Here is a 72,089-nt window from a genome sequence, read left to right as displayed (position 1 = left end):
TAGAATTCACTCCTTGGTTCACTTAAGCTGCTTTCAGACATGTACTGAACTCCAGAGGTTTAGTGTGTAAGATTTAGATCAGGGGTTCTCAAACTTTTGCAAGCTGGGCCAGGGGTTCTCAAACTTTTTCAAGCTGGGCCCCCCCAAAGCTGGTTAGGGGTAGTTGGGCCCCCCCCGCGCCGCCCGCCGCCCCCGCCCTCAACTACACCACAATATATAGATAGACAGATAGCTTGGAGACAGTGCAATTGCTTGTTGCTGGTGGCCATCATGTTTACCTTTTAAAGAAGTCCACAGGCTTCTCTTTCAAGTCGGGTTGTTTCGTGTCGAGGTGCCTTTTTAATTTGCATGGCTTCATGCTGTCATTTGCCAGCACCTCGCCACACAAAAAACACTGAGGACGTTGCTCAGTCGTGCCAGTGACGGTGAAACCAAACTGCAAATAGCTCTCTTCATATTTGCGAAGCTTTGGCTTCTTCGCAACTGGCGCATCGGTTGCCTGACTTTTACGAATCAGAAACTTGTCCATTGTTGTGTTTGTTTGCTGATACAGTGTGTGTGATGTTAATACAGTTCTAAATGCAACATTGTGGTCTTGTGAGTGTGTTTGTATGTGTGGCTGTGAGTGACTTGCACACGAATAATGAATAAGGCTGTGCTAGGCAATGGTTCCTAACAAAACGAACAGTACACAATGTAGACAGGGACAGCACAGAATAGTATTCAAGTGCTGGTGTTTTATTTGTTGAAACACGGTGGATGATTGAAGATGTAAATGTAGGTGTTAAGGAGAAAAGGGCTAGCTGCAGTTGAAAAAAGTTAGCTAGCTAGAAGGCTAGCTCTTGGGGCTATGAGCTTTCTAAAAAAGACTGTGGAGCTAATTACTCCTTAGATCAGGCTACGAATAGGCCTACTGCAAGTGCAGGAAGGTATTACTAAGGAAGGAGTGAGTCTTTAAAAAGACTGTTTATAAAGCAATGAATATCTGAATTATAGAGGAAACTCTGCAGGGTGTCGTCTCAGTGAGGGTGAGCGCTGACCATGCCTGCAGTTACTTTTATACTCGGAAGCGTACGTGCAACTCGCGTTCAAATGATAACACTCCTCTTTTGATTGGTGGATGAGGAACGAAACAGTATTTGATTTGTTTGTGTCAGTCCAGCCCCTAGCATTTCGCCACTGAGGGAGCTTTCACCAACCAGTGACAGGTCGTCGGTATTTTTTCTCTTTTTTTTTTGTCTGTGACATTGCGTCCCCCCTGGAGTGTCCGCGCCCCCCCAGGGGGGTTTAGATGAAAGGGATCTATTGGCAAAAATTGAAGACAAAATAATCCTAGTGATGTTTTCACTGGTATGTAATCATCTAAATTAGATTAATTGTTTTTTTTTCCCTTTACCTCAGAATGGGCCCTTCATATTTAAATACCTTATATTTACATCAGTAGCAGGTCCTTTCTACAGGGGGCGCCTCCTTTTATTTTGTCAGTATCCCAAACTGGACAAACTAAACATCTTTTTAGAAAGGGGAGGGTGAGGTGAGGGGTATTCAGCTGCAACATACAACTTCACCAGTAAATTCTACACACTGTACCTTTAAATGTCTGTTTCTATGAGTGAACTGCAGTTACTGAATTATTGGATTTTTAGCAAAAAACAAGCTTATGATTAGCTGATAGCATGACCATGTAAAAGCGTTAGTTCTACTGTGGGATTTAGTTTTTAAGTGAATCACATTCATTATGCACTTAAATATTATAAATATTTGAACATTAGCATTAAGCACCTGAAGTGCACTAGATAGCCAATGAGATTTCCAAAACATCCTCATTCTTAGAGAGAGCTGGTAGGGAGATTTTCTTGCACCTTATGTAAATTCAAGAAGCTGGTAGGAAAAATGTAACAAGAAACATTTAATGCAACTGGGCACTGAGTTCATTGTCAAATAATTTGTTATAACAAGCTGTGTTAGTGAAAACTCTACTAACTCACTATTACCTCAGCTGATCAGATTTGATCTATCTTCAAGTGATGCACATAATGAAAATCTTACGTACTGTAAATACTGGAGTTCCTGTAGTTGTCTGCAGAGTCAGAGTAACAGAAGAGTAGTAAAGCAGTAGTAGTACACAGTAAACACACATGAGATCAAAGTAAATACCTCATCAGTCAGAAAAGCTGGTGCTCTGCTCCGTGCTAAGTCCTTGGCGCTGATGTTTTTGCATACAAAAAAAATGGTGATATTGTAGAATAGTGACTTCTTAATTGAGGGACAGGCATTTATAGATGTACTTTTATATGATTACAAACATAAGATAAGTTTAGATCTAACTGGTCCCTGAATCAAAAGACCCAGTATTTAGAAATATACTTTTTGATTCTGCTTTTGCTTCCTGTCTCAAATTCAACTCACCCCATTTTCTCAAAACTGATTTGATTTCAAAGCCAAAATGTGACAATGTATTTCAACATTTCAAATGTTTACCAACTTCAAAACTGACTTTGTATGTTAAAATCAGTGATTATAAAAACCCAAGCTTAATTCTTTGTGTTTTACATGGGTAGATAGCTGGACAGACCCTTTGGATTGAGCGTTGCCTCTGAAAATCAAAACCTTCAACTCACAGCAATTAAATTTTTTAAGTCATGTTTTCAACTACTAAAAATTAATTAAAATTAAAAAGGTGCAGTTTGGGCTTAAACTGAATGGCATCGTCCCGGATTCAAATAATTAGTTGTCTCATGTGACCAAATAACAAACATCCTTGTCAATCCTCAATCAACATGTTATTTATGTTGTTTATGAAGCAGCGTATGTAATTTGTTGATAGTTAGTTGTCTGGCTTGGTTTCCACAGTGACTTCATTATTATTTGCATTATTTAGCTATTAAAAGTATTTTTCTCCTTATCAAAAATCAACGTCTTACTCCACGCATGTTCTTATTTTGAGTGAAAAGGATTTTGGTAGATGGAAATACATGCTTAACATTCCAGTGTTTTTCCCATTGCACTCACCAGTTACCAACAACTCTGTAAATGTAGCTTGAATTTAATCAGTTACTACAGTAAACACTCCCACAACACATCTATTGGTTGGCCCTTGTTTTTTCTCCATGTTTAGATCATCATCTCTACTTAAATGACACAATAAGGCTCTCGTGGCAGATGAGGTTTAGTCCTGCAGCAGGCTGGTAGATGGGAAAGGAGCCCTATCTTCAAGTCTTTGTTAAGGAAGAAACAGACAATAGGGTTGACCCCGGCTTGAGCGAAACTCATCCACACGGTTGTGGAGAGGTACCTGTGCGGTATTGTGCAAGCCTTGACAAACACTCTCCAATAGCAAGCCACTATGTAAGGAGACCACAGAACCAGGAACAGAAGAGTGATCACATAAAACATCCTGCCAAGCTGCTTCTCTGCTTTGAACTCCTCCATGCCCAACAGGCGCCGGTTCTGGTTGTGCAAGTTCTGACGGATTCCAAGCAAAGTTGGCGGCATCGGGCCCCTGCCAAAGCCTGCAATCCAGTTGGCTGCCGCTTGACCAGTAGCCCCTGGTCCATGAAAGGTCCAGTTCTGACTGATGGCTGGCACCATCTGGACTGGTTTCATTTTGCGGTGCTTGTATTCAAAGAGAAGTAACTTCATGTAGACAACATGTGTGGCTAGAATGAGAACAGCCAGCATTAACATGAAGCCGAGTGTATCATTAGCCTTGAAATAGCGATGCTCAAAGATGCACTGGTCCTCCTCGCGAATGAACTTGTAGGTACCCACGTCAAAAACTGGTGGGAATGCCATCGCCACAGACAGTGTCCACACCATACACACCACTGCCACACATGTCCAGAATGTCATTCGCTTTGAGTAAAAGCGGTGGTGTGCAATAGCCATGTAGCGTGTTACGCTGATGCAGAACAGCATGAAGGCAGCATGGAAACAGAAGAGGACTGCCATGAAGGCCACTACCTTGCAGCTTAGAACACTATAGGTCCAGGCTGAGCCGTTCTTTATTGACACCAGAACAAAAGGGAAGCAGATGGCTGAGCGAATGGTGTCTGCCAGGCAGAGGTCCAGCAGGAAGTAATAAGGTGCTTTTTGCAGGGCCCGGTCCCGCAGTACTAACAGAGATACCACCAGGTTCCCCACCAGGCTAATGCAGATGATCAGCCCCAGTAGCACCAGTTTGATATAGGTAGACACAGCAGAAGAAGGACTCTCTGCTACCATACCTCCTGCAGTAGCCACCACTGCTGCCATGGGCCCAGGAGGCCCTTCACTGCTCTCATTTCCATGGGCCATTCTGAATGTCCCCCCACCCATACCACCTTCTCTTCAAACACCAAGTCCACCACTCCCCTGCCACCTCCTCCGTCTGCTATCAGTTCCTTCGTCCTCGTGGTTGCTTCCTTTTCGTAGTTCACAAGGAACGGGAACACCTTAATCCACATTGCCCCATTTTCAGATGGGTCCCTTTGTCGTAGTAATGTGTAGTAATCTTGTCTCCTGATTCTCTCCAGGAGCCTGAAAAGAATCAGAAACAACAGTGAATTAGAAGGCCTGTGCTATTGAGTTCGCAATAACAGTAATTACCTTATAGTTGAGCTCAAAGAGGTTGGGACTGGGCAGACCTACAGTATTATTTTGGCATCAGTATGGATTATGTGTGTTAGTGACATCTAGCAACCATACAACATCAACTAACCCCCCTTATCCTATTTTAAGTTTTTCAATATTCATATCATAAAAAGGTTTAAAGTAAGCCAATTCTGATGTTCCAAGCTTGAAAGTTTGTAAAAGAAGGACTGTTTGTGGGCCATATTTGTGGCTATCGACCTGACTTTTGAACTAATCACCAGACAGAGACAAATGCACCCATTTACTGTGTAGCTTTAGCACCACACCATACTCCGCCTAGGCTCAACAGTCTTGTGAAACCACATTTAAATTCACAAGAGCCAGATTGGTATTTGGGCCGGCAACATATTGACATATATATCAGGCAAAGCCTCTGCTTTTTTCATCTGATGACAATGTGAGTATTTTTAAATGTATATGATTCATTTGTTAGCCTCTCTCACCACAATACTTTTATTAGATAATTTATAGGCTCGGGGGAAAGCTTGTTTTAGGTTAGTCCTACATTTGAAACTGATACTAATACATGGTGCCCTAAAATACACCACAACACCACATTTGAGATCTGTGAGCTGTTTTCAAACCAGGTTGAGACTCCTCTGTTCTGTATGCTGCTAAACTGTGATACAAGTCATTTTCAACCCCGTCACCTCAAAAGACATTATAGTGATTCGCATGACAGATAATGACAATAAATGACAAAAAACCTCATTAAACAACAAAAGATATTTATTGATATATATTTGAGTTATTTTGTCAACAGAAGTTGACTTAACTTTGAAGTTTAAATGAAAAATGTAACTCTTTTAACACATGTGTATGTGCAGTATTATTCAACCCCCAGCTTCAGTGCTTTGTGGCGCTTCCTCTAGCTTTAATTACTTCTAACAAATGTTTTCCGTAAGTGCGGACAAGCTTCTTACACCTCTCGATCAGAATCTTTGCCCATTTTTCAGGTGCAAAAGCCTCTAGCTCGGTGATGTTTGATGCTGCAATTGCCTTCTTTAAATCCCACCAAAGATTTTCAATCAGATTTAAATCTGGTGACTGTGAATGCCACTCCAGGACATTCCAGGATCTTTTTCTCAACCAAGCTTTGCTTGACTTGGAGTTGTGCTTGGGATCATTGTCTTGCTGGAAAGTCCAATGATCACCAAGGTTTGATTTGTCAACATAAGGCATCACATTCCTCCTTAAAATGGCCTGGTATTTCTGAAAATTCATGATGCCAGGTACACGATCAAGATTGCCAGTTCCTGCTGTAGAAAAACAGCCCAACATCATTGTTGACCCACCATCAGGCTTGATCTTGGGGATGGCATTCTTATGGTCATAAGCCTGGCCTTTTTCTTGCCAGACATAGCGCTGGTCCATATGTCGAAATAGTTCCAGTTTGGTTTTATCAGTCCATAGAACTGTCACCCGAAACTCAGTTGTCTTATTCAAATTCCTCCTGGCATATTCTAGTCGACTTTTGATGTTCCTTGTGGTCAAGAGCTGAGTGCTTATTAGAGTCCGGCCATGAAGTCCTTGTTTATTCAGTGCAAGTCTTATAGTTGCCACTGAAGTACTTCTACCAGCCTTCATCAGGTCATCCTGTAGGTGTCTTGCAGTCACACAGGGGTTTCTCTTAGTTGTTCTGACTAAGTTGCTGAGGGCCCTTGATGAAATGTTGAGCTTTCTTCCATGGCCAGGCAGGTTTGAAGCTGCTCCTTAAGTTTTAAACTTCCTTATAATGCTCCCAATAGTGTCTCTTGGAATATACATTTTCTTGAAATTTTCTTATACTCAAGGCCCTTCAGGTTTGATGAAATAATCTCCTCTCTCAGCTTTCGTGGAAGCTCCTTTGTCTTTCCCATGGTTGCAACTCACCTTGAATACTTTCAAGGGTGGGGTTTTTATATGCATCACAGCTGAAGCAAATGAAGGATCATTATAGAGTTCCCAAAGGCTTAATTATGTTTCAACTCCACTTTAGGCCATAAAAACTGTCAGACAACTTTAAAAACAACAATATTATATAGGGGTTAAATAATTGTGACATGGCTAGGGTTAACAAAATATACTGTTTCACACAAATACTACATCATGCAATTTTGTGTTGATTTTATGTATCAGTCAACTCATAAAGAAATCATCCGAAGCAGAATTGGGCGGTGTGGCCTAGGTGGTAGAGTGGGTGTTCTCCAACACGAAGGTTGCCGGTTCAAACCCAGCTCTTCCTCATCTGCATGCCGAAGTATCCTTGGTAAGATACTGAACCCCTAAATGGCAGCTCATAAATGTTGAGTGTACTAAAAATGTAAGTCGCTTTGGACAAAAGCGTCAGATAAATGACCTGTAATGTAATTGTGCTCTTTGAAAAAATTGTAATTGATAAATCCTTAAAATCTTTGGGGGGGTTGAATATTTCTGATTTAACTGTATTCAGACCCTTTGCTCAGTATTGAGTAGAAGCACTCTTTTGAGCTAGTACAGCCATGAGTCTTCTTGGGAATGATGCAACAAGTTTTTCACACCTGGATTTGGGGATCCTCTGCCATTCTTCCTTGCAGATCCTCTCCAGTTCCGTCAGGTTGTTTGGTGGACAGCCATTTTCAGGTCTCTCCAGAGATGCTCAATTGGGTTTGGTCAGGGCTCTGGCTGGGCCAGTCAAGAATGGTCACAGAGTTGTTCCAAAGCCACTCCTTTGTTATTTTAGCTGTGTGCTTAGGGTCATTGTCTTGTTGGAAGGTGAACCTTCGGCCCAGTCTGAGGTCCAGAGCACTCTGGAAGAGGTTTTCTTCCAGAATATATCTGTACTTTCATCTTTCCTTCAATTGCAACCAGTCGTCCTGTCCCTGCAGTTGAAAAACACCCCCATAGCATGATGCTGCCACCACCATGTTTCACTGTTGGGATTGTATTGGGCAGGTGATGAGCAGTGCCTGGTTTTCTCCACACATACCGCTTAGAATTAACGCCAAAAAGTTCAATCTTGGTCTCATCAGACCAGAGAATCCTATTTCTCATAGTCTGGGAGTCCTTCATGTGTTTTTTAGCAAACTCTATGCAGGCTTTCATATGTCTTGCACTGAGGAGAGGCTTCCGTCGGGCCACTCTACCATAAAGCCCCGACTGGTGAAGGGCTGCAGTGATAGTTGACTTTGCGGAACTTTCTCCCATCTCCCTACTGCATCTCTGGAGCTCAGCCAGTGATCTTTTGGTTCTTCTTTACCTCTCTCACCAAGGCTCTTCTCCCACAATTGCTCAGTTTGGCTGGAGGGCCAGGTCTAGGAAGAGTTTGGTCGTCCAAAACTTCTTCCATTTAAGGATTATGGAGGCCACTGTGCTCTTAGGAACCTTGAGTGCTGCAGAAATTATTTTGTAACCTTGGCCAGATCTCTGCCTTGCCAAAATTCTGTCTCTGAGCTCCTTGGGCAGTTCCTTCGACCTCATGATTCTCATTTGCTCCGACATGCACTGTGAGCTGTAAGGTCTTATATAGACAGGTGTGTGCCTTTCCTAATCAAGTCCAATCAGTTTAATTAAACACAGCTGGAATCAAATGAAGGAGTAGAACCATCTCAAGGAGGATCAGAAGAAATGGATAGCATGTGAGTTAAATATGAGTTTCACAGCAAAGGGTCTTAATACTTATGAGCATGAGATATTTCAGTTTTTCTTTTTTAATAAATTTGCAAAAATGTCTACATCTCTGTCAAGATGGGGTGCTGAGTGTACATTGATGAGAAATAAAATCAACTTTTTTGATTTTAGCAAATGGCTGCAATGAAACAAAGAGTGAAAAATTTAAAGGGGTCTGAATACTTTCCGTACCCACTGTATGTGACAAACCTGTGGAGGATTTTCTCCCTTTGAGTTGCTATTTGGCAGACAACCACGGAGTGTACTGGACATACCAAGAGAAAACTGTTAGAAAGGTCCCAGTACCAACGAAATTCAGTACGTCCTGGACCTGCGAGCAAAACTCCACACACTTATAACGTGAGAATTTGCTCCTGGTCAAGGCACGTCAACAGCACCTGTACAATAGAGGGGCTAAGCTGTACTTGTATCGGTTCCCTCTTCTACCTCTAATTTACTCGCTAGGTGGCAAGGGCCGTTTGTGGTCACACAGCAAGTGGTGGAGGTCGATTATGAGGTTGTGCAGTCTGACAGGGGCTGAGCCACACAGATATACTACCTCAACCTCCTGAAAGCATGGAGAGAGGCAGAGCCTGTGTCGCTGTTAAGTGAAAAAGATGAGTTGGGGCCTGAGGTGCCAAATTCCATCAATCCGGCCTCAATCCCTTGTGATAACCATCTCTTGCAGCAGCATTTTGCTGACATGTTCTCCCCCTTGCCAGGACGCACAACACTCATGCAGCATCATGTTGAGACTTCACCTGGGGCAGGGGTCGGCTAACTTTTTGCCCCCTCTTCCCCCAAGTAAAATTTGTCTTGAGCCGCAAAACATATTTGATAAACACAGCTTATAGAGTTTTATATATAGTTATAGTATATACAGTATATTAAAACTATAGTGTGTTGCATTCATTCAACTATAGAACGACAATGAAGAAAACTGTTGAAATTGTATTGCTTTTTTTTACCTGTTATAACCAAGGAAAAATACCAAACTCTTATGAAGAGGAGAACAAAATACATTGGCATGTGAAGGCCTACTTTGAAAGAAATTAAACACAGAACTATGCAGGCCTGTATGAGCCCAATACATGTGGGAAATGTATAAAATAAGAAGTACCCTATTTTTAAATGAATAAAAACATATAGCTGCAGCTTAATAGCTTGAAAATATATATTTTAGTTTATTAAATATTAAAACAAAAAGTGAGAGCAGGTCAGGCTAGAGGCGGACACAGAAACTGAAGCTCGGTACAAACCAACAGCATCTTCTGCTCTGATCAAGAAGCTGCTGATCTCTGAGCAGCTGAGACCAGAGAAACTCTGTGTTTTCACTGTTTCCACTGATAAGAAGCTGCCAGTCAGTCAGTGAGCGGCTGCTTCACGTGAACGAGCTGTGTGAGTCTCTGAGCATGTGAGAGGGGCGGGGGGCGGAGCCCCGGGGCCTGTGTGTGTGTCCGCTATCTGGGAGCGCGCGCACACACACACACACATACACACACACACACATACATTCCCCGGCTCCTGGTATTTCATGATGGCCTGTTACGTTGAAGATTTAAAAAATGAAAGCGAACGTGACTTTCACTTACGTTCAACATATGAATGGCTGCACTGTTATATCCACTGTTTTGTTTTGCACTGTTGTTGTTTTTGCCTGGAAGTCTGGAATGTGTCTGGGGACACTAGTTGTTGCACTATGACCATTAATTGCACTTTATTATGTTGTGCTATGCTCTATTGCACATGTTTTATATTTTTCAAATATTTTAATAAAGAAGTTCATGTTTCACGCTAGAGTACATGGAATCTTAGAAAATCTTTTTTTTCGATTATTCGTCATCAAGAATTCATTCGAATAAAAATCCAAGTCTAATGAATAATTGTTATAGTCCTGCGCATTATGAGAACAACATCTTCCGGTATCTTGAGCGAGCGCGACTTCCTACAGCAGATGAGTGTAACGGGTGCCAAATCCCCGTCAGATATGCCGTCAGCGGCAGAGTACTCACGGGAGGAGACAAGAGGGGAGGAGGGGAAAGAGCTTGGAGAGCGCAACTCACTTGAATCTGCTGTGCGAATCCCCGTTCACTCCGAGGCCGTCTTCTCGCTAAGACTCGCCACCCATCCTCTTGTTCTTCACGACTTACAGCTTTTCAGTTTGGTTTTAAGACTTCTCACCGGCTCCCACACTGCGCTGCCATCACCTCTCTGCAACCTCGCTCGGCCACAGGCCCAGCGATCCGAGGGGGGGGGGGGGGGAAAGACGTCATGCCTTAGCAAATAATCGATTAATTGTTCAGGAACGTTATTAATAGTCAAACATGAAAACTCCTGTAAAGTCCCATCCCTAGTTGTCAGACTAAAGCTGCTCTCTGAAAGTGGAACTGACAAAGCGGGGGGGGGGGGTTGCAGGGATCTGCTTGAAGATCAGTTGTATGTACAGTATTATCAAAAAGGTGCCCAGCTGCCGCAAAATGTCTGTTAAAAGCAGAGCAGATGTCAGAGGGTTCAGTTAAAACACTGGAGTCTGCTAAAATCCTAGCAGGCAGGCACGAACTGCGCTCTCCTTTTAGACTTTTAATTGCTTTCCAGAAATCACCTGGTCTATTGGAAGATTCAGTGAATTCGTCTTTCCCTCTCCTGACTGCTGATGTGCATTTATTTCGCAATTGTCTAAATTTAAGCCAGTGGGCCTGGTCATTTGTCTGCCTTGCTAGATTCCATGCCTTGTTCCTGGAACAATGCAGTTTTGCAAGTTCATTGCAGTACCAAGGGTTGACTCTGTTCTTAGTCCTGCATTTTTTATAGGGAACATGTTTGTCAACTATAGAGTTGAAAGCTGTGGTGAAATGTCTTAGGGCCAGGTCAACATCAGGTATTTTGACAGTATCTGCTATGTCACTGTAAAAAAGGTTGTCTAAGAAGGCCTGCTCATCAAAGAGCTTAAAATTCCTTTTCATTACTACCCGAGAACCACATTTCTAGCCTGGATGCCAGACGAACTTAGCCCCGCCCACAACATTTTGGTCGGGCAGTTCGGTCTGGAGTCGCTCCATTGGGAAAAAATTATGGGGCGTGTTTCAACTGACCAGGAAGTAAAATTCCTCTTCGCTCAATTGGATAGACCTACAACCAATCAGAGCAACGTAGTATGTGACGTATGCTAAGCAACGCATTGTGAGTTATTTACTAACCCGGGTTCACACCGGACGCTTCAGCGCAGCGCCAAGCCTTAAATAACAGCTGGCTCCCATCCACTCCCATGTTAAAACTTTGTGCCGGTCACACCGGAGGCTGAAGCACCGCGAGGCAGCCTTGGCGCAGCGCGGTGCTTCAGCCTCCGGTGTAACTGGCACAAAGCCGTGCAGCGAACTACTGGATCAACGGGTGATATTATTAGCGCTGCCCGGCGGTTCAGCGTCGCTTCAGTGTCCGTTGTGAACAGCCAAGCGCCGGGGTGATAGGGATTAGCGCAGTGCTTTGGCGTCACCTCCACGTTCTGTGTTCCTCTTTCAAACTGAATGCGCTGTCGATGTCTTCTAAAACAGACTCAATGGCAGCATCTACACATCTCAGCTCGCCAGCGGCAGGCATGTTTGTTGAAAACGAATTCAACCCAGGGGCACTGTGATGACGTGGTTGATTACGTTACCGTTGATCATCTGTCAATCATCGTATAAAGCCCGCCCTGACAATCTGGTTGGCCCGGTCGGGCCATAATTTTTTCCCAATGGAGCGACTCCAGACCGAACTGCCCGACCAAATTGTTGTGGGCGGGGCTAAGTTCGTCTGGCATCCAGGCTACCACATTTCTGCAACCTCATGTCACGGATGCAAATTATGGGACAATGATCACTGATCCCCAAGTCTAAAACCCCATTTGCAACGTTTTTTTCCTGTTTGTTGCAAAAAATTTGATCAATTAAAATTGATTTAGAAAAGTCTTTCAGATTAGGACGAGTGGGCACAGAAATTAGCTGGGTAAAATGAAGGTCAGAGGACAGCTCCTTAAGAGCTTCGGAGGCATCAGTTGACCATTCTAAATTAAATCACCCAACACAATTAGTTCTGAGTCAGAAAGAGGAATAAGAAGTTCTGCCATCTTGTTTAGGGCCATTGTCGGGGCGCTAGGGGGTCTGTAAACTCCAATGACAATAATGGAATTTTTGTAAAAAAGGTCAATTTTTAGGGAAATGAATTCAAAGCATTTTGGGATTGCTGGCCCTATCAGATCTGTAAATATTATATCCCTGAATATACACTGTTTGGTCGTCTAAATCTTTACGTAGCTATGTCTCCAATGACCAATATGTCAGGGTTTGCTTGGTTTACTAAAATATGAATGTGATCAAGTTTGTGATGGCTCAACAGACTTCTTATGTTTAAGTGTAGGAAACCCACCCCTTTCCTGTTTCTAAATTCTTGGGGGTCACTTATAAAGGTAGTGATATTTTGATTGACTGTACATGTGTTGAGGGGCGGAGAAATGTCTTGTACCTGCAGCAAGTTTATGTGTAGTGTTTTAAAGTTTTTAGGTCCATTTGAGAGATAAAGATGCTGAAAAGCAACTTGTTTGTCTCTGGCTGTGTTTGGTAGATGTAGGGCTCAACTCAGCCAGAGAAGCAGACCTTCAGGCTGAGATGGTGCTGATTCGAGTGGCGGAGGAGTACATGGCCATGTACCGGGAGCAGTTGGTGAAAAGCAGATAGCAGTTCAAGGCTTGTTAGGAGGAGCCTGACAATGCATGTTGTGCTCAGTAAAACACGAGACGTGACGCAAAGTTAAAATGACCGGAGTGACACGCAGACACGATCCAACCCCTTCGATTAATAACTAAACACGTGACCATACATTTGTCACCTAAATCATCCCAATAAAAAATTTAACAAATGAACGCCAGCTAGTTCCTTTTAAGTCAGCTTTGAAAGGGATTAGTAGTAGAACTGGATCATAACACTACTGTGACCAATTCTGCATGAGACTGAGGATAGGACCGCCTTTCTCATTATCATCAATCAATCAAATTTTATTTGTATCGCCCATTTCACAAATCACAATTTCTCTCATAGGGCTTTAACATGGTGTGACATCCTCTGCCCTTAACCCTCAACAAGAGTAAGGAAAAAATACAAAAAAAAACTTTTAACAGGGTAAAAATAAGGTAGAAACCTAAAAGAGAGCCACATGTGAGGGATCCCTCTCCCAGGACGGACAGAAGTGCAATAGATGTCACGTGTAAAGGAGAACATCATCAAGCTAAAAGTTTTTGGCAGCATCGATAAGGGTAAACATTTTGAAGCATAACAGAAGGTTTATGAATTGATGGATTATTGTCAGTAATGGTGAAGTATCTGAGGAGAAATACTATATATCAAGCAGTCCTGCTACAATCCTAGTCTATGGTCAGCAGCCAGCAAGATCATGAACCACCATCAAGATCGGATGCCACTATAGTGCACTATAGTCATTGTCCACTGCCGCCATTAGGATCCATCATCAGCTGCCACCTTGATCATGGTCCACCACCATTATCAGATGACAACATGATACAGGATCCGCCATTATTATCACGATCAGCCAGCACGATACAGAATCTGCCATACTGGATCCACCATTACGATGTCTGATACGCAATCCACAGATCGTCGCGGCCCTGGATCTGCGGACGATAAGGCAAAGGGACTCCGCACAACAACCGGTTTATTTTGTAATTGTTTAACTAGAAATCTTAGGGACGTAGCAGTGATACTACACCAATAATATAAAATTATATGTTGTTGCTAATCAATGACATATGCTTGGCTGTGCTACCATGTAACATATAGAAAATATGTTTTACGTAAAAACACTGGAAGCAGATTTTCAAATGTATTAAAGATTAATGATATTTAGAATTTGTGATCAGGACTGAAGTTGGTTAAAAGCATTAAGTCATTGAAAGTGAAAAATAATATCAAAGTATATTTTGTTTTATAGCAGTTTTAGGGAGTGGCCCCTTTTGGCCACACAGGTGCAGAAAGGATGTTTTTTTAACACAGCCATTAGGGTTAAAGTAGACCTAAGTACTCAAATGAATACCAGTACTATAAAGTATGTAGTTGTGTGTGCGTGAACTCGATTATGGTCTTAGTTTGAGAATTGTTACACCCCTATTCATTAATATGCTGAAATATGTCTTAATATTGTACTGATGATTTTCCTTTATCATGTTACATTGTGGTAATGTCTAATAAATAACATTGTATAATCTGTAAACTCAACAGTGTCATCAAAATCTTAGGAACACTTAATGGAAAGGTTCTGTCACATCAAGCCTTTATGACATCCTCAAAACTTTTCTGAATGAGAAAAGAAAGACACAAACATTTTTAATGAAACATTAGAAACTAAAAGAGCAAGGCTAGCTAGTTTGTAGGACAAAGTCTGTTGTTTGTGCCTGATGAAGTGTTGCAGCTTCCTAGGGGTCTGTTGATTTAAAGTAGCAGTGTGTACGATGTCTAAGGCTTTCTAATGCTCTCTTGCAAAAAAGAGGACATAATCCTCATATCTGTAGTGAGCCTAAAATAAACACCGTAGCATTTGTATAGAATAGAATAATAATAATTATAGAATATTCCTTATAAATTCATAATATCTCCATTCCTTATTCTGAAGTCTATGCTTTTATTTTTTTAATCACTTCCGGTTCCGGTAAACTCCGAGGACGGCTGCGTGTCTTATTCCTCCGTGAAACCAGGATATCGTCGCCCGGTTATTCAAACCCTTAATGATGGCAACCCTAACACTCTCTGACCGGCTGACCGGCGCGGAGAAATGCAGGACCGGTCTGAACAGCCAGGCGGGAGCGCGCTTGAGAATAGCGGTGCTATTTAGACTTCATAGTCTGCTGCTGCCCTCCCTGCTTTTCCACTCGCGCTGTTTTTTTCACCGCCGGTCACCACACACACAACTCACCTCCTTCACTTTACTGCTGCTTGAGAGTGATAGCCAGTCAGCTGGGCCGCTGAATGCTTTGGGGGAAGGACTGAATTGCGCATGCGCGTCTCTTTCAAAAAAAATGCCAAATAATCGTTTCTAAACTAACAATTTAGTAGCACTTAAATGGCCCTTACTTATAGCACTTCGTAGTTTTGCTCTATTTTTGAAGAAATTGTACTTTCTTGATTCTTGTTGTTCTGGGTTTGTACCCTTGGGTACCCTTGAATGCACTGATTGTAAATCTCTTGATAAAAGCGTCAGCTAAATGAATTGTAATGTAATGGACTATGGCCCACTGTATTGTACTTCTCAGTTTAGACACTAGGTGGCGCCCAACTCACCCCTGACCTGCCAGCTGTCCCTCAGAACGCCGCCACGCCCCCCGCCCTAAGCGACGCGATTGAGGCGCATTGTCAACAGTCCGCTCCAGGGCAGGGGGACGTGGCGGCGTGAGTGGCCCAGACCTTTGAATTTTTTTCTGTATGTGGCCCTCGGGATAAAAAGTTTGGACAACCCTGATCTAAGGTAAAGGGAGGCCTTAAACTTCCAAACTTAAAATATTACTTCTGGGCAGCACAAATGAAACCTTTTATAGCATGGATTCAGAACAGCACAAACACTCGCTGGCTTAATATTGAGAAAAACCTATGCCTAGAGCCCTTACAAAACATGCTTTTTTAGATGCACCCATAAAAGAACTGGCAGAGTGGACTAAGATCACTCTTAAAATCTGGAACAAAATACAGACCGCTTTTGGGCTTCCAAAGTTAATTTCATCACTAACAAATATTGGATCTATGAAGACCTTCACACCTAACAATCTAGACACAGGCTTTACAAAGTGGTCAGATACGGGATTGGTTTACCTGCATCAGCTATTTAATGAGGACAACCTCAAGATATTTGGGCAGCTGAAAAGGGATTTTGATCTCCCCGAAACAGATTTCTTCAGATATCTGCAATTGAGAACTTTTCCAACAACACACAAAGAGTGGGTAAAGCTTTTAAAACGTACACCTCTAGAGGGATTCTTAATAGAAATACAGATGGGGAGCGAAGATAAGAAAATAATAAGTAAACTCTATAACAAGTTTCTATCTATGAATCTACATAATTCCCTACAGATCAAGCAGAGATGGGAGGCGGAAATGAACACGGTCATACCACAGAATACCTTGGAGGGGATGTGCACAGAGGCACATCTAGCTACAAATTAAAACACCTGGAGGGAATTTAAATGGAAAATAATTACCAGATTCTTCAGAACACCAGAAATATTAGCCAAGATGGGCCCGACGCACTCCAACTTGTGTTGGTGGAACTGTGGATCACGTTCGGCCGATCACACACATATATTCTGGCTCTGCCCTAAGTTAAACACATACTGGAGAGAAGTCTTTGATACCCTCAAAGAGATATTCCAACAGGACATCCCAAAGGACCCCAGAGTAGCACTATTAGGAGCAATGCCTGAAGGCCTGGAAGGGAGGGCCAAAGAATACCTGCTAAACATACTACTCACAGCAGCATTGAAATGTATAACCATCAAATGGTTAAAACCAGACCCCCAATACACAATATATGGACCCAAAAAGTATGGGACATCTACCAAATGGAGCAATCACATATTCATTAAGGCTCCAAAAGTCTATCTTTACTAAACGATGGGGTTCTGTATCTGCATTATTACGACAATGAGGGTTACTAATTTATCTCGCTCTGGGCCTCAGGTTGAGCGGTTATCTGTCAACTCTCCCTACTCACATACATTATACACCATCCTCTCTGAAAAGCATATATAGCACCTATGATACTACATTCTGTAATGGGCAATTACTATTTCTTTATCCCTGGTCTTAAGGCTGCTCGATTATGGAAAAAATCATAATCACGATTATTTTGGACAATATCGAAATCACGATTATTCAAACGATTATGTGCCCTTATTCTGAAGTCTATGCTGTATTCTTTAAATGACTGGAGCGTGCGCAATAAAGTGAATCACTTCCGGTTCAGGTAAACATCGATGAGGGCTGCGTGTCTTATTCCTCCGTGAAACCAGGATATCGGTGCCCGGTAGGGCTGCAACTAACGACTATTCTGATGGTCGATTAGTCACCGATTATTGAAACGATTGATCGACTAATCGGATTATGAATGACACAAATTCTCAATTGCTCTTATTTAGCCAACAGCTTTTAAGTTTAGCTTGAGGTTGTTCGAGGCATGTGATGATTGAAAATAAAGACAATAAAGATCGATACACAAAAACAAAGACAAATCTAATTTTTGTGTATTTACAACCAAGGACAGGGCAAGTGCTAATAAAAATAAATTAATTTAAATTAAATTTTTTCTTTTCACTGTGAACCAAGAACAGGCCAAGTGCTGATACAAAAAATATATTAAAAATGAAGTATCTCGAACTTGTTCAACCCTTTTTGTCGATCAGACGGGGCTGCCCTCCGTGCTTTTCCACTCCCACTGTTTTTTTCACTGCTGGTCACCACACACACAACTCGCCTCCTTCACTTAACGGCTGCTTGAGAGTGAGTGCCAGTCAGCTGAGCTGCTGAATGCTTAGGGGGAAGGACTGAATGGCGCCTCTGCGTCTCTTTCGAAAAAAATGCAAAAATAATCGTTTGAACTCAATTATAGTAGTTTGGAGATCGTTTGACACGATAATCGAAATCACAATTAAATCAAGCAGCCCTACCTGATCTCATTTTACTTCTTTTTTCTTTCTTCTTTTAATTTAATAAATTATGTATGTAATCAATCATTTATTCTTATTCTTATCCCCCCTTTTTTTCTCTTAGAGTGAGCACTATTTGATGTTTGTTGTTCTTTCAATGCAGTGCCCTGTACCTGAATACCATGTTTAACAATACTATATACAGCTGTAAAATGGACAAAGAAAGTAACTGTCTGAAAATGCATATTGTGTTGTTGAAAACCAAATAAAAAATAAGTTAACATTTTTTTAAATAACTACACTTCCCTTTTTACCCGCCTCAGTAAATTGTCTCTAGCCTGCCTATAAATGGTTAATGGGCTGTTTCACAGTAGCCTACAGTCTTGATGAATGCCTATAACAAAGCAAATTGCATCGGATTAATTGCTTTTGACTAAGATCATGTTGCAGCATTATTTATTCCTCAAATCAGTTCTTCTGTTGGTCTAGTTGTAATAAATTGATTTTATTTTTGGTAGAATACTTGACACTTGCCTTGCTAGTCATTTGCTGTACCAGATTTAAAAAAACGGCCTATGCAGATAAGGCACAAAGTATATAACAACTCAAAAATACTGGTTTAGGACACATAGCTCCTATTATTGTGTTTGTGATGAGAACAGTGTGCGATGAACAAGATATTTAGCAAATCAAGGTATGGGTTACACTGCAACTGATATGAATTACATACACTGCAACTGTTGGGGGCTGGGGGGAACTGAGAGGCTGAAGGAGGGGCTTTATGAAGCTGGAAGTTGGTTGGCAGCAGAGGGCAGAGTCACTGTCAGGATCAGGGTAGCAACAGTAGCCCAATACCTCTGGCTTGCAGTGGGTGGGAGGAGGCAGCAAAGCTCAGTGGATGAGATATAGACAGTCAGTGCAGGTCTGAGAACTGGAGAGCCACCAACTGCTGCAGTCCACTACCAAACAACTGTGTGGCTTTATAATCCCACAGTTTACAGCCTACACTTCTTCAGGAGATGGCGCTCTGTTGTGTAGCAGGGGAAATAAATCACTTGGCTCTCCCTGTGCTGAGCAAGGCCCCAAGAGCTGGTGGAGACCAAACCCTGTTCCTCATCAACACATCATGGCATCACACTGACCACTGTACATGATGCTGTGATGAATGCGATGTCAGGCTGTTCTGCATCACTGTGTGTTGCACGCAGATGAGGCTGCTTCTCATATCATTATTATGAGCATTTTAGCAGGAATACAAAATGGTAGTCGTGGTGTGTTGCTTACCTGCTGTGGGCTGCTTGTCTATGGCAGACAGGCCGTCGTTGCAGTCTAGATGAAATCCAGGCTACAGCAATCCACCAGCCTGCTCGTACACAACATCAGCTAAACAGTGAATGATCGACAGACAGTTGTGTCAGTGCTCCAGTCCTCTGGTGTCTGGTAAAGCCTGTTGCCAATTCATTTTAAAAGAAGCTGCGTTTTCTTTTCTTTCTTGTCCATGTCATGTCAGGATAGCTCCATTGGCAGGGCAAAATGAGGGCTCATCACAGCTTACAGTGTTTTACTGGTGAAAGGCGACGGCTCCTATCTCCATCCGGTGTCTATAAACTGCGGTCAAAGCCGTCCTGTGGCATCGGCTGGGGATTTATCGCTTCCTGTAGCCGACACACACCAGCAGAAGCCCTATGGAGCTGCTCCTGCTCGTAGTTTTCAGAAACCCTGTCGATCCGTCGCCGCATTGTTCCAGTCAAGGCGAGGAGAGTTTATAAATCCGTCAACATGCCGTAACGACCACAGTAATGTCTGCTCGCTAGCTAACGCACTGAGGCCACACAGCCGCGGGCAGGTCTGTGGGATGAGGATGATAGTGACGCCAATCCACATCGTGTCCCGCAGCCCCCTAGCATACAGGCGTATCACTAACAAGCCGAGACAAGGTGCAGCATTATGAATAGAAATGTCATCGGTCTGTGTCCGGAGCAAGAGGCTGGTGTTGGGCAGGTTTGGGGAATAAATGCAGCATCCAACGGTCGAAGAGATTTCAATCCCCACTGAACACTTCGCGGACAGGGGCGGTCAAAGCTTTCTGGGGGACGTGCCCCCACAGAGAGCCATTGCATGCATAGTATGAATATTTAGAACGACATGAATATATGGAGTTCAATTTTGAATGTGTCTCACTGCATATTTACCCGGAAATATTTGTTTTCTATTTGTCTTTTACATTTTTACGTCTGTTCCCCCACTAGCAGCATATGTAATATATAGCCACTTGAATTCTCTGGTTTTACAAAACAGCATCAGATGACATATTCCAATACTTTTGATATATCACTTCAATTTGAGGATCATATTTCCATTGATGCAGCATTTATATTCCTTATCAATCTTGTTTATTAAAATGCAGGCACAAACTAATTACATAACTTGCCCAAGATCGTCTGTTTAATTTTTGATTAGTCTTTAAACCTACTTGCTTATTGTGTCTCAGCTGTAATGCCCACATTCATCATTGCTAACTTTGTGATAAAAATACATTGGGGGCAAGAAGTAGTTTAATTACTGCTACTTTAAAATCCTATAGCTGGTTTCTATATTAATCTGATTAGATTAGATTAAATTAGATTCAACTTTATTGTCATTGCACAGTACAAAAAACGAAATGCAGTTTAGCATCTAACCAGAAGTGCAAAAAAAGGCAGTTAAAGTGCAGAGTATTGTGCATAGTGGAATATGAAAATAAATAGGTTTGTGGATCGCGCACCGGGGGTCGCGGTGGTGGATCCAGTGTGGCGGATTCTGTGTCATGTGGGCTGATCGTGGTGCTGGTGGCGGACCCTGTGTTTCATTGGCATTGGGTACGGGCGGTGGACCAGGACCGCGGTGATGGGTCCTGGTGGGCGGCGGTGGACGGTGACTAAGGTCTGGAGGGGCATCTGGTCTGGATGGTGGATCGTGGCCCTACTTGTTGCTGACCATGGACTGTGACTGCAGCGGGACTACTTGGCATGCCATGTTGGGGTTGTCCTTCGGGATGTTTACCCTCATCAATGCTGCTAGAGACTTCAATCTGGATGATGTTTTCCTACACGTGGCATCTATTGCACTTCTGTCCGTCCTGGGAGAGGGATCCCTCACATGTGGCTCTCTCTGAGGTTTCTATGTATTTTTACCCTGTTAAAAGGGTTTTTAGTAGTTTTTCCTTACTCTTGCTGAGGGTTAAGGACAGAGGATGTCACACCCTGTTAAAGCCCTATGAGACGAATTGTAATTTGTGAATATGGGCTATACGAATAAAATTTGACTGATTGATTGATTGAATAGTGAGGATCCTCGATCCTAGATTGAAAGTGAAAAGAGAATTTGGCCTTGACTCAACCTATAATCTACTGCCGTGGATCCCAAACTTTATACAGTCCCGTACCCCTTCAGACATTCAATCTCCAGCTACCTACCCCCTGCAGCGCGTGCGATAGGACACGAAAGATGTTGAGCTATGCAAAACGCAAATCAAATATTTCCCCGCGTACCCCCTCAAACACTTTGCGTACCCCTGGGGGTACACGTACCCCAGTTTGGGAACCAATGATCTACTGGATGCAGACCCACAGACAGAGACTAATGTTACTCAAGTTCCTTTCAGACATGCACTGAACTCCATAAAGGACCTACATCTTATCCGGAGGATATCCACATGTGAACTAAAATGTCACAGTGAGAGCCTCTGGATTATCTTCGCCTGCCTCCCTAGTATATAAAGTCCACAGAAATTCAACAGCAGATCCTCCGTGACGCAAACATGAAAAAAAGACATGGAGACAACATATCTCCTGGGGAAAAAGTGGAGCCATACACATACAAGACACTGACAAAGACTGACAATTTCCATTAAACTGCTGAAATTTGTTTGTAAATTTTTTGTATTAGCGATGACAGTTTGTCATGTGATAAAGGCAATGGGAAATTCTTCTACTGCTAAGTAAAGGACTGAGCAGTAAAAACGTTTTGATGATTTGCATATGTACTATAGCATTTAGAAATGTTTTAAAACTGCATAAACATCAGTCTTAAGATACTGCATAAAGAAAAATATATCTTGAACAATATGAAATATAAATTACTCAGAGAGGAATTACTACTTATTTGGATTTAATATCTTTGAATCTAACCTGAATCTAAATCTGGTCCATTGGTCCAAAAAGTGCAACACATTCAATGAAGTCCTGAAATACATAACTAAATACAGATGGTAATATTGGCAAAAGGTTTTGAAGATGATACAGGACTGAAGCTTCCACCGTGCGTAAGTGGCATTCTTTTAGATGAGATGACCTTTGATAGCACATAAAGTAACCTCAGTAGAAGCTGTTTACACCTGTTAGAATGTCATACAGCATGTAACTGGGCTTCCCCCTTCTCACTGCAGTTCATGCTCTTTAAACATGTATTAGTGAGGTTGATGATACTGAAAATGATTGAGCTGAGTTAACACTGAACAATCATTGTAATACAAGGAAATTATATTTCCGAGGAGATTGAAAAGAAAAAGAGATGTTCATTATTGAAAAGCACCTAGTCTAAAAAATACTTTACAAAAATATACGTAGGAGCAGGCATTTAAAATGATTTCAGGCTACAATAATGGTAGTTGCATTTTTGATCATTTACAGTTTTCTTTCTCACCACCAGTATAAGTGACAGACCTACATCCAGAATGTGAAAGGCAAGGTGGAAAATGAATAAAAGCAACCGTTTAAGCTTTGAACTTACTGGGTTATTGAATTAGTGCTGAAATCTGGAAACATGATGGCATTGACATACAGAGGTTTGTTGTTGCAAGAAAGAAAAGCAATAAGATCAGTCAGTTTTGAGCTCTATATGTATCACAACAATTTGACAGACAGAAAGATAGATGTACTTTATTGATTCTGTGAAATTCCCGATCAGGGAGTCTCACTGAGATCAAGAGTGAGACAGCAAACAAAATTAGACGCAATCACCCATAATCTCTGTAAATATCTATAAAATATTATAAATGTAAATTCATTCTTAATGAGTTGCTGGTTAAGTTCAGTTTTTATTGGTGCGGCATCTAGACTCAACAATCCAGGGATCTTGTCTGACCAGTTTTATTTTTCAATTTGTGGGATGTGATTAAGTTAGAATAGATAAGGGGCACTTTTTTTCATTCATACATATTCATTTTAAAGAAAGTTTGTAGTCCTGGTCAGGCTGCTACTTTGTCATATACCACGTAGTAATGAGATGATTTCCTGTATTGAACAATTTGGCTCTTTGAAAGTAGAAACAAAACAACAGGTTAGTTCAATGAAAAACTGTAGCTTACAATGTGCAGTAAAGAGAATCTGTGGTCTTCGGGATGAACTCATATCAGTAATAAGTTAATGAAGTTTATGCCCAATGTCTTTGGTTGAGCACTGAAGAGGAATTTATCACTCGCTCCAGGTTTATGTTTACTGACAGTAATTACAACACCAATATATTGATTACCTGCATTCCCTAATGTACACCGAATGTTTAAAAATACATATAGTTTGTTTTATTGTTTTTTACATTTGAATAATGTACAGAAAGAAATTATCGAGAAATTATACCATATCAAAAGATGTGTAACATGGAGTATTGTTTCCAAACAGACTACAGTGAGACTGTTCGTTTTTCCGATTGCCATAGTTTTTACCCTGTTAATATTTATTCACCTCACTTTGGACAATCATTTAGTGGACTTCTTTGTTTACAATGTTGTTTGTGTACTTTCTGTTAACCCAGGGAACTATTGTAATTTTTTGCGACCTGTTTTGTGTTGTATGAAATATATTGCAGTATATAACATATTCCATTACCTTACATTTCATTTAGCTGATGCTTTTATCCAAAGCAACTTACAATAAGTGCATTCAACCCAGAGGGTACAGACCCAGGAAGACAAGAATCAAGAAAGTACAATTTCTTAAAAATAAAGCAAAACTACAAAGTGCTATAAGTAAGTACCATTTAAGTGCTACAACATTTTTAATTTTTTTAATTTTTTCAAGTTAGAGTCGAAAAAAGGTATGTTTTTAGTTTTCGGCGGAAGATGTGTAAACTTTCTGATGTCCGGAAGGTCTAGTTAACCTAAGACAACAATATAATAGTAATCTAGCAGAGAAGCTTATTAAAGAATATACTTTGCCTGAATCCAAGTACTCCAGTAGGATGATACCCCAGAAGTAAAATGCACACATATATACTGTGTTTACCTATGAAACTGTGTTTTTCGTTAATTGATCATTTTACCTTAGTTACCGTGAGGCAAACGCAGATGTTTTCTCTATTCTTAATGTTTTTCTAACCATTGTATGTAACCATGCATCAGACATTGACTCAACAGGAGTCAGATCTACCCATACCTTTAAATTTAGTGTATGTATATTTCCCTTAGTGCTTTTTTAAATAAGATGAATTGTCACAGCGTTTTGGTATGTACACACTACTTGTCCCATCTACCCAATTCCCTTCAGGAAATCTGAAAAGCACAGCAGTCTGACAGGTATGGCAAGTTCGTTCATAACTCCAAACATCCCTGCAGACTGTTTTTTGGGTATAATTCCACTCCCCTGCCTGAGTGAGCCAAGTCTGTAGCAGGTGACATTTGTTGACATTTTGAGGGTTAGATGGGCCTGAAGTAGTCTCATGGTCACAAAGATGTTGTTCCTGAGTTCTGGAGAAGACTCTGATGATGTTGTCTATGTAGATTTAATTTGTGAGAACAAGATTAAGGTAGTGGCAGCTGTGCTTACATGATCTACACATATATATTGCATGACTACAGTACAAGGCTGTGGCAAATGTCTATGCCACGGGGCTCTCCCACATAAAGCCAGAGACAAGCGTGATGCTTTTCACCATACTTTATTAAATGGAAACATTAATTCAAAAGTCAAACGTAAAGTTTCTGAGCTTGCAGCTCATACCCCCATCACCAAATTCAGGCCGGGGAGCCATCCGGCCTGACCTACTCCCCCCCCCCACCCCCCCCTCCCGACATACCAGGAGAGTAAGCCAGCCCACCCAGTGTAGCTCTTTGGAGGTCGAGCAGTTGGGTGTCGTTGTGCGCAGTATCTCTCCGGAGGCAACAGGAGCACCCTGGCAAAAGGAACAGGGCCTGCAAGCGTCGGCCTCACCACCGACAAGAGACCAGGAACAGGGCCTGCAGGGGCTGCAGGCGTCGACCTCTCTGCTGTAGAAGGACTAGCAAAAGGGGCTGCAGGGTCGGTCGGCGTCGGTTGTGAGGGACCAGGAACAGGGGCTGCTGAGCATGCTGCTGGGCAGGCATCTGCCTCTCCACAAACGAGGGATCCAGAACAGGGGCTGCATGGGCTGCAGGTGTCGGCATCCCCACCGACCTTGGGGTAGCAACTGGAGCAGGGGCGTGGAAACAGGATCAGGGGAAGCCGGCTCCACTGCCAGCCTTGATGCAGGAACCATCTGTACCAGCGCCAGCTCCGACTCTGCCTGCTGGTCCGGGTCTCGGGCTGCGTGGAGCCCCACGTTGGGCACCAGTATGGCAAACCGCTCTGTTGCCGTGGGTATCTCGTCAAGAACATACTGGACCACAGGTATGAGTTTTGTAATGGTTGCTTTTTATTCTTTGTATCTACACACACACATATATTTACACGCTGGTTCTCTCGCCAGCCGTTGTCTTCCTATTCTCTCTGTAACTGTGTCTCAGTGTCCCTTGTGTCTAAGTTTTATTGAGTGTTCCCCTGAGGCAACTCAGACGCTGCCTTTTAAGCGTGAGGATCAATCAGCAAACAGCTCTAACCTGTGCCAATTGATCCTCTATGGTGCAGGTGAAAGTGCTCTCCCATCCCCCTCACCTCCACAAAGGCATACATCCTTTTATGGGCGCATATCACAACAGCACACCCTGTCCTGTTTGCTTAGTTTCGATTGTTAATTAAAATGTCTGCGACACGGCAGCAGGAGGCACCCAGGGGAAATGATGCACATGAAGAGAGTTCAATGCCTCTCATAGATTTGGTCCAAAATACCACCCCACCTGTTGAGGCTTATACTTACCGACATGTTACAACTAAACACAACCGCAGTGATGTCAGTTAGTTCAGCAGCATTCTGGAATCTATGTCTCTAGACCCCCCTGATGAGGAACAACCAAAGTCGGACGAAAGTGAGGATGCTGAGGCCAGGATAAGCAGCTGCAGGACTTGCAGTTAAAAAGAGAACCGGTTTAAAGAAGCAGCCAATATCACACTCAATCATGAGGAGGGGCTCAGAGCAGCAATTGATTCAATGGCTAAGGAGGCAAAGGAGTATATTGACAATAAGCTGCAGAGTTTTGATCATGCTGTGGTGTCTTGTCTGCAGCGCTATGATAAACGGTAGGATATAGAGCTAAAGAGGACCATCAACAAAAAAAAGGCTTCATGGAAACCTGTTAGTTCTCCACTCCTGCTGTGGTCTTGCCTGCCAGCCGTCCAACATATGAGGACCCTTGGCCGCAGCCTCAGCTACACCACAATGTTAAAAAATGCTTTCCGTGAGGCTTTCTTGCCCACTACCAGCCTGAGATTGAGGAGCAACTCCCGTCCAATGTGCAATCACCCAATCAGTGCCTGAGGGACTTTGCATATGATCACCATGCGCACTGCCTGAAATGGAGTCCTGATATGTCAGAAGAGAAGGTTGTCCGGCGGTTCTGAGAGCATGTACCACAAGGTTGGCCAGTGGCCTATGTGGCACTGTGTCCACTGTTGACCAGTTGGTTAAGATGGGGTTTTTAATAGAGAGAGATTGGAATAACTACAAAGATTATTGGAACCGCATACAGCAGTCCAACTCTTCAGACCATGCTTACAAAAGATCCAGCAAGAAACCTCAGCAGGGTCAGGGCCGTGGATATGGTGCAGATGTGGCCCCTGTTCTGGGCATTTTAACTCTCCTGGTGGTACCATTTAGGGTCAGAGGATCAAACAGAGATGCGTCTTTAACCCTCACTTTGATGAATATTACCCTGTGGAACAAACTAAAGAGGACTGGTGAGACTCCGAACCTAACCGAAATACTAAAGTTCATTATGGCCAATGGACAAGAGAGTAAGACTCTAGGGAAAACCAGCTTTCTCCTCACCCTCCATGATGTTGACATCACCATCAACATACATATACTTATACCTATGTTATGCAGGTCGCAATGGATGAGGAGCCCGAACAGAAGACTGCCATGATCACCCAAGGGCAGGGGATCTGGGTATATATCATTTTCGGGTTCCTGGCATCTCAGGGATGGGGTAGTGGAGACTGGGCCGACCAATGACGGAGCAGCAGGGGCGGCTCCTGGCATAGGCGACACAGGCGGTTGTCTAGGGCGCAAAATGCCGAGAGGGCAGCACAAGAGACTGATATATCATGACGTAACACATGCAGTATAAACCAATACATTCACATCACAACATAATCTTCTAAACCCTGTGACGCACCGGAGATAGAAGCGCCGCTAAGCGCCACGAAAGCTGTCCGCCTCCTTTCCGCGCATATGTTAAATAATGGGGCTGTTCGCACCGGCAGCGTACTGCCGGGAAGCTCAGGGAAGCGCCGCGGCCGGCTCGCGATCTGTAGCAATGGTTTTGGGGTCTGTTCTATTTTTTTCGCTCGCTGAGAGCAAATCGGGCTGGAAAACACACTGAAAATCGATTTTAAACGATGTAAGTGATATATTATATACATGATTAAATATGCATCCCATAATTTTGATTTCTCCGCTGTTCTCCTGGAGTTTCATTTCCCAGATTTTTGTCCCCACATGATGACATTTCCCATCTTCAATTATGTACTTAATCCACACATTTGTCAGTTGTGTCTAAACAGACAGACACACACAAGCACAAACTCTCTTGTGGGGGGGTGGTGGCTACAGGCTTGCGTAGGTCAGTCACCTGTGAAGACCATCCTCACTTGCCCCTGAACCAGCGCAGACAAATGCGCTTCCTGTGTGAGCAGCCAGGCATCTGCTTGCACAGAATTTGCGCTTCCGTCTCAGGTGTGTCCCTGACGTACACGCTGCGGTGTTAGACTGTGGTAAGAGTCAAAGATGATTTTAAAAAAGCATTAAATTATCAGGTGCAGGATTCAGAAAGCGCAGCAAAGTAGAGGAGGAGAAGAAAGAACAATTTGGAGGTAAGAATCACCCCGATTGTGGACATCATTAATGTTTATTTTTGTCGACATGACATGATATGCTGTCAGTACAGCTGACTTCAGACTCTTTTTCTACTTTTATTATATATTTTTTATTATTTTTATAGCTTACTATTTTGTCTGCCTGTGTGTACATCTGTATACAGTCCAAAAGTTCTTAGGGATGCATGACAATTTGCGTGTCTATGTTGGGGGGCGCCATTCTGAAATCCCGCCTATGGTGCCAACATTGCTAGGGCCGGCCCTGCGGAGCAGGCACCAGTAACAGCACACAAGCAGCTAGTGAGGATGAGGGAAGGCCACCTGTACCCAAACTTGTTCATTACTATACATTGAATACATAATTATCTGTTATAAATTCTTCCTTTGAAAGCTGTCAGAATTAAAAAAAATGTCCCGATAAAATGTCAGACATTGGCAAAATTTGACCTCTAATGATATGAGTACTAACCCACATATGGGCTGAATCATTTGAGTAAGTCTTTATATCCACCACCTCTGTCAGGGAAGGAATGAATCATCGACATAGCGTCAATATGATTTTCATTCTAAATAGCACATACTGAGAGAGCAACGTCATTTAGAGTACACATACAAGTCTCCCAGAACTTAGTCAGCAAAGAATGAGAAAAGAATTGTCAATTCATCACCATTTGCTCAGACTTCTATTCGGATCTGAAAGTGCACTCATCAAAGCTTTTCACACATTTGTGATATTCACACAAGAACATGATTCTAACAGTGAGATAGAGTACTTACCACACTGTACATGGAAGCTTCTGTTTTTGTGAGTAACTGTTTCCAGAACACATCTGCATATCTGATGTTTGACAATTCATCAAAATCAAACAAATTGAGAATCAGAAAATTTCAAATTGGATAAACTGATGAGCCCTGACAATGCTGCCATTTGTCTGCTCCCCAACTAAAACAGTATCTTCAAACAAGTCAAAGAGAACGGCCTTGCATTCTGCTTGAAATAATTTGATATAAGTATATTTAACAAAACTTCTAAAAGAACTTGATCTCATCAGAACAAATAACAAAAACTAAATAAAACAAAAATCTTGCAGCAGATTCAGTTCTTAGAGCACAACATACTACATATAAATATGGGATCAGGTCCAAAGTCACCATCAACATTACATACATTTCTGCCACAATGTATGCGACAATGTATTAGTCACATACACAATGTGAACAGGACTGCAAAAAAATTGTCCTACGAAGGTTTAAACATATTTTTACTAATTTAAGGTTAATTCACTTGATTATAAAAATCAAATGTTACTCACCGGCAGGTAATGAACACAAGGCTTAATTTATCTAAATTCAACTATCTAAAAGAGTTAATTTTTATAACACATCGCATTAATTTGTGTCAACAGCTGCAGTGTTTAACAAATCATTTTAACGTAATCTGGGGAAATTAATTGAATTATTAAATCAATAAATAATTATAATGGATCAGGAAGGTGAGATAAAAAAATCCTGTTGTGTGTTGGGATACATGAATTCCTGCAGTAAGATATTCTGAGTGAAATTCTCTTCAGTTAGCTTAACACTTGCTTTCACATTTAGATCAGAAGGCTAGACATGTGCGAAGGTGAACAAAAGCAGTGATTTCCCCAGGGCTTTGTGAACTTTAGCACAAAGATGACTTGTTTGTTCTTTTTATTCAATGTAGAATAGCCTACTTTCCAACGCACATATTTGACATGTAATCAGAGCAGTGTTTTGGAAATAGTTTTTTTGGGGCTTTTTTTGAAGTTTCTTGGGTTTTGATTTGCTGAGGAGATGGGCTTCAGGTCTGCTCTGTTTCCTGCTTTGCAAATAAATACAGTGAATCTCACCGTTTGAATGTGCCCTCTGACATCAGGTGAGTGTGTGCCTTTAACATCAATTTCCTCAAACAATCTTTTAAGGTAGCTTGACTGCATAATATATGTGACCTGATAATCTTAGTTTTCTTTCAAACCAAAAGTTTGAAAGAAAGTTTTTCTTTCAATCTAAAAATATAAATGCATAAGAGTGCTCATTATAAATGGTATGGTTTAGATTTTATAGTGGAGTGCATAACAAATTTTCTTGAGTTCTTCACCTAAATTAAGCAATTTCTTAAGTCTTTAGATTGACATCTGTCTATCAAGTTTTTTGTCAAAAAACCTTACTTCCTGTGGAAAAACTCCATGTCTGAATCGTTTCTAAGTATCTCATCAGCAGGTTGTGCCTGAACGTGATATACGGTAAGCACTAATTTTACTATTTTATCAAAAGTTAAAAATAATTAAAATGGGATCTGCTCAAATGGAAAAGTGCACTCCATATATGTCTATAAATTTGAAATCATAACTATGTTGACAAAATACCCAAAACTAATGTTTAGGTGAATCCTAAATCAAATCATTCTGCTTGATCACATTACATACATTACATTTTTCATTTAGCTGACGCTTTTATCCAAAGCGACTTACAATAAATGCTTTAAACCCCGAAGGTACAAACCCAGAACAACAAGAGTTAAGAAAGTACAATTTCTTCAAAAATGAAGCAAAACTACAAAGTGCTGTAAGTAAGTGCCATTTAAGTGCTACTAAATTGGAAGTTTACATTATTTTATTCAAGGTATAGTCGGAGGAGGTGTGTTTTTAGTTTGCGGGGTTTGTTTTTATAGAGAATTCTCACTGACCAGTTTTCACATTTCTTCTCCATAATGGTTCTTCTCAAATAAAGGTTCTTCTCAAATAAACGGTCAATTATAAACTATGATCTATCTGCTCAGAACAGTAATATAAATTAGAATTTTTCCAAATAGTTACTCACCAAAACATTTGCTTATGCCATGTGAATAGAAATGTCAAAATTGTATTTGATTACAGTTTAATTTTAGGTGAAATGGCAGTTAACGTAGGAAACAGCGGAAAGATGTAACTTTATATAAGATGATTCACTGGTCAAAGCCAATTTATTTTATCTGGGTTTCATTCGAAATATACTCACCTGCCTAAATGAACCACTGAATATCTAACAAGATCATACATTTTTTTTTTTTTAATGTTTAATGTATTTAAAAACATAACATTCTTAATTTTGTTAAATAGCATCATCAACCAGTCAACCAGCATCATCAAAGTCTTCATATAAGAAGTACAATTTATATCAGCTTTAAAAGACAATAATTTAATTTGATAATGTGTATCAGAGCAGTTCTCATCGTGTTGCAAGATATATATATATAAACATGTTTATTATATAGAATTAATAAGGTGTGTTTTATCTGAACAACAGCGAATCTTTCCTTGTTTATCATTAATTACTGGATATTTAACAGTCTTCAAGCTTCTAAAGGTGAATATATAGATATATAGAGAGAGATAGATATACTTCTAGACTCACATATTTTTCAATAAGTCTGTAATAAAAGTTAAGAATAGTAATTTGTTGTATGCCTCCATTTTCAGTTTATTTTAACAATATTATGGGTTAGCCTCAATGCTTTTCAATCAAATAACCTGACAAGGATGTTGGTTTTTACTGATCCAGTGAAGAAGTAGCAAGTAAAACCATTCAATCCTCTGTTACCCAAAATGTAATCCTGCATGTCCAAAATGGTATTACTAGAGATAATCAAAGATAAAAATAAAAAAGCCTGTATTGATACAATACCCACATGTCCTGTTTACCCTTAGTCCCTCATGATTGATAAAGAGGGAAATCCACTTAATGGATAAAGGATGCAGCCTCAGCTTCAAGATACAAGATACCTTGGTGTTATCATTTACTTGAAACTAATCAGTTTTTATGATGTCTAAATGCAGACATGTTTATAGTCTGAACGGCCTCACATAAAGACAGGACATCCAGTTTTGCTTAAATCCTTCCTTATTTGATCATTAGTATCAGCAAATTGGACAAATCATAAAATAACTAAATAACAAATTAACTAAATAACATTCATTGTGAAAGCTAAACTTTTCTTTTTCTTTCGTGGCATTGAAATAACACACAATCATTATTACAATGACACCCCATGGACACCCCCACCAAACAAATGAAATGAAATTAAAGTAAACACAAAAAATACACCCAATACATATATATCATACATGTCACAAATATATATCCATATACATTCTTAATGCTACATCCTCTTTAACAGAACACACACACACTCACACACACACTCACACACACACACACACACACACACACACACACACACACACACACACACACACACACACACACACAACATCTATTATTAATGTGATTATGTGATTGGTTGTGATGTGTGCTTTGAGATGTGGGACTTTGTAAATAATAAAACCCACACATAGTAGTAGCAGAATTAGGCATCTGTAGCTTTCCAGACAATAATGTGACTGATTACAGAATCCAAATAGGAAATACTTTATCGAACCCATTTCTTGCCGACAGATGTTGACTCACAGAAATAACAGCCAACCATGACATCAAATGACTTTGAGTGAGTAGTCTTGTGACTAAAGCTCTTCTAATTTAGACAAAGCAGACTCACTTTGAACAAAGGGAGACAAAGTCAAGAAGGAAAACCAGAGTGAGAGATGACAGTGAGAAGCCACAACATCTTCAGTGCTTTCACTTTCGACTCAATTCCCGTTTCTGTGGGTGTGCATTTGCAGAACACATATGGTATCGGCTGTGTGGTTTGTTATCTCGATGCATGCTTCCCTACAGCTTTAAAGAAATCTCTGATGTGACAGTGAGATAGCTGAAAAAAAGGGCCCCATTTCACATGATAACTTGCATGCTGTGCACATGCCATCATGACTGGTTCAAGCATCAAAAATATATAAGGAGATATGAGTTAAGTGTTTGAAAGCATAGGGGATGGATTTATAGTAGGACTGACATTCTCACTAGAAAGTGAAAATGATGATAAACTAAAAAACATATAGAACAAGAAACTTCAGCTAAAGACTACATATTTACCAACTGAATGGTTAATAAACAATAAAGATAGTGAATGTAACAGCCAACATTAAAATATGATTTTAAAACAGAGAGACTGAATAACATTGTGTAAACAGTCAGCACAGTTTAATTATGTAGACCAGGGGTCTTCAACGTTTTTCAGGCCAAGGACCCCCAAACTGATGGAGAGATGGAGCAGGGACCTCCTACTGCTCCATACATTGTATAAAATTGGGTTGAATATTAAACTGGGCCTAGTGCCATGTATAAACCTAGCTACCTTGTTGTTATGCATTCAATAATAAGCTATTCCAATAATACACAGGTTCATATATTCATGTTTTATATTAAACATGTGCAAGGTATAGGAACGGCAGTGTATGGATTGCTGACTGAAAGATCACGTCTTCTGCATCTATGTATCTGTTCGCTGCAAACCGCTGGATTCATGTTAATGTGTATTTAAAGACATTTAAATTTGCGGGGGAAAAAATCTATTTAAATTTAAATTAAATTTAAATTGTCTTATCACCCCAAAATTCACACCCTGTTGAGGACCTCTGATTCAGACTAAATTAAATGGTCAAATAATTATTGAATATTCAAGAATTTAATGTAGCATTTTACCCTGGTGCTACTCCACAGGTTACCTTTACAGTTACACTGCAAGGAAGATATTGATTTACAGCATTGACTATAGCTAGTTTCACCAAGTAGCCCTTAAATATTGAAACATTAAAATATTGGCATTATGGTGGTAACAGTGCTACAATTGCAGTGGCCATCAGAATAAATAATATTAAAGTTTTCTTCATTTCAGTACATTTACATTTTACATACAGGAATATTCCATGCTATATTTTGAATGGACGTTTGCCTCTTTTAGAACTTTAAGAGGGTAAATTAGTGTTTGGAACATACTAGCATATTGAGTAATTGAATAATTATTTGCACTGTAGACGGTTTTTGTTTCTATTTATGTTTTGATGGCCTTTTTCCCACCATAAATACGTTGTGGTGGCAAAAAAGTGCAGTGTAAAAAGTACTACGAATGTATGTGTGCAAAGTACGAGGGTGCTTGATACTCAAAAGACAAAGTATCACTGGAAAAATTTAGAATTTGTTTAACTGAGTATCACATAGTGCAACAAAACTCCAGGAATGACAACATCTGATCTGAAAATACCATGCCAGCATCTTTGACAAACACACATTCGTTGCAGGTGACACATTTCAAGGTGCTGCACAAAAGTATTATGTGTGTGTGTGTGCATCCATTTGTATGTGTGTCACTGCACCTGCTGTGAACAACCACAACCCTTCTGTCTACTACAGGAAATGTAATGTTTTGAAGACTTTGATGTGTACATGGCGGCTATGAATGTTGGATGTCGATTAGCTTGAGAATGTACCTTATTTTCAGATTAACTAACACACAGCAATTTGTATCCGTAGATAGAATAAATAATGTTGATCGTGTAGACCAAAGTACAAAATACTTTCTTGAGAAAACAAAGACTTATAATATGTATTGAGGAGAAAAAATATATAGAAAACAGCAATGACAATTTGTGCTTTTCAATAAATATTTTTTTGGTGCTTGATGAAATGTTATATGACAGAAAACACAACATTATATTACAGAAACTTAATTTCTATCAAGTGTCAAAATGTGAGGGTAATGAAATTAGGAGTGATGAGTTTGTTTAAGATTTTAAGATTTTCCGGAACAACAGGTTTTACAAGAATTATGAGCTTTCTTCAAACAACCAAAAAGTCAATACATCATCTGAAGTACATAAATCAAGAGTGACTAAAATCCTAGGCTAAGTGCCTGAAAACTGTGCTTAAGTTGGTTAACTAGAACAGAGTATTTTTCTCAGAGAGCAAACCCAGTACTTAACCTCAATACATAAAAGTAGTACAACATCTTAGTGCATAAACATTGTGCCTACATTCAGTGCATGCATCAGGATCAATACAATATCAATATTAGCAAGTACTATATGTTGTATCAATAGTAGCTGTACAGTTCATGATATAGTGAGTACTGAAAAGAATAATAATAATATATAATAATGATAGCATATATATAAAAGTTATACCATCTTTACATGAGTGTAAACTGGTCACTGGCAACCAGCTGGCTGTTAAGTAGAATATTAATATATAATGAAAAAATTCAGAATAAAGATCAATCAATCAATCAATCAAATTTTATTTGTATAGCCCGTATTCACAAATTACAATTCATCTCATAGGGCTTTAACAGGGTGTGACATCCTCTGTCCTTAACCCTCAGCAAGAGTAAGGAAAAACTACTAAAAACCCTTTTAACAGGGTAAAAATACGTAGAAACCTCAGAGAGAGCCACATGTGAGGGATCCCTCTCCTAGGACGGACAGAAGTGCAATAGATGCCACGTGCAGGAAAACATCTTCAAGATTAAAGTTTTCAAGATTAAAGATTAAAGTCTCTAGCAGCATTTGATGAGGGTAGACATCCCGAAGGACAACCCCAACATGACATGCCGAGCAGTCCCGCTGCAATCACACTCCATGGTCAGCAGCCATCCAGACCACGATCCACCATCCAGACCAGACGCCACTCCAGTCCTCAGTCACCGTCCACCGCCGCCCACCAGGACCCATCACGAGCCACCACCGCGGTCCTGGTCCACCGCCCGTGCCCAATGCCAACGCGACACAGGGTCCGCCACCAGCACCACGATCAGCCCACATAACTCAGAATCCGCCACACTGGATCCAACACTGCGACCCCCGGTGCGCAATCCACAAACCGCTATCCATGGTGCGGCCACAGAGGCCCTGGATCTGCGGGTGATAAAGCAAAGGGATTCCGGGGAAGGGGGATAGGGATGGAGAAGAGGAAGGAGAAGCTGGAAAGAGAAGCTCCGTGTGTCATGTGTCATAAAATAGAAAAAGTTACGTTCTTCCGCACTAATTAGCTCTAACTATAAGCTTTATCAAAAAGGAAGGTTTTGAGCCTACTCTTAAATGAAAAGATGGTATCTGCCTCCCGAACTGAAAGTGGTAGATGATTCCACAGCCGAGGGGCTTGATGGCTGAAAGCTCTGGCTCCTACTCTACTTTTAGAGACTTTAGGGACGACAAGTAGGCTTGAATTCTGGGAGCGGAGTGCTCTAGTGGGTTTATAAGGTACTAACAGCTCTTTAAGGTAAAAAGGCGCTATATTAATAAGGGCCTTGAAGGTGAGGAGAAGAATTTTAAATTCTATTCTAGATTTAACTGGAAGCCAGTGTGGCGATGCTAATACTGGAGAAATGTGCTCTCTTCTCTTTGTTCTCGTCAGGACACGTGCTGCGGCATTTTGGACCAGCTGTAGAGTCTTTAACGACTTACAGCTGGATCCTGATAATAATGAATTACAATAGTCCAGTCTCGATGTAACAAAGGCGTGGACTAGTTTTTCTGCATCTTTTTGTGAAAGGACATGTCTAATTTTTGAAATATTACGCAAGTGGAAAAAAGCGGTTCTAGAAATTAGTTTTAAGTGACTATTAAAGGATAAATCAGGATCGAAGATCACTCCCAAGTTCCTGACTGTTTCATTGGAAGCAAGGGCAATGTCGTCTAGCGCAGCTATATCATTAGATAATGTATCTCTAAGGTGTTTGGGGCCAAGTATTATAACCTCTGTTTTGTCTGAGTTTAATAAGAGAAAATTGCGGGTCATTCAAAGTTTAGTTAATTGATTACTTTGTTCAGGTTTTATTGACAAATATAACTGGGTGTCATCCGCATAGCAGTGGAAATTTACCGAGTGTGTCCTGATAATGTTTCCTAGTGGAAGCATATATAATGAGAATAAAATTGGGCCGAGCACAGAGCCCTGTGGAACACCATGGTTAACTTTGGTGCGCACAGATGACTCATCATTAATTTGCACGAATTGGGAGCGATCAGAAAAATACGATTTAAACCAGTTAAGGGCAGTTCCATTAATGTTAATTAACTGTTTGAGTCTTTGTAATACAATTTGATGGTCAATTGTGTCGAATGCTGCACTGAGATCTAACAGAATGAGGACAGACACAAGTCCCTGATCTGAGGCTATTAAAAGGTCATTAGTGACTTTTGCCAAGGCTGTCTCTGTACTATGATTGGCTCTAAACCCCGACTGAAAGTCTTCATATATATTATTTTCCTGGAGAAACTCACACAGCTGATTGGCTACAACTTTTTCTAAGATTTTAGACATGAAGGGGAGATTAGATATTGGCCTGTAATTGGCTAAAACCTATGGGTCTAGAGTGGGTTTTTTGAGTAGGGGTTTGATGACAGCTATTTTAAAAGACTGTGGTACATAACCTGATGATAATGACAGATTGATAATGTTAAGTAACGAACTATCAATTAGGGGCAGAATTTCTTTAAGTAATTTTGTAGGAATGGGATCTAAGATACAGGTTGTTGGTTTAGAACCTGAGATTATTTTTGGTAAACTGATCACGGGTGATAAGGACACTATACTGATGTGATGCAAGTTCCTGGTCTTAGTGACCATACAGCAGCACTGCTCTTCGTCAGCTGCAGTCACTTGAACTATTTTTAACCCTGCGCAACAGGAGCACCCCTATAAGAGTTTGTGAACAAAATAACTCTAAAATGCATGGAAAGATTTTCAAACTTTATTAGGGTATATATCAGGGGTGTCTAAACTTTTTGTCCCGAGGGCCACATACAAAAAAAATTCTGAAGGACTGGGCCACCCACTTGACAGGGTGGGGGGGGCGTGGCAGCGTGGCGGCATTCTGAGGGACGTGGCGGCGTTCTGAGGGACAGCTGGCAAGTCAGGGCTGAGAAGTGAAAAACAGTGGGCCATAGTCCATTATATTACATTACATTTCATTTAGCTGATGCCTTTATCCAAAGCGACTTACAATAAAGGCCGGCACATGGTTCTGCAACTGCGGCTGCAACTTTTCACGCAGTTGTGTCGATGGACTCGTTTTAATTTATGGTTCTCCAAGGGTTCTCCTATTCACCGCCAGAACACTAGGTGGAGTAACGTTTTTTGTCGAAGACAACCATAGAGACGCCTTCTTTGTGTGTGGCAGTCGTCGTCGACTGTTTATTACTTTATTACTTTTTCTGGAGGACAAATTTGTCCCTGATCTTTCTCCACAGCTTTGTACACTCGTCGACCTGCAAACCGACGTTAGCCGAGATGTCCTTCCAGGAATTGCAGGCCATCTGGGTGTCCTTGTATTCCGTCAATGACGGGTTATACAAGTGGTCATACTTTCGGACCTCCTCTGCCAAACGCTCTTCTATTTGGTCCATATTCGTTCCTCTAAATCTTCCGTGGTTTCTGCCGGTATTATGATGCATTAAACCGGAAATGTGACTCCGGAAAGAATGTAGTTAGCGGACAAATCACAGCCTTGCGGGCTGCGTGAGGCTTGCGTAGCTTTGTCGTATAGTTAAAAAAATTGGGCAACGCATGCAAGCACGCAAGGGTCACACAAGGGGCTCTTGAGCGTACCCCTTCTTGCATGTCTCTGAAAACAAAGACGCATGGGCCGGCCTTAAGTGCATCAACCCCGAGGGTACAAACCCAGAACAACAAGAATCAAGAAAGTAAAAAATTTCTTAAAAACAAAGCAAAACTAAGTGCTATAAGAAAGTGACTTTTAAGTGCTATTAAATTGTTAGTTTAAAAAAAAAATGTGTTTAATATATTATATGTTAAGACATTGATGCGGGCCAATAAAAAATGGATGGCGGGCCGCAGTTGGCCCGCTGGCCGTAGTTTGGACCCCACTGGTATATATGGTATCTGAGTGCTCAGGTGTGGTCAAAATGCTGACTGACTTTTAGTTAGGAGGTTTATGAGTGTTTGGAAAATTTATGTGAGCTTGTTATTCATTCTTTAAGTTTCTAGTATTTTAATAACTACACGGGCCTGTGTGAAAGTCTGAGAGTAATGATTGCAGATATCTGTAGATTACATTGTATCCATTGTTCTCCGAGTGAAGAGACCGTCTCTCCTATGAGATAAATACTCAATGTGTATCTCAGTGGTGAGATAGTCTCAATATGACAGACAACATGCTATGCTCTAAACAGTTATTACTTTAAACATTTTTTTATTTTAAAGTAAATTTTAAGTTTATAGCAGTAACTTGTGCTGGTGTGCCCATTTGGAATGATAGTGTGTTTTTTTTCTCCAGAAATCATTTTGGGAGATGTCCAGTGAGAGTGTGCGATGTGAACAGTTCCAAGCCCATCCTCCTGCTCCACCTCAGAACATGGACATGATTTCCCCATGTGCCTCAGAACACCAGGTATGACACAACTGACACCACACAACTATGCTGAGACATCTTAATCGCAGATGTAGCAGACATCCCTTGCCTGGCCCCAGCCCTCACTCCGCCAATTGTGGGAAACCAGATACCATGACCTGCAGGTCAACCCCTTCCCAATCCTTGTACCATAAAATCTCTATTTCGGACATGAAACCAAAAACATCCAATGCTATTCTTCCAAACAAACTGCCTTTAACCTGACAAAACAGATATTTGCCTGGCACTGCAGATTATTTGGGCGCAACTGGCCGAAGGGGGTTGGCAGGCAACTCCTTAGCTTTAGTTCCTTGAAAGAATATGCAACCTCGCCCTTTACAGGCTAGGTTGCACAATGTAACAATGCAGAATCACTACTTTTCCAGAAAAAAAAAATCACAGGACATCCCCAGCGACCCCTTAACGTTAATGTTACCACTGTTTTTCATCTTCCACCATCACCAAAATTATACATTTTAAATTTCTATAAATCCATTTTGCATATTCATCATTCTTGTAAATATTCCCTTCTTCGTAGCTATTAGTCAATAAATCTCATATCTTTGTATCTATCATTGCAACGGAGATCCATTGAATTGAGAATTCATGATTTTATGATTTGAAGCTGATTATTAATTAAATTCTATAAATGTTCTCCTAAATAAGAGGAGCTGGTGCCCCTTTTTACAACAAGTGCAAATTCATCTTAACGCTTCACACATATACATGATTTCTTAGTAAAGATTGGAGTTACAGTGTAATTTACATACAAAATTACAGTTCAATTGCGTGACCATGTATAAAATCACCACAACAACTCAAATAAAGTTTTGGGTTTATTTATTTATTTTCTTTTTCTTAAAAGCACAACGATCTGTGGTTTGTGATCAGCTCAAACAGTGCTCCAATTGGTGCAGGCTCTAGGCATAAGGGAACAGGATGGTTAGTTGGCTTCAAAAGCATTTGCTTTCAGTTACTTGACAACTTCAAGTGTTCAACAAGAGTATTATCAGTTGGAGGGGAGTCCTTTAAACCTCAGGTCAGCTCTTTTGCAAATGATCCGATTATTTTTTTCAACGGCTCTTTGATATGATCGGAACTGAGTTGTTCTTGAGGGGCCTATCTTTATATCAGTGTGCCCGAATTTCATCCACTGCGATTTGAGGCTGTGCGTCAGTGTTGCGTGCTTCTCTAACTAGTTGTTATATAACTAGCTAGCTAAGGAAAGTTTTAAATAAACTTAAAGTTAATCATTTCGTGACATCTAGTGGAGAAGTGTCATGTTGCAGCTGAATACCCCTCCTCCTCCTCCCTTCCAAACTTGAAAGAGAATCTATGGCAGCTTCAGTTGTCATAAAAACTTAAACGGTGTTTAGTTTGTCCAGTCTGGGTTACTGTAAATAACATGGCGGCCTCCGTAGAGAGGATATAGCTCCTAATATAAATATTTACTATTTAGATATAAAGGGCCCATTAAGGGGTCAAGAAACCAACAATTCGTACAATTTAGATGAAACACGCTCGTAAAAACATCACTAGGATTATTATATATTTATATACACAGTGAACCTTTCGAGGGATAGATCACCGAAAAATGTGTGCAGTGTTTGCAGTGTGTGCGGTGATTGCAGCTCAGAGGAGGATATCAGTTGCTGTTCAGCATTTGAAAACTGATTAGTTCAGTTCAGCATTTACAAAATATGAACTTGTTCATTGAACACCGTTATTGCACAACACTGTATATAAACAGCTAACATTGGTGTTTTCCCTCACAGTGTAGCATGGAAGGAAAATGGCAGAGACAACAGAGACCATCAGTACTGCGTCAAGCTTTCCAAACACCTTCCAGGCAAAAAAATGGTATGCAGACAATTCAATGTACTAAGCTCCACACCAGCAACATACTTTTTCTACATCCCACTTACTGTATGTATTCGGACTTCTGCAGTTGTGCTTCATTCTATATGTTTTCAGTGAGAACTTAACAAAGTATTAAAGCCTTAATACAAAAGTGAGCAACTACACTTTTAAGACACAGCATTCTCGAAGTGGTACTTGATTGAGTTGTCCGTCTTACGTAATTGTATGAATTAAAAAAAATTTATGACCTCTAACCACCTGTTTAAGCAGAGATAGCAGTACATTATTAACCATCAAGGACTTAAGTGAACACAGCACAGTGAACATTATGCACCTTGTTGTCTTTTTGCACAAACTCTTATAATTCTGCACTGACTTTTATACCGTCTTTTACAGTTTTTAGCACACCTAAATCACCTTTATCCACCGCAGCAGTTTATCTCTTATCCCTTTTATTTATGATTCAACCTTAGTTTCCAGTATACTATATATGTATACATATTTAAATGTTTCTATTTTTCTTTGGATGTTTCTAGCTTTTTTATTTATATATTTAATTTCAATAACTGACGGCACCAGGCCAGACAAGAGAACTAAGAATTTGATTGCATTAATTACTTATTTTAATATTATTGTTATTTCTGCATATGACAATAAAGCCTTTGAACCTTTTGAACCTTTACATTGTATGTGTAGGTAATTGAGCAGGTCAAAAACCTACACTAATGCTTTCCATTCCTTCTGCCTTTAGTAAATAATGCAACCTCTTCCATTTGCGAGGAAGAGGTGGATGGATGGTGTTTTCCCCAGTCCCCTTCACCACCAAGGGCTTCCTTTCTCAGGCAAAGCCATCGCAAGATCACTTTGACGACAGATGGTCCAACACAGAGCTCCATCGAGGCCAGAATTCATGATGGGTGACTGTTGCATTGTTACATCAACATTTACATTGAATGATACATTAGACAAACCAGTTTGTGCAGGCATTAGGCAAATCACTGCATCATAGGATAGGAAGATTTTCTTCTGTGTAATTACTGGTTGACTGAAAATACATATACATTCATAGTGGAATTAAAATTACTTACTTGAGTTGGTAAATTCATGCAGATTCTGTTGTGGTCAAGAAAAACTGGACCAGCTGGAGAAGTCATTTTTTCCCCCATACTGTCGACTTCTGTGTTGTGGACTAAAAAGAGCTAATGAACTTGTCCTATGGAATATCTAGAAAGGGTTACTGTTGGAGCATCTCTGTGATTTCATGGACAGAATCACAATGTGCAGCACAGCCATAATTACTGTCCTGTTCAATGACCAAGGTAGACTGAGGTGATTTTGTGCCACTGAATCCATGAAATTAATTGTGGATTGGTGCCCCAACAGCAGCTCAGTCAGAAAACTCACATTCAAATGTTTAATGCAACAGTAGAATGTGTTTGTGGTCTAGGCTCCGACTTCATAATTTCCCCAGATCTGATGACATGGATATGATGGGAGTGATGAGCACATATTTATATATATATATATAATATTATAAATACTATATTTATTCATGGATGATGGAGAGCTGAGTGAGGAAAATATTGGTCAATTGTTAGGCCGCAGTTCTGAGATTTGAGGAGATCTCGTCATGGGTTTCAACAATTGTTGGTGAGCAGGGATGGCAACAGAGGGGTTGGGAAGCAATGCGAGTGTTTCATCATAAAAGAGAAAGAACAGAAAGCAGTATTATTCTTAGCAATGATAATTTGTGTGTCTTGACAATCTATCATTCTTTAAGTACTTATTTGGTATATACTGGGTATATTGGGTACATGTGTTATTCTAAGGTTAGAGAAGGTAAGGTCATGTAGGGGATTAAATTAGAGAATGCCCTTAGCAGAATTGCTGGCAAGATTGCTTCCATCATCTAATCAATTGACAATTACTTAGTAGTACTAAGTAGAAAACCAAACTAAATGATGCATTAACAGTACAATTGGAGGGAATATGAAACCTCTCTTATAGTGAGTATGGCCACAACAAACCAGGATTTAATATCTGCTTGATGACAGACAACTTGTCTGACAGAGATGCTTGCATGAGCAGACTATCGAGACTTATGAGATATTCCTTTTGGAACCTTTGCACATTTGTTGCAAATTGTAATCCTACAGTCACTCTGAGAGAGTGTGAAAAACTTCCATACCGTCAATGCAGTTTTCAGTGACCAGGTGCTGTGTTTATTGGCGATATTTTCCATTCCGATGAATAAATAATAATATAAAATTCCCATTATCGACCAATAATATATATCGGACCAATATATATTTTCCATCCCTATTGATATATTCTTTGAGAAGTGTCCATGACCATGGTAAATCATTGTCTCTGTAATGCTCCCGAAGGGCTGAAGCTGTTTTTTCCATGATTATCAGAGAGTTATTTAAACAGAAACAAATATGTTTTCTCACTTTCCAGTTCATAAGTATGATTCTTTTCAATTATTACTTGGTATATTTTTTTGACTCTTAAACAGCAAATCTTTAGCAATCTGAGAAGATCGGTGTGAGACTTCCTCACTGTTCTTGTGCAATGTATAAGCTAAATATATATATATTGCACCTTTGCTAGATAATAATTTATACTACAATGATTGTTGATATTGTTTTATTGTCCATACCTAAATGCCAGTTTTTGACAGCTTAGGGCCTGAGCACCGATAGTGCGGAGAACCTATAGCTTTTTGTTTTATTATTCAGGAAATTACATTTTTGATGGCTTGAACATACTCACCAAATTCACTTCAGGCCTGAGGAAAATGTATGTATTCTGGAGTAATTGTAAATGGGCTTGGCAAAATGGCCCAACAGTGCCCCCTAAAACCTAGCAATTCCGTCTGGATTAACCGATCTTCACGAAATTCGGTACACACGTTTTTCATCACACACTTTGACGTAAAATGTTCATGAATCATCATCAAAACACAATGTTGTTGTATCTTGGACATACATGGTCCAATCTCCTCCAAACTTGACATGTATGACAATGTTCATGGCCTGATGACTTCTACACAGAAATCAACTTAAAATGGCAACAGGAAATGTCTTGTTTTTTGCAAGTCTTACACTTTGATGTACTTCTCCTCGTCCATTGACTACAGCCATGTCAAACTTTGTCAGAAAGGCCTCAAGACATTGATGATGTAGTCTTTTGGAAACAGATTTTTTGTCAAATGCCATATAAGTGGCGTGGCGTCAAATTTCACATGTCGCTGTGACATACAAAATTGCTGTAACTTCGGTGTACATTGTTCAACCTCCCTCACACTACAAAAAATAGCAGAATAGCGCCCCCTAAAGGGCAGCCTAGCTACACTAATAACCGACATGTACAAAAATCGGTAGTGACGTGTAATTTCATTACGAAAAACCCTCATGGATCGATATGCTATACCAAAGAGGAAGATAGTAAATTTTTGACCATTTCCATATGTTTTATTTTGACAAACTCTTCCTATAGCTTTCATCAGATCAACTCTTAATTCAGTGAAACTCACCTTAATTCTATGGAGATTCAAATGTATTAAACATTCTGGTGTACACTCACTGTGACCGTGGCAAGACGTCAAAGTTAGATGATTGCCAAAAAAGGGGGATTTATTTTTAACTCCTCTGTGCATGGTCCAATCAGCACCAAAACACTCACCTATGATCAGAGTTCCGCCCTGATCAGATCCATATGTCAATATTGATTCATTGACACAGCCCCACCTGCTGGTGACAGGGAGTGATAAGTGTTATACTTTGATGCACTGCTCCTGGCTGTTCTGCAATACAGTATACAGCTCAAATTAGCTCAGACGAGTCACATGACCATGGTCAGAATTGTGACATTTCCTCAAACCATTTCAACATTGAGGTGCAGCGAAGGTTGATCCTTCGCCAAAAGAGACCGAGCTGTCATAAATCCACTGTGCATTGTCCAATCAGCACCAAATTAAAACCTCAGAGAGAGCCACATGTGAGCGATCCCTCTCCCAGGACGGACAGAAGTGCAATAGATGTAATTTGGAATGGAGAACATTAGAAAGATAAGGGTATTTACAGCATAATAACAGAATAAACAGTTTATAGCATAATGGAAGGTACAAGCACTGTGGCAACTGTGGAGAGAAAAAACTCCCTCAATAACTGGGAGAAACCTCTGGCAGAACCAGACTCTGGTGGGGAAGAGTGGTGGTGGGTGGAATAGAGAGAGAGTAGGGGGTGGGGGGAGGGAGAGAGAGAGATCAGCAACATCACACATGAACTCTGTAAGACAACAATCATGTTGGAATGAAATAATTACAAGTCACATGTTGGGAATTCTTTCCTGTAGAAATTGATTTTGGAAGTGAAAGATGTGTAATGAGTTAGCGAGTCTAATCTCATCAGGCTGGGAGTTTCAGAGCCTCGGAGCCCTGACTGACAAAGCCTGGTCACCTTGAGTAGCCAGCCTTGACCTAGGGACAGCTAACAGGGACAGGCAGGCTGATCTCGGTTACGAGTCAAGAGCTGCTAAATGTATGTGGGGGCCAGCCCATGTTGAGCTTTAAAAGTTATTAAAATAATCTTAAAATCAATCCTGAATTTAACTGGTAACCCGTGATGGGATGCAAGAATTGGCGTGATATGAGCCCCACGGTTTGTGTTTGTTAAAATACAAGCAGCAGTGTTTTGAACAAACTGCAAACGTGTCAATACGGATTGGCAGAGGCATGTGAACAGGCCGTTACTACAATCCAGGCAGGAGAGAAAAAAAGCCATGTATTAACTTTTCTAGGTCCGGGAGAGATCGAACCAATTTTATTTTTAGAGATGTTTTAGTAGATGGAAGAACAGGATTTAATGATTTGATTATTGTGTTTTGAAATTCAGAAGAGAATCGAATGTGAGACCTAGATTTTAAGCTGTAGTTTTAATATTGGCTGCCAGGGGACTGAAAATGATAGGGATTCTGCCTTCTAGCTGGTCGGGACCAAAGATTTCTGTCTGGATGTCAAATCAGTATGCAGAGCACCGACCACTAAATCAAATATTGCACAAAATAAATACTGAGCCAAGTCACTTTTGACTTGTGTATCAAAGGGTTAAGTGGATAGTTCACCCAGAAATGAAAAGTCACAAATTATCTACTCACCACTACGCCGATGGAGTGGTGGGTGAAGTGTTTGAGTACACAAACGACTTTAGGAGTCTCATGGGTAAACAGTTTAGCAGCCAAATCCAATACAATTGAAGACATTAGTGACCTATCATCAGACCTAATAAAACAACATAAAAAACACAACATGCCTCTATACTGCTCGTGTGGTGTCATCAAAGTATCCGCAAACTAAATGTTTTGAGCCTAAATGTACGCTGATATCTTCAGATGCGGTACATTCAGGGACTGGGAATGCTAACGTCTGCTAGCTTAGCAGCTTCTGGTGGACTTTTGGGCTTAAACACGTTGGAAATGACCTGGTTTATTGACCTGAAGAGATCTATTAGTCTGTATTTAGTGGTAGTGATAGCGTCTACTGCCAAAAATATATGAGCCAACTTTAATTCGATTTACATTCAATTTTCACCTTGTGGTATACAATAAATGGCATGGAACGCGTGATTAATGGGCATGGTCCATGCAACGGACGCAGGAAGTGACACGTTTATCCTTCCCGTGGTGCACAAAGTGCACACCAAACGCACTTACAAGAGGGCGAGTTCAGAAATTATAGCCGACCTCAGAAGCAATGGCACCACTCGTGCTTTTACTTCTTGTGACTGGTGAAATCCTGTCCAGAGTTGGCCCTCTCCACTGGTGCACACAGAAACTCGGATGGTATACTACAGGGATGCCCTACTAGCATTGCGGCTCGAGGGAGTTTCACCTCTGATGCTTCTCCCGGAGACTGTCAGAGGGAAGCCTGCTGGAAAACAGCGTTGGCAGAGGAGGGGCAGGAGAGGAGGCAACAGACCCCGCTGCCCCCTATGATCTTAAGCAACGTGAGGTTGCTGTGCAACAAAATGGATGAGCTCCGCTTAAACACAACATACAGTCATGAATACAAAGACTTGTGTATCATGGGGTTTACTCATATTGAAATAAATCATCAGGGAACTGCAGAAGTGGAGGCTTATGTATCTACGTAAGCAACAAGTCATGATAATAAACATAAATATGTGCAGCCCTGACTTAGAGATCCTCTTTCTCTCTTTGCTACCGTTATACCTCCCTAGAGAATCTGGGAACATCATCATATGTGCTGCTTATCTTCCTGAAAGTGATAATGCAAAAAAAGCTGCAAATCTCCTTGCTGAATGCACTCACACCCAACTCCAGTGCACTCCAGGGGCCCCTATTTTCATCCTCGATGATTTTAATCAGTGCGAACTGGAGGTGGCATTGCCTGGTTTTAACCAGTATGTAAAATGTGGTACCAGAAATAACACTGTTCTGGACAATTGCTTCAGTATTATCAAAAGTGCCTACAAAGCGGCCTGTGGCTGAGGGGTAGAGCAGTTCGATCTCCAGCAGTTCGATCATCATAGAACAAGAAAGTGCTGCTAATAGATGAATGTGTGTGTGAAAGGGTGAATTTAAGTGTACTGTAAAGAGCTTTGAGTGGTCATCAAGACTAGAAAAGCGATATATAAATACAAAACCATTTACAATTTACTTCTTCCCGGAGTCCCTTTGCCTTATCGTCCGCAGATCCATGGCCGTGGCTGTGGCCACTTCGTGGATTATGATCTGTGGATCACTTACCAGCGATCGTGATCGTAATGGCTGATCCTGTATCGGGTTGGCATCTGATAGTGTTGGTGGAACATGATCGAGGTGGCAGCTGATGGTGGATCCTGATGGTGGCAGTGGACAACGACTGTGGACTGTAGTGGCATCCGATCTTGATAGTGGATCATGATCTTGCTGGCTGCTGACCATGGACTATGATTACAATTAATCACATTTCTCATCAGATACTCGACCATCACCAACAATAATCCATCAATTCATTGACCTTCCACTATGCTACAAAGTGTTTATTCTAATGAACGCTGCAAATACCCTTATTTTTGCTGATGTTCACCTTTACACGTGACATCTATTGCACTTCTGAGGGTTAAGGACAGAGGATGTCACACCTTGTTAAAGCCCTATGAGCCAAATTGTGATTTGTGAATATGGGCTATACAAATACAATTTGATTGATTTGATTGAAGCGGACCCCATTAAACATGTTTACATATGTCATCTGGCCTGGTTACATAAAAGGATCACCCAGGAAGAGCTGGAGGATGTGGCGTCTTTTACATTACACATGATGTCACTGTGACCTTTCTTTTCCCTCCAGCATCTCTGAGGGGGCCAGTGCTCTGTTTGTGAGTGGCCTATGTCGCTGGCCCGGCTGTGAGGCTTTTTCTACTGATTTGACGAGCTTCTTAAAGTAAGTAGACGGCTGAATACATTGTTATATACAATATTAGTACTGTGGTCAAAATAAACATCTTTTGTAGTGGCGGCTGTGGCTGAGGGGTAGAGTGGTCGTCCTCCAACCTGAAGGTCGGCGGTTCGATTCCCAGTCTGAACCATCTGCATGCCGAAGTGTCCTTGGGCAAGATGCTGAACTCCGAATGGCCCCCCATAGAATAACAAAGTGCTGGGATAGATGCACTGTATGAATGTGTGTGTGAATGGGTGAATGTGAAACTGTAATGTAAAGCGCTTTGAGTGGTCATCAAGACTAGAAAAGCGCTATATAAATACAAATCCATTTGCCATTTATGTAATGTATTTCCCACCTGTTCCTTGAAGTGGGCATTGGGTCTCAACATTTATTTTCAGATTATTATACAATGGCTCTTAGCCATTATGGACGGAGATGTATTATTCTGAGCCTTCACCTTCCTGCTCTAGTGTCTGTCCTTCCTCAACCACACTGGCAGATTATCTGAAATGTACCTTATTCTACCTTCTTCGTTTAAGTTTATGCTCTGGTTGAGGACAGATTTCTTTATATTACCTAAAAGAGGGAGGAGAGTTTCTTATCTAATTTTGGATAGACCTAAAAACTTTGCCCTGTTTTGTCTTTTAGGCATCTCCATTCTGAACACAGTCATGGTGACAGAAGTATTGCTCAGTGCAGGGTCCAGGAGGATATTGTGCAGTGCATGGAGAGTCAGGTGGGACATGGAAGAACATAGAATTTTACGAGTACACAATAAATATCAATGTAGTTCCCCATCCCATTTTGGGCTTACAAAAAAGCCCTTATTTACAATCACACATATTCTTTTCCTAATAAATATAAAAAACCTGTTGAAAGAAGAACAATGGAAAAACACATTGCTTACACAACTCTTACTTATACAAACTGACTTGATAGAGAATTTTCTTTTTGTCTTTGACTTATTTTTTTTATTTTTTCTAGTTTCCTATGCTTTCTCCGGATAACTCAAGTCAATCTATGCGCTTCATCCATGTGTACAAAATCATTTTAATTATTTTTTATCTTACAAAACAGACCATTGCAGAATTAAAAAAAAGAAAAAGGGACAGTAGGAAACAATCCAAAGCTACATCATTTAGACATCACATCGGACAGATCCGTTCTCTAAATTAATGTATCATCCAGTTTCCACAGTCAAAAGGTAAAACACTTGATCTCAGCAGGTCACACTGCGATATTTGCTTTTTTGACAGATTATATACAACAAATCTTTCCTTAATGTATTCAGTTTTTATCTTTGTAAAAAAATACAGTATTGCTGTAGAGCATATAGATATTCTGCCATACTAAACCATTCAACAATTTACATTTTTAGATTATAATATGCTTGTGAAAAAAAGCCTTATTTCTGATCTGTACAGTGTAGAAACATTGTTTTGTATGAAACTCATGGATCTGTTACTTTTCTTAAATAATGCTTACTTTGGGTGAGTGTGATGACTTATTCAAGCACGAATGAGCTAAATCCAATACTTATTGTTTCAGCTCATCCTGGAAAAACAGAAACTATTTGCAATGCAACTTCATCTACACCTCTCGGAACTCAAACAAACGGGCTTGGTATGTTGGCTCTCTATTCTTGGCTTTAACTATTTCTGTCTGCTTGATTTACTTGATTAAACAAGGGTAGCTTTTGTAATGTTAAGAAGACTAGAATATAAAGTCTTCTGTTTATGATTTCTCTGCATAAAAAAAGCAAGTATCATTGTCTGTTACTGTCCACTTCTATCACTGTACGCAGAGGACAGATTCTGAGTGGCCACACAGCCTTCCTCTGTTCCTCCCACAGCCTCACGTGACAGATGGAAACAGGAGAGGGCAACAGTGGTGCATGAAACAGCTGGGGGAGTTATCCCAGCATGGCTACAGAGCTACTGCTTCTGCCAGCCTGCTGCCGGGTAAAACATTTCAACAGATATTTATAATTGATAAAATATTACAGAAAAAACAATAGGAACTTTTCAAAGATTTCAAAATGTATTTAAATTTCAATATATATTTTATACTATGAATTGATGACATATCATTATTATTATTGCACAGATTTGGTCCCCAGCATTGAATATTACAAATACAAAAACATCAGGCCTCCATACACCTATGCCTTTTTGATAAGATTGGTGAGTATCATTTCAAATTGGGTAGTAAAAATAAATCATTATTATAGTTGCTATTTAATCAATGCTGAGTTGTCACAGCTTGTCTTGTGTTTTGTGTTGCAGTCCATCGTGGCGTGTCCAGAAAAACAGCTCACACTTAATGAGATTTACAAATGGTTTACCACAATGTTCTTCTACTTCAGACACAACACTGCTACCTGGAAGGTTTGAAATGTTTTTATTACAAATTTATTCAAGCTGCTTTGAGCCCTGGTTCCTCTGAACCCAGAATTGCCCCTCAAAGTGTATCAATGGTGTGTGATAGATAAAGTGCTGCATATAGAGTCACTGTATGAATAAATGTGGGAATGGATGAAGGTGACATTAAAGCATTTTAGAGGTAGCTATATAGATACAGTCCATTTACCATTAAGCCAGTTACAGTATCCACATCCCTTAGTGAGGTCAAACAAAATGGCAAAAACATTGTGATTATTAAGCTAGGGTTTTTTGGGATGCAAGGTTTGTTAGAGCAACACTATGAATTCACATAGGTTGGATGGTGGAATAAGGAAAATACCCATGGCTATCATTTGATAGCCATGGGTAACAACTTGATAACAACTTTTTGATTAATTTAATTCTTCTTCTCTTGGTTTACGTGTGGATGGCAAACAACTTCAAGGTGTATACCGCCACCTACTGTTCCTGTACACGTTTAACACCAGGAGGTCACACAATAGGTACGTTGGACTTGGTCTGACTGCAGCTTTCTTTATCCTCCGATGTGATCTGCCAGTGGCTGCAGGGATGGAGTAAAAAAACGGACACAGTCGGACACAGTCAGACTAAGTCCATCTCAAATGCACCTACTTTCTACTTCACGTAGCGCAAGTGAAAAGAGAACAACAATTGATCTCGCGGTGTTTGCCTTTTTGTTGCAGATTTAACGGATGTTTATGAAATCCCTGTGTTTTTGCACAACCTTTCTTTCACCTGAAAATTAAGATCTTATTCTAAAGCCACTATGTGATTTTATATATATATATACAAGGGGTGGGGGGAAAGATACATCCAAATGTATTACAAAATAAATTACTGTATCTTTGTATTTCAAATATACAAAATACATTTTTTCCTAGGCAGCAGGACATCACATTGCAAACCATATAGTTTAAAATAGTCTGACCAACAGTACCATAGCAACTACTTTCTAAGTAATTAATTAATCAATCATTCATTTGCCAATGCAGTCTTTGTCAATAGCAGAGAGTTATTTGAGAACAATCTCACCAACACAAATTAGCCACGACTAAGTTACAACTTGGGAGAGAAGTTGTGAGCGACAACAAACACCAGTGGTGGAGGGGATACCACCTTGTTTTTTCAATGCTTTGCAGCACAACGTTGTTGTTGATAACAAGACACGTGTCCATTTATTAAGTTAAACCATCTTGTGGCATTATAAAGTAATGTTCTACAACAACAACTCTGAAATGCTTTTAAATTGTTTTCCTGTGCACAGCTGATGAAAACTTAACAAAGGCTGAAAGTTCACATTAACTGTGAGCTGGTCATGTGAGACATAATATAAGTTCAACAAGGAGGCTGGAAACTGGTGTTTACAGGTTGACTTGAACATTGTTAAACACCATTGTGTTGTTGCCTTGTGGTTTGCTAATGGTTTGGTAATGTGCTTGTAAATAATATGATATCTTGTAGGCGGTTCGATCCAAGTCTTCCCCATACTGCATGCCAAAGTGTCCTTGGGAAAGATACTGAAACCCCAAATTGCCCCTTCTCATAGAGAAAGTTTTGCACATACAGTATATGCACTGTATGATGCATGTTTGTATGGCAAAGACTGTACTGTAAAGAGCTTTAAGTGATAACTAGAAAAGCACTATATAAATACAGACCATTTAACCTTACCTTTATGACAACAGAACTCTTCTGTTGTCTACAGAATGCTGTGCGTCACAACCTCAGCCTACACAAGTGTTTTGTACGAGTGGAGGGAGGAAAGGGGGCTGTTTGGACAGTCGATGAAACCGAGTACCAAAGAAGGAGGGGACAGAAGTATCACAGGTACAAACATCCTCACAACAAACACAACCTTGCAAGTTGTTTTTAACTCTGCTCTGAATAGTTAAGTGCTGTAAATGGGTAGATATTCATTCCTTGAAAGGTTAAACTCTAGCCCCTTTGGTGACATTTGGGGGAAACAAACATTCCGAAGTTGTAGCCACAAGCTATTTAGTTGTTGGAATGAGACACAGTAAATAACCTGTGGCCATGAGTTATGAATATATTTCTTAAGGAAAAGACCTGGTGAACTAAACTGAAGAAGCAGCTTTGATGAGAGATGAATCACTTCACATAATCACATGATGTAGCCTCTGTAACGGACATTATGTGGCAATGTAGGGTGGTTGTGTTTTGCTAGATGAGCATTAACCAGTGTTTTCAAGGAAAACAACGCCTGGATGTTTACCCAGGGAATGAACTATCTCAGACATAAGGCATTCAGATTCATTATACTGAAGAGCAAGGGACATGGTTCCATCCCAAAATATTTATTTATTAATAATGACAAAATTGTAACTATTAAAGGAGCTGTCACACACCATTCCCACATATATGCAGGGGGGAATGATCTAGAGCTAAGACTTACCAGTGGAGAGGCAGGTTATAGCAAGGGAAGAGAGGTATTCCAGGGAGATTCACCCTGGTCACAAATGCTTACACATGTGTCCTCAGACACACATGCAATTGTGAAACCATAACCAGGTGTGTAAGGCACAGCACACAGGAAGGAGACACCAGGCTCCACCACTTAGGCTCTCAACTTCTGCAAAATACAGAAAACAGACACGCATTAGTAGCGCTGCACTCAAATTAAGAAAACAAAAATAAATAAACTATCCCAAAACAATATTAATTTATATCAGGTAAAACGAAAACTACCAGTAGATGTTAGAAGGTATTAGTGGATTTGGGATATAACTTCAGTTGTGCACCTAAGTGTCACCAAGTGTTTTGGCCTTGTAATCAATGATACAGGCCGAACTTTATGGTATGCTGAGGCTAAAGGTAAAACTTGTATGGCAGTACTATGAAAGCCATGTGGCCCGCTTAGTAGATCAGACCGATGCCTTTTTTAAACTAACCACTGTCATATTTTAGAACAAGAGACAAGTGGAGAGTATACCTTGTATATTTTACCACATTAATGAATGCCTACCACTAGTTGATGGTATCGGATGCACATGTAGGGGACAAAAAGTTAAAGGTTACCAACTAACAGTAAATGTTGGGGGGGGGGGAAGAATCACCTGCAAGCTGGGAGAGAGACCCACAAATGTAATATTTTCTCCATTGATAAGGATTTAAAAATTACGAAAATGATTGTAATATCTTAGTTTAATTTCATATCAATGTATTATGGTCACTTTTTTCAAAACAACCTTAAAAAAAGATCGCAATCGCTCTAGCTCTAGCATACTATTGTTAGCATGCTAGTGATCTTTTTGTGCAATGATAATCACGTATTTTCGCATCGACTACTGATGACGTGTCGGGTTTTCGCGATGACTACCCAATTCGTAGGGGAACATTTTAACCACTACTCTTTGTGCTCCATTTCAAGGCTCAAGATATCCCACGGAAAGTAGGAGTCGTCGTAGGGCCAAGGGATGAATTGGGATTAGGCCACATCTCTCAGCAAGAGCAATTAGGCTCCCCACTCACACGGTGCGTCATGTTTTATCTGACAAAAGTTTTCTCCATGGTGTTACCACAATCAGAGTCAGTGCAGACAGTGTTATTCAAACTATAGCCCATTATAGTGGCTACATCATGTGATTATGTGAAACATTTCATCTCTCATCCAAGCAGCTTCTTTAGTTCAGCTCGACAGGTCGTTTTATTTATTACTTAAGGAACTGATTTATAACTGGTGGCCATGACTTATTTATCTCGTTCCCACGACTTAATAACTTGTGGCCACGAATTATAAAATTGTAATTATTAAAATGATTTATTTTATTAATCATCTTATCAAGAAGGACATTTTGGTAGCGAAAGAGATAAGTAGGTAAAAAAGAAGCGGAGGAAGTAAAACAGAAACTGAAGAGGTGGTGGGGGGGGGGGGGGGGGGGGGGGTTAAACTGTGTCGAAAGTGAGCATACAGTGAGTGTGTGTGTGACTAAATGTGTTTTCCCAGGGACTGTCCTGTCAAGTGGCTCACATCCTTCTCCCATTATTGTCCAGTGGACCCCTGAAGACCAGCAGATGGCAGCACAATGCTGCTGGCGTAATCAGTGTTTGCAGCAGTAGTCACATGTCCATTTCTACTTTGTATTATTTTCAAATTACTTAAATATTACTTAAATATTGCTATGTTGTTCGTTACATAATCTACAGCTGTTTTCATACTCACTGATTTCTGATTAAAAAGAGATGTTGTTAAGTAACATATATGAGGCTGACATTTGTGGCTGTTTTGTCCTCAGCCTGATTTTATCCATTCATGGACTAGTTTTATTCAGTCTGTAAATAAAATAAGATCATGAGCAGAGAACATGTTCATAAACTACGTCATCTGTTTTTTTTTATATTCTCCGATCCTGATTAAATTGATCTATCATCAAATTGAAATTGGACATAAACCACTGAAATTCTATTTCCTTTTGCACACAAAAAACACAAATATTTCAAAAGGTAACTGCATATTATTGCGACACATTTTTCTATGATGGCATTAGTGGGACTGAGACAGCACTGGTATTCTTTTAGGAATATGGTTTAAGGAGTATGAAATCAAACTATTAAACAAATGTATCAGACCATGTAGGGTAAAGTTTATTTTAATTCATGTTAAAAAAGTCAACTTCTGACTCCTCTGATTTGCTCTAATTCTGAAACCCAAGCCCATTAGTTCCAACTAAATGTAAGTTTCTAATAAATATAACATTTGGATTTCCTAAATCCACTGGTCACATTTAGTGTTGCAGTATTTGTGGCAGCATAGTTTATTTACCTGATCTTGAGAATGATCACTTCCCCTGTCGGCGGAGTTGTGGTACTGCAACAGAAATAGATATTCATTCTCGGATGTGGTTTCACAGCATTTGATTGGCTGGATTGGAACACAATCCAGCCAATCAAATAATTCATGAATTAATCCTCAATTACCCAGGAACTATCAGTCTTTAGGTTACATTTTTATTTATTTTTTTTTTTTAAGATTATTTTTTGGCATTTTATGCTTTTATTGATAGAATTAGAGACAGAGTTGAAATGGGGCAGAGAGGGGAGTGACATGCAGAGAACGACCACGGGCTGGAATCGAACCCGGGTCCGCTGCTGGCCGAGGCCCATGGGGGGGACGCCCTACCAACCGAGCTAAGGGCGCCCCCCTTTAGGTTAACATTTACTGCAGATTAGTTAAATAACCTCAGAATTTATGTACGAATGGCAGATAACAAAAGAGCGTACAACAGCCTAAAATGACTTGATTTATATTTAATGTGATATTTTGATCAAACATATCAAAATAAGATATTGATGACAAATGTAACAACTATATTTGAGCTCTATAATATGTATATGTTGTTATCTTATTCATTATGAATTATATAAGATATACAACTTCCCTTTCTGACTTATCAATTTCTATATCAGGATTCACTAGTTGTGAAGCTGTAACAAAATGTCCAAATATAATCATGATAAATGTGGCCTAGAGAAAAAAAAAAAACAGTTCAACAGGCCATCAGCCAGGCTTAAACACATTTAAAAAAAACTGAGCAGAATTTTTAGCATGTCAACTCCAGAACGGCATGGCAGGAAATCAAAATCACAGCTGCTGTGGACTCAAAGTCTGAAAGAAAACAGACTCCTCTATACCAAATGAACGAGGCAGGTTTTACACCAGGCTGGAGAGGCCTGATCTTGTATCTGACATGATGGAGCACAAACAAAGCCACCCAACATACTCATTCCATACTTATTGAATGCTGGGGTGCTTAAACCCACCCCGCTAAGGAAGCTTAGGAGAATAGCTACACATGATGTGGCAATCATCTTCAGTAAAGCAGAGACTTGAGGATCAATTAACAAAGGTTGAATGAAAGGTGGCAGAATCAATGGGAGGAAGATCCACAGGAAAGAACGAAGCTTTTACAAAATTCAATGTACAGTGGGAGAACCTAGACATTCATAAAGAAACAGGAGCGAAGAAACATTAGTATCAAGTCTCAGATTTGGACACAGGACTTAACAGTAATTTGCAAAAAATAGGAAAACACGATACAGGAGAACGTGATTATTGTGGGCAAGAGGAAACAGTTAGTCAGGTCATAGTAAACTATCAAAAATGTATTGAAGTTAATCTGTCTCACTGACTTTATTTACGTTGAAGTTATGCATTTGTATTTTTTCCCCACTGAATTTAAGTCTTCAAAATGTAACTATAATATTCAAATGCTAAAATTCAGATTAAACATATGGGATACCAGGAAAAGCAATCGATAGTCTGTTATCGAACCAAACCTCATGGTGGTTTGATGCCATGGTTGTCGCAAGCATCACCTGACGTCACATGACCACTGCCACCTGACCTGATTGGTCGGAGGTTTGGTTCGAAGCTGGTTCTAAGTGAGCTTTCTTTATCCTCCGATGTGATCTGCCAGTGGCTGCAGGGGTGGAGTAAAAAAACGGACACAGTCGGACACAGTCAGACTAAGTCCATCTCAAATGCTTTTCCTGGTATCCCAGATGTTTAATCTGAATTTTTGCATCAGAATTTTTCCAACTGAATTTAAGCAGTTGATTATTATACTTTGAAAATGTGAATACTATTTTTCAGTGGCAATAAATACAAATGCATAACTAAACAAATTCAGTGCTAGAAATTCAAAGGCTTTAAAATATCTAAATCTGGGACTGATTTACTTCCATAGAAATATGATCATGAACAAATAAAGGCTAATTGTAAAGTTTCATGTCTGTTGGTTTAGGGGAGGAAGTTCTTGGTTATATGGTCACTCTGGGCTGACCCAGACTTCCTCATCCTTTTGTTATTTTAGGCCAGACCTCCAGACTCCCATAGTTTTGGTAAATCTTAGTAGTTAGTTTATTTTCCATTTTGTAAAAAAACTTTATCTTGTGTTTAAACTCAATACTCGGTTGGTGTCCTCATTTTATTTTGTGGCTACAAGGTTGAGCCTGATTTCACATTTTCTGTTAGTGGCCTTAACAACATGCCAAAAAGCTAAGATAATATATGAAACTCAAACCAAGGAATCTCTTTTAATTTCCGTGTCTGTAACAGGGAAGTTCTGTATATAGGTGGTTTAACCATGAACTTGCATATTATATGATCTATGAAAATGCCAAAACATAACCACAGCATAACAAAACAAATAATAATTTATTGCAAAAAAAAGATTCAGTGATTAATAAAAAACCTATTAATTCAGTTTGCACAAGTACCTCATTGTAGAACAGTACATTGACAAATCGTCATTCTACCGTTGACTTGAATTGTCATATTATACTGACTGGAAATTGTCATGAGGACAAATTAAGGCTGTTGTGAGTATGGCATCAACACATGCGTATATGACTCATTTGTCACCAAGACAGCTTTTTGTAAAAAACAAAATAAATTAAATTGATCTAGTGGCCCTATATGAGTTGTTGATTAAACAGTTTAAATAAAAAATAACATTTTGTCCAAAACATGCTTTCTATTCCTAATTTTCCTAATTCCAGGTCATGATCCAGAAAGTGTAGCAACAAGCAAAAGCCACAGTCTTTTACCTTCATAAACATACATTTTTTCATTAAATCATTTCTCTCTGGAGACTAGACTGATGATTGGCAAAGGTTTGTCTAGATTTTGTATAGTGCCTTGTTTTCTGATGATGGTCTAGATGAAGAGTGTTTCCTCCTGACAAACTTTCACACAAATCCTATGAATATTTATGAATCTATTGATAAAGATACATGAAGAAAATATAATGTAGATGACTTTAAAAACCTTGATAGGATTTTTTATATTTTCATAAATATATATTGCCTTTTAGTTCATCAATAATATTAACACTACTTTTCAGAAACCTGTTTTGTGTTCATGAAATGACACAATAACAATGTACAGACATAAAAATAAATAAAATATGAGCAAATATTCGCAGCCTATCAGCTTAGATAACACACACATTTGTTCATAATTCATTTAGGAACCAGGAGTAAATGTGGTTAGAGTCACAGGGAGTTCATTTGAAAATAAAAATCTCTTCGTCCAGAATGAGATAAACAGATGAATTAATAAAATGAATTAATAAGTAAATGAATAAAGACACACTGGTCTTCACAAGGCAGACATCCGGTTGAAGCATGAACATAAATATCCAAACTGATAGTACAATAATGTGTATTAATTTTGTTTTTTATTATTTTATTGGAATTGGGTTAATGAGATTCAATAAATTCCAGTCTGAAATTATCAAATTGCATTACTCTGTTAAATGTTGTTAAATGTCAAATAAAAACCCTTAATGTTTCAATAGACACAAATTGTATGCCCCAACAATGCTTTTATTGTGAAATTGTGATTGTACTATGTAAATATAGAGGGGTTCCCAAATGACAATTGAAATGTAGCTATTGCCCTCTTGTGGCACTTGTACATTACTACAAAATGCAGTGAGGCTGAACCATAACACCATTGACTGAAAATGGACATTTACACTCACATTTACCTTTAGTTATACTAAGGTAATAGTATGAGAAAAAAATGTAATATGCATCATGCTTGTTCTTGGCAGACAGAAAAAAAATGATCAGGATAGGCACAAAAACAAGAAAAAATACAAGCTGTGATCAAACATGGTTCAGCCTAAGTGACAGAATAGTGGTAATCAGACAGGTTTGTCAATAGTGTTGAGAGGTGAGGGAATTATTGAAATGTGTGAATTGTGTGCAGATGTAACACTTGAACACAGGAAAGGACTCAAGTGCAAGACTCTGGAATCAGTTCATAAAAGAGTCTTTACTAAGACTTGCAGTTTGATAGTTGGTCAGATCAGGCAAAGGTATCAAATCAAAGAGGCAAAACGTGAGGCTAAATAACAAAGCTTGGTTACTACAAGTAAATAGGGGAAATCAGGGTGGGCATGTTATCAGTGGAGAGTCCATCCAACCTCTGAATAAAACTGAAATCTAAATTTTTCTCTGAAGTCAGTTTAAGCTTCCTTTCCCACCAATCTGCTGTCTGTATCATATCATCCAGCAGCAAACTAAATTATGCTGCATGTGTCTACAACAATACGCTTGACAAAACTTTAATGTTTTTGTCACAAAGATCACTTTTCCAGACCTTTGTTCACCTGCCCTAGGCCTAATCTTGTATTTTGTATTTATCTGTGCTTTTTCAACATTATAAGCTTTAAACAGTGAACAGAAATAATTGGTGAGAGAGAGAGAGAGAGAGAGGGAGAGAGAAAAATAGAGATAGAGATAAAGATGGAGAGAGAGAGAGAGAGAGGGAGAGAGAGAGAGCACAGCTGCTGTTCAACTCTCATCATCCTGCTGCTGATGGGAAGAAAAACATAATCTCTCAGCGCTCTCCCTCTCTTTCTCATTATGCAGCACACCCTGAGATGTCACAACATCACAGGCATCAACACCCCCCCCCCCCCCCCCCCCCCACACACACACACACATATAGTACAGTACATACATGCATACATCTGTGCATGGGCTGTGGGGGCAGGGGTATCTCAGCTGTTTGGCTTGTCAAAAGCCTGGGAAAGTGGCACGTACCTCCTCATGCTGGCCTTGACTCCGTAGTCCAGCCGGATCACTGTTTCCACTCAGCCCTAACTCATGTCTGTGTGAAACCTGAAACCATGATTCTGATCATATTTGAGAGATGACTGTGCTGGGACACCAGGGCACCACCCGAGGTCTTAAACAAACATTTGGACTCAAACATATGAGCTTTTATTTTCCAGTGATTCATGGGAAGTCATGCGAGTGTGTAATTTTATAGTATATTCAAGAACTACTTTTTAAATCACACAATCCATGTCATTCTAAAGAGGAAGTCCACACTGAATTATATATTTATGATACAAAGTTTAATTTGTATAGTACTATTCTTAACAAATGTAAAAAAAAAAAAAATCACCAAAGGAAATAATTATTTAATCAAATTAGTTAAATGAAATAAAAATGTCATACTAAGATGATTGTTTGTTTTTTTCTTTTGGTTTAAAGAATGGATTTAAAAGGACACGTTGGTGCAGGTGAGAGAAAGATCATGTCTCCTTTTTTCCCTGTAACTCTTTTTATAATTCAGGACGCACTGATCCCACAATAATTGGGACATGGTGTGATCAATTTGCTCACAGGCACTTTTCTGTTTCCCTTTTCTCATCTTCTGGGAATTTCTATCTATCTATAACAAATTTCTAACAATATTTCAATCAGGAGAGACTTCAATTCAAGGTTTTAACATTTATTGACATGCGCATGTTAGACCTCAGGATTAGAAGGGGGTGGAGCAGAACGTAGTAAGAATTCCCCACCAAAAGAAAAAGAAGGGAAAGAAAGTGAAGATGAGTGGATGACATTGAAGGAGAAGAGCAATTGATAAATGATTCTTACCTCGTAAATGTAGTATTTTAGGCAATGTTAGAATAAAGAATTTAGCTATTGTTAGAATGCAGGTGCAGACCAAGTGCTAAAAATAATTTTTAACGAGATAAAGGTCCTGGGACAAAACGACATAAAGATCATAATCAAAATAAATTGAGGTGAACAGAGATTCAAATAAGTGTTGGCAAACAGAATATATGGTGCATGAGTGATATTGGGTCAAAATGTAGAACACAACAAAAGGTAAAAAAAACCCAAAATAAAATGAACTTTTCTTCGAACGAACAAAAATAGGGTCCAAGGACCACAATTAAATAAAATGCTGAGTGCGAGATCTAGAGTAGAACTTAATGAAAGGTCAGCAAAGGACTGAACTTAAATTAAAGGTCATTTGACCAAACGGAAATTAAGGTCAGAGGACCAAATTATATAAAATGCCAACAGAAATTATAAAATGGTATAGTGACCGAACAGAATTTAAAGTCAGCTGGATGAACAGAATATTAGTCAAATACAGTGTGAAATGAGTGTGGGGGATTGACCAAATATGAAGTTCTGAAAAACGTGAATATTGAAATTGGAAAAGTTGCTTATATTACTAGCACAACCAAAACAGTGAGTGATATGTTGAAATGTGAAATGTTTGATTTGCATGGACAGTGTCGATGGCGAATATAGGAGGTAAAGGGAGAACTAATTCATAAAGCAAATTATAATACTGCATCGCGGAGTGTAGGCTATTTCTAAGAACTGAAGGCATCCTGTGCAGGACAGAGATTGTAATAGGCTGTCTGCAGTCTGGACAAGGAGGATAAACTTAAGAGATCCCTTTTAATGATACTTTAACTGCTGGATTGGACTATAAACCGAGTAAAGAAGGGTCATGACATCTTGCGTATAACTGAGTCCCTGCTACTAGTCCATAAACATAGGAGATTTTTTGTCCATACAATAACAAATGTAGGCAGAGACTGGGTTTATGTGACTGGGTTTTAAGAGGTATAAATAGAAGCACAAAACAATGCAAATGTAGTCCAGGCAAAATCATAGGTTTTTTAGAGTAGAAACTGCTAATCTATTCCTCATGCAAACCCTGGCTGATTCCAAATATTTAATCAGAGGGTCTTGATTTAGTAAAGTACTGTGGAAAGGAGGAACTTGGATCTATAGGGGGCAGGTTTCTCGACAGATGCGTTGAAATGTCTGGAAATTAAAGAGGGAGAGAAAATCAGCTAGAAATTTGTAATTGCACGTGACTCGCTGAAATAATGAAGTTGTATCAATGAAATGTAAAAAAGTTGTGAGTGATGCTGACCACATGATGCTTCTCATGAACGGCATTATGTCCTCACATGATGAGCGGTCCTTATTAATGATATTGACTACAGCTTTGTTGTCGCTAAGGACAACGAGCATTTCATTTCCGGGGCTGGCCCCAGACAAAGCATGCCGCGCGATGGGATGGATATCGAAGTCGAACAGAGCCAGTTGCAACTTGGGAAGGAGGGGGCCAGCAGCTTGTGAGCCACTGTCTTTGAAACTAACAGATGGCACAGCATCTGTGTATTTGCTTTATTAGTGACATCACTGCTGTCCCAAAGAATCGCTCTTCACCGCCACCTCACTAACAAAAACTTCAATGTCAGCTTCAGAAAGTGTTACTTCCTCTTTTCATCGCTTGATGCCGTGACTCTGTCGTGACTCACCGTGGAAACCCATTGGTCAGCTGGATAAGTTAATATTCATCAGTTGCTTTGCATTGAACATTTATGTTTAAATATGGGCGTGTAGTCCGGCTATAGGGTGCCCTCTGTAGCCCGGCTTGTACATGTCCTCTTCTACATCCTCGGAAAAACAGCAATATAAATTTTGACGCATAGTTTGAAACAGTTACTGACCATGTAACTGTTTCAAACGATGCGTCAAAATTAGTATTTCACCAAATCGGACTGTCATGATTGCAGTGGGTGCTGCCCCCGTCATGGCAACAACATTCATAGAATAACTTCCTATTTGACAATTTGCACAAATGGTAAATGGTCTGTATTTATATAGCTCTTTTTTTATCTTGTTGACCACTCGAAGCATTCACACACACATTCATACAGTGTATTTATGGGCAGAACTTTATCTATGAGGTGCAATTCGGGGTTCAGCATCTTGCCCAAGGATGACGTCCTAACCCCTCAGCCACAGCCACCCCAACAACTTGTATTTTGTTGCTGCAGTGCCTTGTACTGAGCAGGAAAGCTTTCATTACAAAAAGTTGTGACCCAGGATCTGAAGGTTGTGTCGATTGCTTAACAGAATCAAAATAGCCGACGGGTGAAAAAAATAACACCTGTCAAGAGAATCATTCAAACTTATATAAAAGACCCCACATGTGAACAATAGTAAATAAAAGTCTGCATAATTTTCCGAAAAACATTGAATGTGAAATCTTCATTGCAGATACACCAGAACGTTTTCTTTTTTTTGTTATGTTCTTTATTTATTTGACAGTTGTATACAAAAACTTACATCAGCCCAAGGGCAATTTTCTTTCTTCTGCTGTCAACCTTTTTCAAAATTGGGTACAAGAACGTTTTCTAACTTCACCCTGCACCATAGACTGTTTATAAAAAGGTCTACACACAAACAATAAAAATAAAAAGCTCTTTGTGGAGGACTAACTAATGACAAAAAATAATTCTGAAGAAGCTCCACAGCATCAACACTGGCCAAGAGAACAAAATATGTAAAACTACAGGTTTGCAGGTAAACTATAGTACACTGCACTAGTGATATCATCATTTCAGAACATATCCCTTGATGGTCTAACTCCATCTTGCTGCAAATAACCATAAAAGTGAGCAATGGAGTTTTAATAATTATTAGCCTACACAGAGATTGTAGTATTTTTCAACCTGAAACAATAAACAATACTAGGCAGTGTCAAGGTATATATCAACTTTGACCGATTGTGAAGGATGGTGATAAGGTAAGGATCCCATATATGAATATGTGGCACAAGCAGTCACTTCTCTCCTAATAATTTGTGGTGCAAATTTCAAACAATTAATATTTTGCATGTACATACATAGGGGTTTGGATAAGTAAAACCTTGATTGTGATCAGAAAAATCATACAATCAGTGCAAAAGCAAACATATGGATGTGTTGACCGATTGAGGAATCCTGAAAAACACCTGTATAAAGAGCATCACAGAGATTTTTAATCTTGTTATGCACTATACAGACAATGGTACAGCTCTTGTAGAATGATGCGTTAACAAAATAAGCTTTTTGGTGTCTGGTCTGGTTTGATTTAAAATTTTTGTTCAACGAAATTCAGAGGCCCCTCTGCATGATGAGATAGCCAAGACCCAGAGACAGTATACTTAACCCAATCTACGGGTGTGATATAAAGCTAAAATCTTTATCTGTTTGTGTCCCAAAAATATCGCTATTCACAACAAATGTTAGAAGTTGTTTCCATTTACAATAAAGAGGTATTTACAAATCTTTTCCATTTTATACCACTGATTCCAAAGCATGATAGTCTCTAAATTACGACCTTATTGCTCTGCTCTGGCTAATCCTGGCACAAATGTGCTGAAAAAAACTTTTACTAGTCCATGAGTTATTTTAACACTAAATCTTTAAGGCCTGTTTTATGCCTTGCTATCGCCTCACTTGTTATTGCCACTTCCGCTCTTCTTTTCAGAGTTAATTCTTATATTTCCATGCTTAAACTAAGAATTTCCTTAATAATTTGTATGGTTTTTCTGCGTTTTTTGTTAAATTTCAATCTTTGTTTGAGTGTGTTTCTGTTTTTAAAATAATTTTTTTGCTAGTACTACCGACCATTTTCCTCTGTGGTGATACTTTCATCAGACTGTTTTATGTGTGTTCGTAATGCTTTCTTTTAATGTGTCAATTACAATGCTGCTCACAAACCTCCACCTGTTTGATAAAAGTGGAGGTTACACAAAGCAGCATTAGCTTGCACTGTAACTGCTCCCTTCGCTCAGAAATGTGATATTGCAGATGCTCCATATCAGTCTCCCTGCTCAGTATTCAAAGAATTTACTCTCTTGTTTCAGCTGTGAAGAAAAGCTTTCATCGAAATATACTGGATGTAGAATGATGTAATTTTGCATGATACATTTTGGAAACACAAAGTACTATGATGCGACAGGGTCATCACTGTAGATAGGGGTGAAAAGAATTTCCATTGTTTTCTCCATTTTCTCCTCATGTACAATAACCCCTAAATTAATTTTGTCCTTTTTTAAAATTGAGTCACCTAGCCCTGGTAATCCTGTTTCTTGAAATCTCTCACAGTCCTGCTAGGATACTGATTATCATAAAGGCTTGTGATCTTCAAAAATTAAATTTACCTCCCAGGTCTGGAGGTTTTTCATCCCAGGTGGATACCATGGATACCTCTGGTGGAGCCACAATGGAGGGTGGGGTCGCACCATCTCTGATATAAGGCTTTTGTAATCCTGAGCAGTGCTGTACAACAAATCCTGCTGTAATTGCCTTTCTTCCCAAAGGCAGGTCAGTTAGAGCTAAGATATTCACCACTCTCATGGCAGCTCACAAGGACAAAGCAGGAGATTTATTATATGCAGATACTCGCACATGCTGAATATCTTTAGAGCAGGTGATTTTGAAAATCTCTGTATGTTCTGACAATACATTCTGAGCACAGCTGTGTGGTATAGTAAAGTTTATGAATAAGCTGCAACTGAAAACAGATATGACTAATAGGTGTGATTTGTTGTAGCTATAGTCTTTGTTGCTTTGTAATACATATTTGAACCTAGTTATTTACATGAACATACATCCAGCATACAACACCATTTGATTTGTTAATTTCACATAAACACATCTATTTTCATATATAGATTACAGATGCCCACTTGAAAAATGTGTTCATATTTCTTCCTCCTTACAAATACAATATCATCACAATTTGAAGTGATGGGAACCATTTCCAATAATCAGAACCATGCATCAATACAACTTGAGGACATCCCAAAATCCACAAATGTCTGTTTCCTCAGATCATCCAACTATCTGTCTATTCTTCAATCTATTTACTGGACAACAGTTGTTCTGTTTTCTGAAATGTTTTCGTTGACAACCTGATCCTACCACCCTACCACTCACCAAAAGAAAATAATATTGGGGCATGATAAATGTTTAATAAAACATACCAGAGCTACACCTGGAATAGCCTCTGGAATATTTATTCTTCTCATTCAATCTCATCATAATAATCCTTCTTTACTATTACAAAGTTAATAATCATTATCACACATGCCCTATTTGGATGCATTTTCATATAGAATAAAATTGTCCATGTGATACAAAACTATATTCCTCTATGTAAAAGCCATATACTGTGCAGATAAGTGTTTTACAGCGCTTGCAATGTTTTTATTCCAGATCATGCTGGACTTGTATTTGTGTCTGCAGAATGGTAAAGTGACTGCAAACTAATGGACAGAAGAAGAAATTATAAATTGCCATTTTGCAGCGATGTGATGACATGAGCGAGGGCGAGATGAGGTGGGAGGTTGTCCTCCATTATAAACCCAGCAGAAGTTGCTTAAAAATCCTCTGTGTGCATTTTGCAGCGTTGCAAACCAACGTTCACATTCTTATGCCCCTCTATTGTAGCAGTTAAATCTGGAGCATCCACAATTCACTCCCTGATGGCTGAAGCCTGCTTACACATGTACATCACATAGTCAGGCCTTTACTGATCTCGCCAAAAAAACTGAGAGTCTCAAGCCCCAGCGCTTCACTATCACATTGAATAGGGGACTTATAAGCACAGGCAGTATGTGTGTGTGTGTGTGTGTGTGTGTGTGTGTGTGTTCGTGTGTGTGTGTGTGTGTGTGTGCACACACCACAAGGGAAATTAACTACTATATTAAAAAACAAAATAAAGACTTGAGGTTGAAAAGGAAACATATTGGTGGAGCAATCAGCAAAGTTTGACTCAAAAGAACAATCATGGTATTTCCAGTATCCCCTCAATAATGGAGTTTACTCTGGTATTGCTGAAGAGTTATTTTTAATTGATGGGTAAAGATATAGAAGAAGAAGTTGTGATGGAGTTGGAGATGTAGTTTTTTTTTTCGGGATAATGTTGGGATGCAACTATATTTCTAAACCCTTAACATGTTCCCATCAGGAAAGCATTTGTTTGTGTATTGTACATATATAATTTAATAAAAAAATATAACACTTGGGACACTATTTGATCAATAGCTGTCTGTCCCTGATGATCTATATAACTCTTTATCCACTCTAAATGGACTACATTTCTAAAAAATATTTTTTTCTAGTATCTTGTTTTACATTTCAAGTCACATTTTCAGATTGCTCTTCTATACATACTGCTTTTTCTATCACACATGGCATTACAGTCTCCATTGGGAAGACAAGTCTCCATAATGTTACTGTGTTAACAGATTTAGGTCCCCAAAACATGAATAGTAACTGAAAATTGCACTGATACAAGCTAGGTACTCTGCTTATCTAACAAAAGTCAGATTTAGCATTTTATTGCATATTTTTACATTTCACATTTTGTTAGTTGATGAGGTGAATTAGATTTAATTTAAAAATAGCTTTTTGACTTAGGTAAGACTTTTAGTTTTATTTAAATCATATATTTACAGCACCAAGGTAAAAATAAAATAAAATTCCTCCTATATTTGTTTTTATAGCGATTCGTTTTTAAGATAGATGTTGGAGTCAAAAGAGGGCAGCCCGCATCCGCCTCTGCCACGATGACATCTACTTCCTCCCCCGCAACATGGTCCACCAGTTCCAGATCGTATCTGCTGTCTGCAGCCTGGGATGGCACATCCTTCAAGGCATTACCATCACAGAGAGGAATAAGAGGAGGATGAGGAGGAGGTGGAGGAAAAGGAGGATGAGAGGCAAAGTTAATTGAAGGGACAGAATTGGTGGAGCTGGGGATTGTACCCTTAACTCTGGTTATTGGACGACCCTGTCAACCTCCTGAGCCACAAGCAAAGTCCAAACAACCATTTGCCTGTGCTTTGATTTGCTCAGTGTCCATTTAATATGAAAGCAGTATAATAAGAAAAGGTTGTCTTGGACAATGCTCGACTGGAGTCTCTTTCTCTAGATTCTGTCCTTATTTTGAACTGGAAAGGTTTAATTTTTGGTGAACATAAGGGTCATGACAGACATTTTAAATAACTTAGATTAATATCAAGGTGACAGAATAGTGAAATTGAAAAAGGTGAGTGGAATATGGCTGCAGTACAGGTTTTTCATTTGGGTGTGTCACATTTCATTTCTGCAGGGGCCTGAAGGATAGATAAATATGAATAATAACAATTTTGCAATTTAATGATGCTATTTTACGGCGCCACAGTGGCACATGGCTCATGAATGCATAAAGAGGCTGACTCCAGCTGTGTCATCTAACTCAATGGTTTGTAGGGGGTGGGGGTAAGCTTTGAAATATTAGGTTGTTAGACAGAACTTTCTGGAGCTCAGGACAAAGATCCAAAGGAGTGCAAACTCTATGATTGTGAAGCAATGATGGCAGTAGATCACTGTGTTGTGAAAACATCTTACAACTGTGTTGGGACCTAGTATTTGTGAACTATAGTTGGGCCTATATGTCTAACCAAAGCATGAAGCCCCATTGTTCTGCAGACAAAGGAGAGCTTCCAGAACTCAGTCTCCCAGTGTGCTTCAACTTCACACCTAGGTATAAAAACTGCAGCTGGACACAACTTTTAACCACCTTTGGTCACTCTGGGCCCCATGGCCCATGAGGTCACCAGGCCAATATAAACCCAGTTCCCTCTCTCTTCTTCCTCTTTCTAGTCACTTCTCCTGGAGGTTGGGTGTAGCTCTCCAGCTCACCCAGCCAGGAAAACTTCCTCCCTACCCAAGCTCTACCAATCTCCAAGCAGGCCTGCCTGGAGCAGACTGCTGAAACTTTCCAAAAGGCAGCTACGCAAGAGCCTGCCTAAGAACCTCAGCATGAGCTGCATCAACAAAAGTCTTAACAGCAGAACCACAACAACAGGAGCCACAAACTAGCAAGACAACTTCACTGGATTTCAAACATAAACCAGAAGTTGAAGTTGATCTGATGAAATCCCTACGACAAGTTCATCAGAGGAAAATTGTAAATAGTGGCGAAAATGGCCACCAAATCTAAAATGGTGAGCTTCCTGTTTGGTCTAGCATATCTATCCAAGAGACTTATTTCTTTGTCATGAAAAAACACATGTCCCTAACGATTTTTGTAGATGAAGACCAATCGTTGTGCCGGGGCTGCCACGCCCATACCTTAAAACCATCTGAATGTCTGCAGAGGGGGGCTGTTGCTACACACATGTAGTTTGAGGGAGATGGACCCATGAACACGGAAGTTACAGCGATTTCGTTTGTCATGGCGAGCTGATGAACTTTAATGCCACGATATTAATAAATAGAAATACATCCAAGTGTAAGACGTTCCAAAAACAAGACATTTCCTTTTGCCACCAGGGGGCGCTGTGATTTTAAGTCACGATTTCTGTATAGATATCTTCAAGTCGCGACACCTGTCTTATGTGTCTAGTTTGGACTCGATTAGACCAAATATTTTCAAGATACAGAAGCTCGTGTTTTGATGGTGTTTAATCAAAGTTTGACGCAACGCCAAGGTCACACGGTTTGACGAAAAGTTGAAATTTTGATAATTTTCGATCTCCATCTTGTTGTGATGATACTCATTTAAATTTTAAATTGATCTGATGAAAGCCCTACGACAAGAACATCACAGTAAAAGCGTGGAATATGGCCAAAATGGCCACTATATACAAAATGGAGCGCTTCCTGTTAATTTTTTCATAATGCTCCTTGAGGCTTTTTTCTATGATTAGTCACGATACACCATTGTTTCAATTTTGGTGAAAATCGGTAATGTGGAAACCTAGGGGCTGGGTTCCAGCCGGGGTAAAGTGAGACACAAGACCACTTTTTTTAAAACAATCATATTTTCCCTGCCCTTTATCCTGAAGACATTCTGATCATTTCCATTGCTAGAAAACATCCTGAATTAATGGGAAATGTGTACATTTTACTTATATATCATTTTAGCTCGCCTAGAGGGGAGCAAATGTAAAAAATGTCCGACATTACCCCGCTCTCCCCTACACACATGTAGTTTGAGGGAGATGGACCAATGACCACGGAAATTACAGCGATTTCGTGTGTGCAAACTTTATAAACTTTTGAGCACGTTGAAGCCCTCAAAAAGCCCATTCACTACGCTCAGAATAATCCTTACAATTTTAATAGGGCCTCCCACCGATTTCGGTGCTCGGGCCCTAATAATAATAAGAATAAGAATAATCCTTTCAATTTCAATAGGGCCTCCCACCGTTTCGGTGCTCGGGCCCTAATAACTAGGGCTACGTTGTAGCACTTGCGGGCAAGAGCACCCGCACGTTGAAGCCTGTAGCGGTCGGTGGAGAGAGCGATCGATGACCAAGTGCACGTCTCCGCGTTGCATGCGTTTTGCGCAGTGCGGCAAGATAAATGCTTCACAACCAACGCGATGTCAATCCTTGCCTACTAATTGCTCATTAAGGTCTACGCTATCAATTTCACATCAAACTGAATATTGTATGTAAATCGAATGATAGTTGTAAAACAAAGCTTACTTCCTGTTGCCAATAGGTGGTGCCATCACTATTATTATGCACAGACATTTAGATCTGTTCAAGTAGGCGCTCTGATATAGCGTGAGCAATTTTGTGTCAATTGAAAAATATTAACACAACTTAATTTTCACACTGATCAGTAGGTGGCGCAATGACCCTGAACTAAATTCATATATGGAACTGTTCAGATCAGGATTGTGATCATAGGTCAATAGTTTGGAGTCGGGTAGATAAAGGAGTGTGGATTAACAAAGTACTTCCTGTTTCATGGCAAATCAGTAGGTGGCGCTTTTGAGCTGTGTATTGTAAAGCAGCCAGGAGCAGTTCATCAAAGTATAAAACATGTCACTTCCTGTAGCCACCAGGGGGCGCTGTGATTTCAAGTCATAATTTCTGTGTAGATGACATCAAGCTGCGACTCTTTTCTTACATGTCTAGTTTGGACTCGATTGTACAATGTATGTCCGAGATACAGAACCTCGTGCTTTAATGGCGTGTAATCAAACTTTGACGCCACACCACGGTCACACCGTGCGACGAAAAATCTATCTTTTAATAACTTTTTATCTCCATCTTGTTGTGATGACACTGATCCCAATTTGAGGTTGATCTGATGAAAGTATATCAAAGTAAAATGTGGAATATGGCCAAAATGGCCACTAAATGCAAATGCACACCATTTATTGTTGTCACGCTTTAGTTATAATAATCACAATACCAGGATTTTAGTGTCTAGTCCAGACATGGGCAAAGTCCGGCCCGCCGAACTATTCCATATATTAAAAAAAAATATATATAAAAAAA

At 39.8% G+C, this 72,089-nt stretch overlaps 2 protein-coding genes across 13 annotated transcripts; one reads left to right on the top strand and one right to left on the bottom strand.

The window, feature by feature from the left end:
- Positions 1-196: 196 nt before the first annotated feature.
- gpr173 (G protein-coupled receptor 173) lies at positions 197-19,972 on the bottom strand. 2 transcript variants are annotated; one of them, XM_053425485.1, is made up of 3 exons: positions 19,220-19,972; positions 10,323-10,470; positions 197-4,518 (listed from the first exon to the last, which is right to left on the bottom strand). In XM_053425485.1, the coding sequence occupies exon 3, from the start codon at positions 4,315-4,317 to the stop codon at positions 3,133-3,135; it is 1,185 nt and encodes a 394-aa protein (XP_053281460.1). In that variant the 5' UTR covers positions 4,318-4,518; positions 10,323-10,470; positions 19,220-19,972; the 3' UTR covers positions 197-3,132. The 2 variants fall into 2 exon arrangements, with proteins under 2 accessions (XP_053281460.1, XP_053281459.1); XM_053425484.1 differs by lacking the exon at positions 10,323-10,470.
- Positions 19,973-27,994: 8,022 nt separating this feature from the next.
- On the top strand, positions 27,995-55,508 carry foxp3b (forkhead box P3b). 11 transcript variants are annotated; one of them, XR_008338825.1, is made up of 13 exons: positions 29,775-30,034; positions 39,326-39,439; positions 41,215-41,299; positions 42,051-42,216; positions 48,657-48,749; positions 49,398-49,485; positions 50,298-50,372; positions 50,554-50,710; positions 50,856-50,932; positions 51,035-51,136; positions 52,858-52,999; positions 54,561-54,664; positions 55,137-55,508. XR_008338825.1 is itself a non-coding variant. In XM_053424669.1 (13 exons), exons 2-12 carry the CDS (start codon positions 39,341-39,343, stop codon positions 52,958-52,960), a joined length of 1,083 nt encoding a protein of 360 aa, XP_053280644.1. In that variant the 5' UTR covers positions 29,777-30,034; positions 39,326-39,340; the 3' UTR covers positions 52,961-52,999; positions 54,561-54,664. The 11 variants fall into 11 exon arrangements, 9 of the variants coding, with proteins under 9 accessions (XP_053280637.1, XP_053280640.1, XP_053280644.1 ...); XM_053424669.1 differs by lacking the exon at positions 55,137-55,508 and adding an exon at positions 51,597-51,654 and having other exon boundaries at positions 29,777-30,034; positions 52,878-52,999; XM_053424668.1 differs by lacking the exon at positions 54,561-54,664 and adding an exon at positions 51,597-51,654 and having other exon boundaries at positions 29,779-30,034; positions 52,878-52,999.
- The last annotated feature ends 16,581 nt before the right edge of the window (positions 55,509-72,089 follow it).

Source organism: Pleuronectes platessa, chromosome 6 (assembly GCF_947347685.1).
Source record: "Pleuronectes platessa chromosome 6, fPlePla1.1, whole genome shotgun sequence".
In the NCBI taxonomy this organism is placed as follows: Eukaryota; Metazoa; Chordata; class Actinopteri; order Pleuronectiformes; family Pleuronectidae; genus Pleuronectes; species Pleuronectes platessa.
Note: the sequence above shows the minus strand (reverse complement) of the source record. Positions and strands in the feature narration are given on the sequence as shown.

Coding starts and splice junctions, on each gene's coding strand:
- gpr173 (XM_053425485.1), bottom strand. CDS start 4,317: ATGGGTGGGGGGACATTCAGAATGGCCCATGGAAATGAGAGCAGTGAA.
- foxp3b (XM_053424662.1), top strand. CDS start 39,341: ATGTCCAGTGAGAGTGTGCGATGTGAACAGTTCCAAGCCCATCCTCCT. Junction 41,300..42,050: donor ACCTTCCAGGCAAAAAAATG/GTATGCAGACAA, acceptor TTCTGCCTTTAG/TAAATAATGCAACCTCTTCC. Junction 50,711..50,855: donor TTCTGCCAGCCTGCTGCCGG/GTAAAACATTTC, acceptor ATTATTGCACAG/ATTTGGTCCCCAGCATTGAA.